General features: G+C 41.0%; 1 protein-coding gene across 1 annotated transcript; it reads left to right on the forward strand.

The window, feature by feature from the left end:
• The first annotated feature begins 19504 nt into the window (after positions 1-19504).
• RDX (radixin) lies at positions 19505-60666 on the forward strand. Its single transcript, XM_066989808.1, has 14 exons — positions 19505-19713; positions 27685-27757; positions 38031-38114; positions 42989-43084; positions 45107-45381; positions 47870-47953; positions 48437-48583; positions 50037-50133; positions 50782-50945; positions 51584-51714; positions 54671-54831; positions 55530-55622; positions 57043-57285; positions 58259-60666. The coding sequence occupies exons 2-14, from the start codon at positions 27746-27748 to the stop codon at positions 58421-58423; spliced, it is 1752 nt and encodes a 583-aa protein (XP_066845909.1). The 5' UTR covers positions 19505-19713; positions 27685-27745; the 3' UTR covers positions 58424-60666.
• The last annotated feature ends 5713 nt before the right edge of the window (positions 60667-66379 follow it).

The following is a 66379-nucleotide window of genomic DNA, read 5'->3' on the forward strand; positions in this document are numbered from 1 at the left end:
GAGGGGACGGCGCCACGGGAGCGGCGGGGGTTACGCAAAGTGCGCGGCGCTGCGCCGTAATGGTGCTGGGCGGCGCTCGCTGCACCGGCCGGCCCCTGAGGGTGGTCCCTCAGAGCCCGGCGTGTCCTCCTGTCGTCCCCGGCTGGGGCTGGGAGGGATTTCGAGGGTCTGCTGGCCCAAGGAGTTCTTATTAAATCCGCAATGGTGGTTTAAGAAACCTGGCGTGTGGCGGATGGGGATTTGTGGTTCTGGGCAGGGAAGAGGTGGTGGTGATGGTGATGTGGTGATGGTGTGGTGTGCTGATGGTGATGGTGATGGTGATGGTGTGGTGTGGTGTAGTAGTGGTGGTGGTGGTGGTGGTGGTGGTGGTGGTTATGGTGGTGATGGTTGGTGGTGATGCTGGTGGTGCTGTTGATAGTGTGGTGCTGGTGGGGTGATGGTGGTGATGGTGGTGGTGGTGATGGGTTGGTGGCAATGATGGTGGTGATGGTGATGGTGGTGGTGGTGATGGTGGTGGTGGGGTGGTGTTGGTGGCTCAGAGGTCTCAGCTGTCCCCTGGGCTGGCCACACAGGATCACAGAGAAGTTCCTAGGTCCTTGCTGCTGTTTCTTCTGGCAGAATATCAACTTCTAAATCCCAGGCAGCAGCAGAGGGACAGCAAAGCTATCAGAGGTTTTAGCGGGAGGAGAGCTCAAATATCAGTATGGAAATGTTGAGACTTCCTCAGCTGTACAGACCACACACAGACTTAAGTTGTCTCCCTGCAATATACATGTCGGCCTACAAGATTTGATTATGTTATTAAGTAGATCATCCTAACATACTTAAATTGGAGAGTGAAAGAAGGAAAAAATACAGCATTTACTTTGAAATATTTTCAAACAGGAGTGGAAATAAATGGGGAAAAGGAAGAATTGTTTGCTTCTAGTGCTCTTAGGTACACAAGGTTGTTCCTGATGCCTTAGGATTTCAGGAGTATATTTTTGTTGCATCAGAGTAAGATCAGTGAGGGAGATGACATTATACAATGTATTTTCTTTAAGTAAAGGAGAAGGTTGTGGTGGAAAGGTAAAGAGCCACCAAACTTTCTATTCATAAACCAAGTGACTTAAATGTGCCAGTTTTCTGGAAAAAATGTTTATTGTTGTTATCCTTTACAATCTAGTATTCTTTCTGTAAAAGAAATATTTGTCTCTCCCCACCTAGCTTTAAGATGGGATTTTAGAAGTGTTACAGTTACCTTAGATGCGCAGTGTATCTCTAAATTTCAGCTGGCAGGTGGAGGTCCTTTATTTTTTTCTAGGCAATTTCTGTAGTAACTGTCACAGAGGCGCCAAGTAACTGAAGTCAGGTGGGTTACCACTGTGTAGTACAAGCAGAATCCCTTTCAGTTTTTCTTTGATTACAAGCAAAGTAATTGCATTTGTTCAAACACACTTTTCACAGAGCGACATTCATTAAATATAACTGAAACCAATGCACAGAATATGTTTATTAGATCATACTTTTACATAAATACAGTCAGCATACTTGAATATATCACAGAACAGTCACTGAAATAAACAGCAGGAGGCCATATCCTCAATTAGTATGCTGGTATCCTCTCACCCATGCAGAGCTCTGTTTCCTTAGGTTTCTCTCTTTTGCAACACCAAAGAATGTGGCTGCAAAGAATATGGTTTATTTCAGCATTGTCAGGTCAGCATTGAATCATATGCATATATGTAAGGCAGTATATAGCTAAATATTTCAGCTTTATGTGGATTTCAAATATTGTACGGTCAAAACAGTGCATCGGATAATCTAGTCTGACTTTAACCAGAAGGCCGCTCATCATAAATTAATGGTTAATGCAGGAAATAAATCTGAAAGGGACCCTCTGGGCCTTCTAATCTAAACCTTTGCTGTCACATGCAATTCAAGTGACTAAATGTAACATATTTATCTGTTTCTTAAAGGTTTTTCTCTGGTATTAACCTCACTGAAAAAAAGGTCCGGAAATTTCACTCCTTGGAAGGGTAGAGAGCCCAATTATTTATTACTTCTCAGATAGTTCATTTTATTAATTTAATTTTTAGTGTAGGATAATTGATACTTATTTTTCCTTGGCCAGTGCTGCCCGTGAGTTTAATGTTTTCTGTCCTTTTTGATGTTCACCCCACTATTTGTTGTATGCTCTCCAGCCCGTTTATTTAGCCTCTGTTTTTATGAGTCCGCTTTCACAAGACAGAAAACTCTTGTGTAATTCTCGTGGTTGTCCCACTGAGTCATTTATGCATACACTAGTTTGAATTCACCCATGTTAAACATGGGCAACTAGTTAGATATTGCATTCACGTGTACAATGGAAACACACAACCATCATACAGCGTGGGATTATATCTGATTTTTTTTTCATATACACATCGAAGTAGTAGCCCCCAATCATTTTGTGATCAGTTAATAAACCAGATTGTTGCTTTTCATTAATGAAGCCACAGTTAACAGCAAGAGTTCTTGGTTCCCCCAAACTGACCACAGTATGCTCCAGACTTTGCTTCAATCTCCTTTCATGTGGGATTTTCATTCGTATGCCATTTTCATGAATAAGGCCATTTCCATGAACCTACTTTACCCCCATGTTCAGCATGTTCCACAGCTCGTTTGCAGCCCTCACACTGCCATGGCCTGGAGTGCATTACCCCTTTGGAGATGTTTAGTCGGCAGAGTCCAAGGTCAGCTCCTCCACTGATAAGAGCTGTTGTGAAAAAAGCTAGAAGCGAGGGGCTGCCCCTCCTTTCCCTTGGGAGCCACTTTTAAGCTGAGGCTTTGCACTGGCCTTTGCGTGCAGCTGTATTTCCGTCTGATCCTGACCACTGCCTCCCAGCCCAGTCCTGACCCTGGCTTGCTGCTCCACATCCTGGCTCCTTGGTGGTGAGGTGACTGCTCCTGCTGCCTCGGTATCGTGCCCAGATCCCCTGCAGAGCTGTCAGCTCTCACTAGGCCCTGCCAGCCCCCTACCCTCCTGCGTAGTTCTTCCTGGTTTCTATATAATGCACACTTTTGGGTGGGCAAGCTTGAACAAAGCAGTGCAGCAAATTATGTCAGGACACCTGGATGAAAAGTAGCAGACTGAAATAAAAGACAATAATTCTTAACGGTGTACACCTGACATCTTTCGGAACCTCACATTTCTTGTGTGCAAGATTTCCTGGCTTGTCTCCACGACATGTTCATTCTAATGGCAAAGATTTTGCAATAGGAACTTCATCTTTCCGTGTATTTTTATAGGTCCGAGCACATTAGGAAACGTGGTTTTTTTACCATTATCATCTCCAGTTCTTTACTATTTTTTAAAATGTATTTGCGGGAGGCCAACAAACCACTAGATGGCAAACAATTTCTGCAAAATAATCCACATGTATTCACGCAGTGTTCTGTCCTCAGCTTCATCACTGAGGAGAAGGGGTGTAGTCCCATGGCAGTTCATAGGAATCTGGGGTGAAGATGCTATAGTCCTGCTCCTCCCTGCCTCTCCCTCCATTTTGCTGTTTAGTGTCCATGCAGACAGGTGTGGAGTGGGTTCGTAGAGGTGATCTATGCTAAAAACAACCTAGAAAAAAAAGTAAGCTGTTTCCAACCATTTCAGTTCCATCAACCAGCTTACAGCCCCCTTGTGCAAGGGTTTATTCTGAGAGCAGCAGCCACAGCTCTGTGCTGCTGAGCAATGGTATCACATATTCTTCCATCTGGCATAAAATCCCAAGGTTCAGGTATGTATGTATACAAACGCACAGCAAGTATTCTCTATGTTACTAAGGATGACCTCTGTGACTCCTGGGTTTCTGTCTACAAGAGACATGGCATGAAGGTGTATCTCCAGAACGTAGCTCCAGCTGTTTTGAGAAGATTTTTAAAACAAATAAAAAGATGTCTACCGAGTAATCAGACTTTGCTGTCTTATTATCTTTTCTGGTCATTATTGAAGTCTTGTGTGAACGTGTGTTTTAAACTGGATTCTATTGGAAGGAAAATGTTATTGGAGTCAAATTATCCCTTTCAGTTGAATGACTTGAGGAGATCCAAGGAAAGGAGAGGATCCATAGTCCACGTGGAGCTTTCCTTTTGTGATTGCCTCCTGTTAACTGGCGCGGGAGCAGAACCATCTCATCCACAAACTCTGACCTAGGGCAGTGTCCTCGGTGACACACTGGGACTCCCTGCTCTGGTTTCTGGCATCACTCTTCCAGGTCAGTCCTCTGGCTACGGATGCTCTTTGATCACAAGGGGTTTATTCAGTATAACTAAGCCCTCACAAACAAACAAACAAACAAAAACAAACAAAAAACAAAACAGGAGGATAAGGCCATGTCATTTCATCCGGGCAACTCACATGTGACTGGGGGCGGGAGTAGTCATGTGAGCTGCTGATACTATGTATATTTTCTAATTTTTTTTTTCTCTAAACTATGCATCTCTTCAACTTGACTTTTCTAGTTCTGAGACCGTGCAAATGACCAAGGTCTTTCTCTCCACCTGCCCCTGGCACTTCAGTGCTAGAGACCTTGGTCTAATTTGAGGAAGGCAGGAATGTGCAGGAGCTGTCATCAGCTGAGGAGGGATAAATGGAGAGGTAAAACGTACATGAGGTGGTTGTTTTTATTTGAGGAATGAAAGTGGTTTTTAAGCTTTTCGGTGAAAGGCAGGTGATCTGAGCACCATCACATTCTGTGTGTAGCTGCCAAGCAATTCTGCAGCGATTTAGATGTGAGAATTTTGGCACTGTTGGTGAGGATCCGATAACTGCAGCGCAGCAGGGCAGGAGAGTGTTTTGTTTCCAATTGCTTTGTCTTCGATGATTTCACTACAGCACCTGAAACAGTGGGAAACAGATAAAAGTGTTTGGAGTTTGTCATCCCGAGAGGTGGAGCTCTGGGAATCCACTCAGAGAGGACAGCTGAGGAGGTGGGTCTGTCCTGTGACAGGAGGGTGAATTACCGCCCTGGAATTCAGCTGAACTGGTAATAATTGGTTGTTCCAAAGCCACAGCATTTGCCTTCGTAGTCATAGCCAGCAGGACTGTAACTTTTACTGTTGTGAAGGTTTGTCTCCTTCAACGGGGTATCTTAACGTGTGCTCAAAACACAACTGTACAAGTTCACAAAAGCGAAATCCACTGCGGGCTGATAAATATGAGAACACCATGTCTAGCATGTCTGAAGTCCTTGATGTGCACGTTGGTGGAAGCTGGGGAAACGCTGAGGGAAATCTGTGCTTGCTTCATTCTCACATGCTTTTCCAGGTGCCGACTTTCTCAGTTGCTGAAGGCGAAACACTGGGCTTGAGGGACCTTCGGACGTTTCTTTGGTCTGAATCCTTCCTAATTTTCTGGCATATAATACCCTGAAGCTGTGGCTGTGGATTTCTCACTGGAGGACAGGAGCTGAGGAACAAAATCCACTAGACCTTCCCTAATGAACTTGGGCCTGGGCAATGTTTTCATGGCTACCAGCGTTCCAACTCCTGACAGTAGTTAGACAGTAATTAGAGGCTCCAATTAATCAAGAAAGCCATTTTCTGACTGTACAAGATTCATGCTGACAATGAATTATACAGACAGACACTCACTCCTGTTGCCTATTGGTGCCCAATTCTCTTCTCTGAATAATGCTGTTATACATTATCAGTAATATATTTTTACTCTCTTCCCAGTCCTTACAGATGTTTCTCAAAAACACATGCAACGAAGAACAAGCAAAATCTCTCCATTAAGCAAGGACGTTGGTTGCTGTAGATTCTGCAAACCCTGCTGTACTGCCACTTGCAAGTGGAGTGAGTAATGTATGAGGTCCTGGTCTTTACTACCTTTGAAAAACACATCCTCGGATAGCCTGCTAGGAAGGAATTAGTTCAATTTTAATGGTAGCCTATTGGGTCGTAAACAGAAGCAGCTCAATTACACAAGAGTTTAGTGTAAGATTCTTGCATGAAGTTTGGTGTACGAGGGCAGTGCATTAAGGCAGGAGGTTTGTGTGGCCACCAGGAGGCACAGCAAGCTAGGGCTCCACCGTGCTCACACCACTGAACACATCAGTAGTGAAGGGAGGCAAAAGTTCTCATCTGATTTCGTATCCAGAGTAGGAAATTGAGAGATTTCTAATGAGCAAAAATGTGGAGAGCTGACGAGAAACTGAAGTAATAAATGTGCAGGTGTCAAAAATGTTCTCTGATCCAAAGCTATAAATTAAAATAAATGTTGCTCTTGTTCACTTTCATTGGAAGACGTAATTAGTGTCTGAAAATAAAAATGTGAATCAGTGTATAAAGCAATACAGGGGCTCTGCTTCTTAAGATATACGTAAACAGTTGTGTAAGAGACCTTTCCAAATCAGATACGGCCACGTACACATGGAAAAGATGCTGCAAACATTTACATGTTTGTAACATGTGAACGATTATATCTGTTATATATTAAAAATATTTTAAAAAACAGTGACAGACTTACCAATGGGTACTCACACATGTGGCACTGCACAGAAATCTAGTTTGTAATAAGCTTATCAGTTATGTTTTGCCCCCCTCAGTGTGACTGAACAACAGTGATCCACTCTGACACCCTAGGAGCATGTTTATCACATAGAGAGTGTGAACAGAAGTATTTTCAAAGCTGCTAAATGATATATATATATTTTATAATATTTTAACCAACACTTTCTTTCCATCATTTCAAAATCAGGTGGTCAGCAGCTAAGAATGTAAAATCTAACATGTATTCTTTTCCCAGGCTGGAAGAGAAACCTGAATATAAGAACATAGAAAGGAAATAAAGAGAACCCCAAACTGTTATTAAAGTCTCATGAGTGTTTTTTTTTTTTTAATGCCAGTCTCATGACTTTCTGAGAGCTGATTTATTGAAAGGCTCGGTTTGGCAATTCTGTGCTTGGCTAGCTTGGGCTTTACCCAAGTCCCCTTTTTTTTTTCTTGGCAGCACTTAAAACAAGTCGAGATGGAGCCTGTGCTCCTTTGTAATCCAAGATTGCTGTGTGCAGTCAGGAACCCTTCAGCACAGGAAATGAACAAAGCTCCCCAAAGCCCAGCTGGCTGCGCGGGCTGCGGGGGACTGCTCCTGCGTGGGTTTGGTGCATCCGACACGCTCGCTGGTGCAGAAATTCGACTTTACTTTAAATTGCGCTAGCTTAGCTGGCAGCAACCCGACCGCTGCAGACTCAGTTGCGTTGAGGGACCTCATCTGATATTTCCAGTCCTTTAGCATTTGCTGGAGCTGCTGCTCTGCAGTGAGCAGACCCAGCGTGCGGCCGCCCCCCGCAGCAGCTCGCGTCCCGCTGGAGCAGAGCAGCAGCAGCGCCAGGCCGTTTTGGGAGCGCTCAGCAATCTCAGCAGCGAGGCAGCAATAAAACAATGCTTCCAATGTACTGCACTGCCTCTGCCAGGCGGCTCTTATTTCAAGGCTGGGGTATATATATTGCATAGGAGGTTTCTCCTGCGCTGCTTTTAGGGCTCCCGGCCAAGGTGCTGGCACAGCGTTGGAGTTAGTAACCCGTGGCGGTACCGAACTGCTGAGGTAGCGCTCTGCCCTATTACTTTTTAACACACTTCTGTTTTCTGTATACAAGCACGGGTAATGGAATCGGGCAGCACTTGGGGTTTAAAATGGGCCAAATTCTTTGTTTTAAACGGGCACAGCTGTGAAGCTGGCGGAGTCCTTGCCGCATTACACCACGCAAAGCCCGGCTAACCATCACGACGCAGAAGCCCTGTGCAAAGACGAGTAAAGGATCACCTAGCTCCAGGGTTTATACCCTATGTGATTAAGCATGATACTTCTAGCAATCCCTTTAAAATCAAATGTCTTTTAAAATTGTGTTGCACCATCCTGCCCTCGCTGACTTGCCAGCAGCCGAGATTTCATCCCTGGTGTTTGCTGCACTCGATAGCTTTTATGTGTGGGCTGGTGTCTTCCTAAGATGGAAGAAGCTCGAACTGTTCAGCTCTATAATGGAGAAACAAATGTTTTTCTAGCAATTGCTAGCTGCGTAGCAGAGGGGAGATACTTCCTGAGCCAGCATTGTTGCAGCCATCACAGGCCAGCCTGCCTGTAGAACCTGCCATTTGTTAGCTGGGACAGCCAACTAACTAGGCTGAATTTGTTCCCTTTTATATCTATCGATGCTGGGTTAATACTTTAAAGGGTGTGTATGAAAGGCTGAAATCTCCAGCATTGCAAACATATCAAGAATTTTGTTCGAAAGATTAATCCCACCGCATAGAAAACCACAATGCCATCAGACAGCTGAAGCAAAAATGCAGTTTTTACATGTATTATTACAAAACACTCAAATTTTACTGAAGCAAAAATACTCGGGTTCAAAGACAAGGATGCAGAATTCCATGCTTTTATTTGGGTGTTTTATATTTTAGTGTAAGTACAGAGAAGTCAGCAGAGATAAGAGCACCCCCTATACACCAGGGCTTGACCTGTGGCCCATCTCTCGTGTGCCAGCTGCAGAAAGGCTCGCAGGCAGCCCACGGGCAGCCTGTCCCATGCTGCTGCAGCCGGGTACCCATGACTGAGCCGTGCCTCTTGTGAGCTAACCCCGGAGGTGTGTTTGCTTCCTCTCGGATCCCCGTGCTCTACCGGGTTTACGCCTGACAGAGTGAATCTGTTCCAGAGGAAGCGTGCAGAGCAGCCGTCAGGAAGCAGCTGAGATACGCTCACTCAGCCCACACGAACCCAGAATTACCCACATCCTCATCTGTGTCTCAGGTGCATCTTCTGCTTTGCAAGAAAATATTCTGGAAGAAATCCTATGCTCTGCACGGTTTGCTAGAGCTCTTACATCTTGTGTGAAGAAGCGTAATAGTGCCAGCTTAGTTTAAGGCAAATGATATGTTGTAATCTGTCTTGCTTAGTTTGCTGATTTATTTATCTTGTCCCACTGATCTGTCAGTGGCTTTGCCCACTGTATGGGAAGAATACAAGTCCAGTGATTTAGATTTCACTGAATATGGAAAAATCTAGGTGGGTTTTTCTGCAAACCAAAACATGTATGAACAGTCCTTCAAATACATCAGGACTGCTAGTGAGGCTCGTAGGTCTTGTGAGGCTAGCTTTGCTGTCATTTTAACTTACTCCAGTAGAAAGCAGTGAACCTTTTAGTAATGGATTACTTCAGGTGCTACACAAATATTTTTAAAACTGATTTCTGAATATATTTCTATACAAATTAGCAGTTTGGGTATCTTCAATTGATAAGGAAAAATGTTGGCAATTAAAGCTCTCTTCCAGGGGTTTTGAAAATGTGGTGAGAAGCAAATGACATCTGGTTATACTAACATCTAGAAGAAGGTCTGAACCCTTTTGAGAGTTGTTCTGAAGGCTCTTGATGAAAAATTCCAGGAGCAGTTCTCAGCTATGCAACTGCACTAGCAGCAGTGGCACAAGCCCAAGCAGAGACAACAGTAGAGGTATTCTACCATTTCAAGCCCACTCCGAATGGAAAAGGTGAGGAGTTAGATTATGCCCATGTGGCATGGTGAAAAAGTGAACACAGAGTTCACCTCCATCTCAGTGCAGCTGACAGTATAACTGCTGTCTTTGCTTGCAATATCTGGATTAAAAGCCCCCGTGCGTGCATTGGGCATATCTTCATTTTGCTTGTAAAATCACCTTAAAAATACAGCCTCTGTTGCTGAGTTTTACTGTGTGAGTACTACGTCTTGCAGAATGTGGTGTTTCAGCATGACCATAAAATTACTAATGAAAAAGATTCTTAAGTAGAAATGTTATGTTCTGCTCTGCTACCATTAGCAGGAGGAGCGTGACTAGGCTCCTATCGAAAAATCAGCAAGTTACCTTAAAAGCTGGATTCTGTTCTTCCATAGAGAGTTGTATAGTGGGACTTACTGCCATCATAATTTGGTGTACGTGAGAGAATGAATATTAAAAACAGCCTTCGTAAATACAGAGAAGTTTTAAGAATCTTGGTTGGTACCATGAGAGAGCCTTCCATGAGGAATGGTAGCACTTTCGAGGATCTTAACAGTTGGCGATTGCATTTTAACATACAAATTTTAATTGGTAAGCAGAGATGCAAATAGGAATATAACTCAACATTTTCATGGTCTGTTGCATTTGGGAACAAGGTTTTTTGAGCCCTAAAAGCTCTACAGTAACACCTGAAATGAGTCTGCCTAAATGAATTTTCCCAAAGCCCTAATTGTCTAGAAGAACTGACTTTCTACAGAAATCAGGGATTTTCTGAACAGTTGTGTAACTTGTATTTCTTACATTCTCCTAAAGGGAACTAAGAACTGACCTTTCAGAAAGAGAGAGTTTGGAGCAATTATGTGCACTTCAGTAGACGCTTTGAAACTTTGCTTTATAGAATTAAACCTTAGAGATTCCTTCCCCTTTTTTCCTCAAGGCATGTATAGTTTGATCACCGACATGTTCTCTCTGTGGGCTAAACCTAGTTTTATTTCTAAGACAATGTTGAGCTCATTGGAGCATATAACGTGCCATACTGCATTATGTTAATTTAGCCCGATTGTGTATATCCGATCGTTGTTGTTTCCCAGTGCTGCTGAGAAGATACAAAAATAAAACAAACCCCAAAATATTGGCAACAGAAGCGTGGTGATGGAGAATTCAACTTAATTACTAACTTGTGTTTCAAGCTGGTTTTCTCTTTCAATGCCGCATATAAATAACAAAAATATCCAGGAAGACAATAATTCAGGACAAGAAAATATTGCACTCCCTCTTAGATGCTTGCTGTGTATTTTGACTTCAGTAACATCCTGGAGCAGTGAGTTTAAGTCCTTTTTGTTCTTTGATGAAAAGATAACACGGTTTCAAATATACTAGTTTTCAACTTCATGGTCTGCCTCCTCTTGTACTACAAGACTAAGAAAATGAAAGCTCATGAACATGTTCTTCATGAAAGCTCATGAACATGTTCATGAACAATATTCTGTGTTTGCCAGCATTTCGCTAGATCTTGACCCAGAATTTCTAAGGATTATTTACTAAAAAGGGACCTAAGCAATACCATACATCCCATTTATATCAGCAAATCCAGTGGCTTAACATGACAGAGCTTTGAAACGAGGGAAATAAAGGAAGAGACATGGGACAGCAACTACTCTTTTCCTAAAGCACAGTAGTAATTTAGAGATGTGCTCCGGTTTCTTAGGGCAAGTGGCAGCTATTTACCCCCTTAGGTAATACTTTATTTGCTGGTACTGTGTGTCAAGTCCTGTGGATTTACCACCTACCTCAGTTTAGGCTGCTGTATGTCAAAATGTCACCGTGTCATTGGAGTTAGTTGCTCCCCGTCACCTGCCGCCCTTTCATCCTACCAGCTATTCCTTTTTGTTAGTCACTCATCAGTGATCATGTGCTTTTTCATGGGAGATCACATATGAAGACAAATCTTTGTTGCCCAAGGAAGATTTTTTTTTTCAGAGCTTTCTGTTCCTTTTCGAGGAGTTTCTGCATCTACAGGCTGAAAGTGTGGTTTTAGAATAGGGCGACTGCTAACCCTGAGCACATTTATGCCTAGTTAGTTTGCCCAGGCTTTTCAAATGTTACTGCAATTACATCACTTTTTCAACTTTATAACATTTTTTTTTCTTGGTGGCTGACTTCTCGACAGGAATAGAACAAAGCACGAACTACGAATAGAAGGTTTCAAGCCTGCCCATTTCTGTTCAGCTCCTTTTCTATGCACAAGATGACAGCAGAGCACTCAACCCCTCTTGGCTTTCCATTACTATACAGTGCTGTTTGTTTGTTTTTTCCCTCCTAAGCCTCAGGCTTATATGTTTGAATCTCTTATTTATTACATTTCTCAGGCAAAAAGTTCTAATTCAATCAGAAGCCTTTTTTTTTTTTTTCATGACCTTTCACCATCTCCAAATGTCTTCCAATTCTGTAGTCTTTTAGGCTCGTGTTCTGCCAAGAAGGGGGAGTGGGAGCGGGTCAGTAGGCACCTGGCAGCTCACCTATGTCAAGCCACCACCAATGATCAAATCTGCACGCAATATTTCAGCTCAGGTTGTATATTCGTACATCTATCAATTCGTAGAATCATAGAATCATAGAATATCCCGAGTTGGAAGGGACCCATAAGGATCATCAAGTCCAACTCCTGGCACCACACAGGTCTACCCAAAAGTTTAGACCATGTGACTAAGTGCACAGTCCAAACACTTCTTAAATTCAGACAGGCTTGGTGCAGTGACTGCTTCACTGGGGAGCCTGTTCCAGTGTGCGACCACCCTCTCGGTGAAGAACCTCTTCCTGATGCCCAGCCTAAACTTCCCCTGCCTCAGCTTAACACCATTCCCACAGGTCCTGTCACTGGTGATAACGGAGAATAGGTCACCTGCCTCTCCACTCCCCCTCACGAGGAAGTTGTAGACTGCGATGAGGTCCCCCCTCAGCCTCCTCTTCTCCAGGCTGAACAGGCCCAGTGCCCTCAGCCACTCCTCACACGTCTTCCCCTCTAGGCCCTTCACCATCTTTGTTGTCCTCCTCTGGACACTCTCCAACAGTTTCACGTCCTTTTTGTGCTGTGGTGCCCAGAACTGCACACAGTACTCGAGGTGAGGCTGCACCAGTGCAGAGTAGAGCGGGAATATTTAATTGAATATTTTGTTTTTCATAGCCATATATTGTACTGCTTAAATCGGTAGCTGTGGTTTTTTTTTTTTTTCCACAGAATCACAGAATGGTTGAGGTTGGAAGGGACCTCCGAAGGTCATCTGGTACTGTGCCCCACTCAAGCAGGGTGACCTAGAGCCATTTTTCTGGAAACAGCATTGTTACCATACAACGTGCAAGACGTAAGTTGTTTTTACCATCTCTACCTTGTGTAAACTTCATTTGCCATTGTGCTCCCTGTACCTCAACATAGATGGACTTCCTCCGGTCTGTCATAGGCTGACCACAGAAATGAGGTTTGCAGGGCCCAGCTGCAGCAATGAGGAAAAAAATGCTCAACTGTACTTATGTGATAGGAAATGATGTAAAGAAGTGAGAAAGGGCAGACCTTCAAGTCACCAAACCACCTTCATGCAAAGCTTCAGCATTTTTTTGATTTTTTTTTTTTTATTGTCTCCTTGTAGAAGAAATTTTGAGGAGCCATCAGCAGGGCTACCAGCGTAACCCTCCTCTTGGGCTTTTATGTGGGAGCAAGCAGAAGCATGCTTTGTTCAGGAAGATCATGGAGCAACTTACCTATTTTAACTATTTTAATTTCAGCAGCATCTGAAGTCCCAAATCTGTCCTTATGTTCCACCCTTTCATTCTCTTTTCACCTCTAAACTTCATGAATGACCTATAATAGGAAGACATTAAGAGAGTCTAAAACAAATTTCTCTTTTCAATTTTACCCTATGTCATTGCTTTGGTACCCTTGTAATATCCTAATTCACCTGGCTCTTCAACTACCAGCGTTCTTTAAGGATAGCCATAGACTGTATCTTTCAATATTTCTTCTAAAAGCAAGTAAATACCGCTAAGTCTTCCAGCCCTCCTTCAGACATGGCAAAATGAAAAAAAAAAGAGCAGCTTTTAAAAGTATGAGAAGCCTTCTCTTTCCTTCCTTATGGTTCTCTTTGCTGAACTTTACTCAAGGGTGATTTGTCCTGATAACATGAAATTGGAACATGATTCCTGCTGCAAGAGCGCATCCCCTCTTAAGGCCAAATCACCTTACAGACTCCAAATTGCATCTTTGTAGGTGTGCTAATGATAGAGCCTGGAGATTAATCTGGCTTCTGCAAATGAAGAGAACCTTGATACACGCCTCACTTGCTGTGCTAGGGAGGTGAAAAAAAAAATGAATCTGCAGGGACACTCACTTCAGCAGTAGAGTTGTAGCTGGCCTTAATGACACGTGCTTTTGCTAGCACCAGCTCAGCCTTTTTGTTCTTAAATTCCTTCAGAAGCCCAGAATGTCTGCTGGCTTGCTACTCTGTACAAGCAGATTAACTCTGAAATAAGCCACTGATTTCAAGGGAGGCATAGTGGTAAAATAAGAAAGGAATTGTATTTGCTGGCTACTTTACATCAAATTCATGCTGTGATTTTTTTTTTTATTATTCTATTGCCTTTTTTTTTCAGTGGAAGTTCATGATTAAGGGCTACATATAATTTAGCTGAAAACAACGTCAGCAAAAATTGCCATCTGTTTTCTTCTAGCTAGAACATTTTCTTAATAAGAGTGGGCTGGGGAGACTTTTGTGGAATATCCCCTTTGACGAGGTGATGGGGTGTCTCCTTTGGTTCCGCAGGCATTTTTTCATCGTTTGTGATGCTACTGGCATACTATCCCATATGTAGAAAACGCAAAACTGGACAGCTTTCACTTTTCTTTTCTAAATATATGTAAGCATTCCAGGAAACTTCCCTTTTAGAAAATGAGCCCTAGCCACTCTATTTGGACAGGATTGAGGGGAAAGGTGGACTTCCATTTTGAGGTTTTGACATGTCATTTTGGCAGGGCAAGGAGATGACATGGTGTCGAGATTGTGTTTTGGCTGAAAACTTGTAACTCTCACAGCCTTGATTCTTTTTGCTTCTTAATAAGGAAGCAGGTAAATGCAGTAAAATTAGAAGGGTGGAGGCCCTAAAAATACCTCAGTGACTGATTCCTAGAAAAAACCTCTATATTTTAATATGATTTTGTTTATTCACTAAGTTGTATGGCTGTATCTCAGAACAGCTTACATGTGCCTCAGTGGGTGGGTGGGTGTGGGGGGTGGAAATCAAAATCATTTGCTTTTACTTTAACAGTTGTATGTTTATTTTTTTTTAAGCTTTCAAATGCTTGCATCCAATTCCTTGGTAATCACGTTCCCTTTTTTCACCCACAGAATTAGTTCCAAGAAAAAAAAGTTGTTGTCTGCACTGGTGCCTTTAACTCTGCCTATTACTTTACCTCCTCTTTTATTTCATAATAAATACTCAACGTTATTTTGCTGAAATTAGTATCTCCAGGATTATCAATGGCTTTCATTTCCACTGCTAAGACCTAGCCACAGCCATGTGATAGCTAAAATAAACACTGTCACTAAAAAAACAACGCTGTCACTGCGGAACAACTTGTACTTGTCATAATAATTACAACTATGAATGAGATAAAAACATTAAGTGGCCAGAAGCAGAACTGCAGCTAAGTGTCAGCTGTTAGATGACAACCTCATGTATCAGTGAAGGCACGTCTGGGTGACATGACACAAGAGCAGTGACATACACAGATTTGTCCCAGCTGGAATACAAGAAATCAGACAGCTTGCCCCGACCTTAGCTGCAAAGCAGTTTAATTTGTTAACTTCCCTTTGGGCAGTTACCAACTATTATAAAAAAATAATCATAAAATACTAATGGTGGCTGAGATAATAGATGAAAAATGACGACTGGGTAATCCGTATTTTGTGTGCAAAAATTAAATTATTTGCAAATTCTTACCACAGAGATACAAGTACTGATTCACTTAAAATGAATTAAGATCTGTATTTGACACTGTTAAATGAACATACCTCAAAAGTGATTTCACTGTTTTCAGTCTTGAGCAGAAAAGGTGTTACAATTTGGCCCTGAGATGGGCTGACACCACTGTGGTACCTTTGCTGCAGCACCAGAGGCTAAATACCTAAGAGAAAAACAAAGATGTGCCATTGGAGGAGGTCATCACATGCGAGAGATGTTTGGTAGCAAAGCTTTTGGGCTACTCAGACACACCCGTGGGAGACCCACGGCCCTAACCACGTGGCTGCTTGTGCTGGGAGCAGTCTTCAAGAGAAGCACTGTTTTCCTGAAGTCTCACTGGCAAGAACTCACTGGGCGGCAGGACAAATCATTTGCAAAAAAACCTTGCAGATTTTCAATGGTAAAGGTGGCCACTGGCCAGCCAGGTTTCAGCCCGAATGTTAAAGGTTAAGCCTTTCAGCTAGGTTATTAAAACAAAAGGGAGAACCGTTGGACACCAAACCAGCTGCCAGCACAGCAGTTCGGTAGCAGATTATCCTGTTTTTTTTTTTTCCAGATGTTTTGATCAGGCTTTGGTGTCCTGGTATTTGTGTGTCCCTGTTTTCTGTGTGTCCCTGATGAGGAGGGAGAATCCCTCTTCCTTGTAGCACACGGAGGCTGTCCTCCCTCGTCACAGCACTTGTACAGGGGAATCTCCAGAACTGGACTCCTCGACATCTTCCTGGAGCTGAGGCAATCGGCAACAAATGTTTGTGGAGCTGCTGCAAATCACAGAATCGAGGTGTTGAAGGACACCTAAGTGTGCTCCACACAGCTACAATATTTCAGAAAGGAAAAGGACAAATCCTTCCCAGAACCATACCACATTTTGCCTTTTGAACTTGATCAAAGCTCAGACTATATAAAGACACTCAAGTAAAGGCAACTTGGATTGTTCAGTGTTGTTACTGGAAGCTTTATGTTTTTATTGAAACTTCGTATTTTAACAACACACAGAAAATAGTTTTTGGAATTAGATAAGTTTAATTTTAAATGACAAATTTAACAACAGACACAAAACCTATTACTTCAGCCATTTACTGTAATTTCACCAAATATTTAAAATATCTGTGAACTGGATTCATCTAATGACTGCAAAATTCTTTCAATTCCATTTTTTTTTTCTAGCAGAGACTTAAAAAGGCAACACTTGTTGGAAAAAGAGACGTGATTAATGTCCATTAAGGGAACATATCCTGTTATATTTATTCAAATATTAACAAAAGAATAAACAATTCTGTTTTAGACCGCACAATTAGTAACAGTTAAACTACCCTGCAATAATTCTTGACTCTGTAAGGTCTGCCTCTGTAAACATATTAATAGATGAATATGTGTGTATTGAGTCACATGCATAAATATGCCCAGAACGAGCAGCTGGGTTCCAGACTTGCAGGCTACGTCCACGTATAACTTGTCATGTCAGTGGTATGGTATGGACAGAACTACACTTCTATCTGAGCTGACAGCATAACTCTTGATTGGATTACAGGATAAAATAAAGGTGTATTGCATAACGTTTAACATGCCAAAACAATTTGGAAATTTCTCTGTGTTTTTCTGTTTTTTTTTTTGTTTGGTTGGTTTTTTTTTTTGTTTTGTTTTTTTTTTTTTAGTTCTCCTTTCCAAACCACCTTGTCCAGTAAATGTCCCTCGGATTTGCACGATTAGCTTTAATAAAAGTAAATTCTAACACACTGACTAATGCTCTCCGTCACGGCTCAGAAATCTTTACTGTCACAATCGATTCTAGGATTAATTCCTCAGATGGGGCAGTGGAAGTTTAAAATCTGTTTTTTAATGAAGAGCTGTATGTTGGCATTACTGCTGGAACACAAACTTTTATATCTTGCAGTTACAGTACTCTTATCATTAACTTTATCTTTATAACATACCTCTTCAATAACTGTGCAATTTAAGTTGATATGGATATCTGAAAGCTCTCTTTATTGCCTGTAATTCTTTCTGTAGTTTCAGTTTCATGGCTAAAATGAGTACGATCACTAACTACACTTTTCTTTTTACTGCCCTGCTTTATCAGGCACACTGCAAGTTTACACCTTGTTAAGGAAGCAAGGCAAGAATAAAACCACATTATACTGTTGACAAGGTAGATAAGAATGTTATTTACCTTGACTTTTTTCGAGGAATAATATTCTTCATGCACTGCTATAAGAGATAAAGCATATCTTAAGACGATAACGTGCACATTGAAAGGCACTTTCTTTACACCTGCTATCAGCACAAAACCATGTCCTAGTGCAATAATCCTGCACCTGAGCCAGTTCACGATGGACTCTGTCAGAGGAAGAGCCAGCCTCTAATTCAGTCAGCTAAAGTGAAGACATTTTATCTGTGCATTGCACTGATTCATAGACAATTTCTGGTCTGAATCAAAGTTCCTACCCTTAGGTCATTGAATAGAATAAGGTCTTGTTTTCCACGGAAGAGCTTTTCTTGATTCCACTTGGATCTTGCTCTGACATGCAGAAAAAGACCATCTGAATGGGGAAGAGTATGTTGCATACTGATGATGATCACTGGAACCATGCATCTGCAGAGGCTACGAGACACTTGAGAAGTTTAATGTGCTCCAAAACATTCTGTTTCAAACCAGGATGTTCTTGAGGACAAGCAACAACAACAGAGAGTAGGTGAAATTAGCCACTGTCACTTTTTCATTGGAACAGAAAAGCAAAAGCAAAGCTGGAATTGAAATTTTAGCCCATGGGAAGAAATTGAATCTATCTTTAATAGACCGAGATATTTGGGTTCTGTGCTGATGGCTGCGAGAGAAATAAACGCCAATTTGACATTTACAATGAAATACATAAAATAATCACAGATTAAATTCATTAAACGCTTCTAGAAGAAGCAATTATACTCAGTCTTATATAGTTCAATTTAATTTCATCATAGATTGCATTATGCAGTCATCTAGTTTATGGGAATGTTCTTTAGATTTTGTCCAAACAAATGCAAAAAGATTTAGTCAGTGCGGCTCCCACACATTCACGGGGATATTACTCCTTGTGGCTTGTCAGGCTGCTCTCCTCTTCTTCCCCAGCTCCCCACCTCCGATTCATCCTAAAACGTTATTATTCTTTCTGAAGCGGCATTAATTGGCAATTCCTCCCAGTTCTTCCCCCAACCTTTCTTTCTTTATCAGGCAGCCGGAGGGCGAGGTGTATTAATAGCAGCTGCATGACTCAGGGCTGGGAGCTCAAGTGGATCCCTTTGCACCGAGCCTTGCTGTTTGGCCTCCCTGGCTGCACTGCCACCGAGCTCGGGGAGCACCTCCGGTTACTTGCAAATAAAATAAACTGCAAGTCCATGGAGGGGGCTGGGACCGCCTCGACTTTGTCCTTCAGGATTGGGAGAATCTACTGGGAGAATTTTCTTGTCCTTCCACAAGAAGTTTGTGGAGGGTTTTTTGAAGGGTTTGTGTATGAAAAAAAATGGAAATGTGAATACGAAAAGCCACGTGTGACCCCAGCACACCTCCTTCTCCCCTTGGAGTGATGGAGCAGCAGTGAGGGTCCCACCGCCCCGCACCAGCATGGACGTGTGAGCTGTTTCGCCTCTTCACATGGGCGAGCCAAGAGTTTTTATTTTTATTTATTTTTTTTCCCCGGGAGGACGCTCCTCACGCCCTCGAGCACCGCCGGGACACCGAGGGCCGGCACCACGCCTCCCGCCCGAGGACCTCCGGGGGTACTTCCCCGCCGCCTCAGCGCGGCGGCAGGACACTGCTCCCCACCGCCCCCTCAGAGCCGCAGCACCGCCCCCTCACCGCGCCCCGCCAGCCCCGTGCCCCTCCGCCGGCACTACGGGCAGCGGCTCCGCTACGGGCAACGGCTTCGCTGCGCGCAGCGCGCATGCGCTTCCCGCGCCGAGCATGCGCGCTGCGCCCCGAGCCGCAAAACCCGACAGAAGCGGGTAGGCGGGAGGAGGGGGGGGGGGATGTGCCCGGCGGCCGCCGCCGCCATATTGCGGAGCTGTCAGCGCCCGCCGCGCTCGGCGCCTCGTCCCCGGCGGCGCCGCCAGCAGCACCGGGGCGGCCCCGCAGCGGCGGCCGGGGGCTGCGGGGGTGGGCAGCGAGCGCCCTGAGCCCTCGGGAGCGGCAGCCGCCGCCAGCGCCTCGCCCCCCGCCGGCCGGGGGAGCGCGGCCCCAGGTGAGGCGAGGCGGGACGGAGCGGGGGCGGCGGCGCTGAGGCGGCCCCGGGCTCCCCTCAGGCGGCGGGGGGCGGCTGAGGGGGGCTCCGTGGGGGTCCCAGGAGCTCGCCCCCGGCCCGGCGGCGCTGCCCGGCCCCGCTGCATTATTCATGTCCCGTCAGCGGCGAGCGGGGAGGGCTGGGGAGGGATTACTTCATAACCGGGGGCTGCGGAGCATCTGTTGCTGGCTATTGTTTTCAACCAGCGGCTGCTTCGCCAGTCCTGAAGGGCCGGCAGAGCTGGCGGCCCTCAATGAGCCTTTGTGCGTGGCTGTGGAGTGGGTTCGTGTTGTGCACGGGTCGGCGTGAGCCTTGCTGGCCGCTCAAAGGCCGGCGCAGTGAAGAGGTTCGGGTTTTCACTCTGTGGGATTCGGTTGTTTTTTGCCGTTTTTTTTCTTAATTCGAGCGCGGGGAGGTCTCTCTTTGGACACCATGCCAACACAACTGGTCGTGCCAGCCGTGAGGTGCTAAGAAGCTGTCTTTTCCAGTCTGATATCCCAGCAAATTATTTCGTGTTCCTCTGCCTGCTTCAAGCTTTAAATTTTTTTTTTGTTTAGTTTTAGGAGCTACATTTCTGAATTTAAACCTATTCTATCTCGGTGACTGGTTTGGGCCAGGAGTCAGAGGTGTCCCTGCATCTTACGCAGCCCTGTTGCCATTCGGGGTGCTTGTCGTTGCGTTGTAACCCGCAGCAGCGTTTTCAGGGTGCATTGGCAGCCTGTACAGCACTAGCCGTGCTCGGGTGCCCACAGAAATGCCACGGTTGCCCCAAGCTCTCTCACAGCACCTTGGCGCAGCGCTGCCGGGCGCTGTGTGGCGAGGGCAGGCGTGGAGCTGGCACGCAGAAACCTTACGGCAACTGCCACGAGGTGGGTCTGTGATCGATAAAGATAAGGGGAAAGTAGTGACTCTTTATTGGATTGTAGGACTTGTCTCCATTGATCCATTGATTCAGCTTAAGAGGGGCTGTGAGAAAAATAAACTCTAAGTCAATGCAGTGTTCCCAGATAAGAGCCCTCCTGGCAAATGGCAGTTGCAAGGCAGTGGCATATTTCCAAGCTTTGTGCTGAGTGACACAGCTCTTCTATCAGCTCAGGAGACGAGAGAGCAAAAGTACAGTAAACAACTTTAAAAAACGCACAGAAAAGGACATGGTGTGACATGTCAGGAGCTGTCCAGAGAGTTTTCCGTGAGTGCTGACTGAAAGAAACAGTGTAAAAGTGTCTGTTGGGAGGACAAGAAGAGTTCTTGTCGCTGCCTACTTCTGCCATCGTGATGGAGAGTGTTGCAGACCTTGAAGATATTCAGAGCTGCCAGAAAAAAAGTTAGTTCACAGCAAATTTGGTAAAGCTGTTGAATGAGAGCATAGCTTTGTCTACAAGGTGCAAGGTTAGGGAGTGAGAAATGTAGAAGGTTGTGACGTTAGAAGGCAGTTCCTGGTAAATAAAGCAGCTAAAGGTACTTAAGGCATTGTTAGGCTACGCATATGGCCTTTCTTCTTCAGAGATCTTAAATTGCTGCTCAGCTTTTTAAGAAGGGGTACTTTTGTTGGCAGGGATTAAAAGGAAAGTTGTTCAAGGTATTACTTCTTTGTATTGGATGTGTTAAATACATCAAAGCTGGCCTATCGCTTTGTATTGCAGTAAAAGTGTGTGGGAGTAGAGGAAAGGGAGGATTTTCAAGTCTGTAAATGTAACCAAAACTTTATACAAACTTGTGAAGAAAGACCTGATTGTCAAAAGATACCGGTACATGAAAGCAGCGCTGAGTGTCTTGCGTGCTTAGCGAGTTTTCTCCAGAGCTGAAGGGACCTGGTAAATAAACCCTTTGCTTTCAGCGTTGGGGGGCTGCATCTGGGGGGTAACTTCACCAGTAGACGTTTATTAATTACTCTCTGAAATACAACTTTCAAGTCGTGTAATACAAGGAGAAACAAATAGCGCATTGGCCCAACCAGGGAGTTAACATCTTTAGAACAGTTTGATTCAAGAACTCGAGCCAGCTCACGTGGAGTCTGATGCGGATGGCAAGTTCACGTTAGCAGGTTTTCTTTATTTTGTGGAACTGCTGCTAAGAGACTTACCTGCTTTGTTCAGAAAACACAATACCTGCTTCTAGGATGGGATATATCCGGGATTTCACTTGTGACAGTTACCTGTCAGTGGTATTTCCACAGAGGAGTTTATTGAAACAACAGAGTACTAGTATTGCTCACATTTTGTAACTTCCATTTTTATGAGATGTATGTGGGAAGAGTGGATGTTGTCATTGTAGAACTCTTCAAAATCTTATAGTTATTGCAACCAGTGCAGTTGTGAGCACTTTAAAATGTGAGGATGAGAGTTTATATTCAGATTAATATGTAAGTTGTACAGCACATCTGTCACGGACTGGTAAAACTGCAAGCACTGCATAAATCTTCCTTGGCTGGGCTGTGATCCTTTCTGTTTGACTGCGGTGTTGCCAACTGCCGAGTTCCCATTTGTGCTTTTGGAGTTACCAGGATCTCCCGTTTGGAAGAAACGCTTGCCTCTTCAGAATATATTTAGCTATAAATACATTTAAGGCATAAGAATTGTACTGGTTATATAGGAATTATCTTTCAGAGGCACAGCAAGCTTGTCTCTAGTATTTTGGGGGTAGGTTTGGGAGGAAATGGTGTTCTTAGGAAGGTGTAGGTACAGTACTCAAAATGGTGGTATGGAAAACTGTGATAACCAGCTCTGGTCACATCTCTGTTTTATTGTTGTAGAACTTTGCTATTTCTCTCCTTTTTTGTAAGAAAGCTGGCTTTGCTTTCCCCCGTGGTTTGCCTACCTCCGAGACAGTTGTGTAGCCCGCATCTCCTCAGCTGTCTGAAAAAGATGTATGCGGAGGTAGAGCCTGTGGTGAATTAACTTCTTTATTGGACTTCTGCAAGTGTGTCATTAGGGAGCTGTTAGGCTTAGTGGAAAAGATGATTGCCCTGCAGGTACTCACAGGCTGCTTTGGAGTAAAATCTTTTGGTAGAAAGCTGAGACCAGTTAGTCAGGTACAGTGGCCTGTGCGTTTCCTGCTGCTGCCTCTAAAGCTATTAGGCACCTCAAAAATTGGAACAGTACAAGACTGAAAAGAAAAAGTATATTCAGTTTTAAGAAGTTCCTTCTTTTGATGCAGCTCAGGGGTATGCTTGCAGCCCAGAAAGCCAACCGTACCCTGGGCTGCATCAAAAGCAGCGAGGCCAGCAGGGCGAGGAGGGGATTCTCCCCCTCTGCTCTGCCCTTGTGAGACCCCACCTGGAGCCCTGTGTTCAGCTCTGGGGCCCCCAGCACAAGAAGGACAGGGACCTGTTATAGCAGATCCAGAGGAGGGCCGCGGGGATGATCAAAGGGCTGGAGCAGCTCTCCTGTGAAGACAGACTGAGGGAGCTGGGGTTGTTCAGCCTGGAGAAGGGAAGGCTCTGGGGAGACCTTACAGCGGTCTTCCAGTACCTAAAGGGGGCCTACAGGAAAGCTGGGGAGGGACTCTTTGTCAGGGGTGCAGTGATAGGAAAAGGGGAACGGCTTTAAAAGAGGGGGGAGCTTTAGACTAGATATTAGGGAGAAATTCTTCCCTCAGAGGGTGGTGAGGCCCTGGCACAGGCTGCCCAGAGAAGCTGTGGATGCCCCATCCCTGGAGGTGCTCAAGGCCAGGCTGGATGGGGCTTTGGGCAGCCTGGTCTGGTGGGAGGTGTCCCTGCCCACGGCAGGGGGTTGGAATTAGAAGATCTTTAAGGTCCCTTCCAACCCAAACCATTCTGTGATTCCTGTAAAGAAGGAAGTTATTGGCATTGCTGTGGCTGAAGCTCTGTGGTCCCTGCCACCTGCATGCAGGAAAGCAGAGGGTGAGCCTCTTCATAGAGCTGGGGAAGCACGCTGCTAAGAGGTTGCCTCTGAGGGAAGGTCCTAAGCTGTCACGTAGGAGCCCTGCTGCTTTTGAGGGTTGGGTTCTGCTGTCCGGGTGCCCTGCTCGAGTCATCTTCCTCACCTGACCTCAGACCCACGGCTGTGTGCATGAATGTTTCTTTTGAAAACAGCTGCTGCATAAATTATATGACAGAATTTTGGCATCGAGCGCTTCATGCACCATCATTTTCTGCATAAAGCTTCCTTTGTTGTCTTCCAACAATTGCTTTATTTGTTGCCTTTTGTGGCATAACTGGAAACATGGATGATAATGATTTAAAAATCTAACTGCCTTGTAGTGAAAGGAGTTGAAATTGCAATTCTTTGCTTTAAGAGAATTTTTGAAGTTCTGGGCAAATCTGTTTGGTTTGGTTTGGGATGTGGAGCCAGCTGATATTTTGGTGGTTTGGTCCAGCTTCCTAGCATCTGCCGCGAAGGTTTCAAGGACTGGAGCGCTGTAGCAGCAGGAACTCTGCGGAGTCACGACCCTGCTTAATCCTCTTGGCTCGGAAGAGGCACCTTTGGGACTCGCAGTGCCCCAGCGGCAGCCGCGGTGTGCAGGAGGTCACAGGCTGGCGTCAGAACGTGGGAGCCGATACGGGATATCGTTCCCCGTCCCGTTGGATGTGCTCTTCTGTTCGCAGCGTCGTTTGACGTGGGCATTAAGATGAAACTATAAGTAATTAACTGTGTCAAAGCTAAAAGCTGAGTAAAACTGAAGTTGTTGCATCCACCAGGTGTAAAGTTACTGGGCACACGAGTGGCAGACGTGAGCTCCCCTTCCAGTAACAGCAGTGCAGACGCACGCTATTTTCCCTGGCAGCGAGTTTTTGGTTTCTTTTGGACAAATGTTTTCGCGTTTGCTGTGTTATAATGCTAGCTGGTGTCAGTGCTCAGGAAAGATAGTGTTATTTTTTTATTTGCTTCTTGCTTGATTTCAGTTCTTGCACAGTTCTGAGATCTGTGAAGCTCTTGATTTTTCTGTAGCGATCACCCTTTGTTGCAGTGCTTTTGTGTGAGCATACTGAACTGAAATTGTGTAACACTTTGAGTGTGAAAGCATGTAGACACAGGCTGTTTTTCCTTTATGTGCAGATTATTTCCATCTTACAAATGTAACTTTTAAACTAACATTGGTGTAACACTTAGTGTGTTTTTTTCTTGTAATATACCACATGGTTTTCATCATCTGAAATAGAAACAACCTTCAGCCTAGTTGAGTAAATCTATGAAATATTTTCCTTTTAAATAAATGAAATGACAGACTTTAAGTTACTGCAGCACACTTCAAAAATGTCTTTTATATTATTTGTTTTCCATAGATTTTTTTTTTCTGTTGTTTACTTATTGTGGTCACTTCCCAGGCCCCTGAGATCTGTGGGGCTGCCAGGGGCACAGTTCATCTCTGTTGGGTTTTGGACAAGATAACTTTGTTTCATTGCACCTGAGCGATGTGTTAATTCTGTGAACTCAGTTAACTTAGTGTCTCCTATTTGGGATTTGATGACTTTGTTTTATTTTATAGGATAGTTTTTTGTAGTGATGTTTCTGATTTAAAAAAAAAAAATACCTTAAGGGTTTTAGAGTATGTTTTCAGATAATAACTTAGAGTTGGTTGTTTGATTGGAGTTTAACAGAATGTTTAGGTAAAACCGATCCCCCCCAAATTAGGATACATTTGTGGGAGAACTTGCAAGGACAGAACATCAGAGAGTTTGATGCAGTCCCTTCAGAAAGTGCTCGATACTCTCTCTTTTAGGAAGCCCTGAGCCAGGAACCAGTTTGTCGCCCCGGACTCAGCCTTGAGCCATCTGCTCCTATTTGTTTCCCGGCGGCTGCTCTGAGGCGGTATCAGTCGTCTCCCCGTGCCTCCTCTTGTCAATGCAAATGTTACTACAGGCACATAAAAGCAGTTGTGCTACTTCCTACTCCTTTTAGCACTGCTGAGTTGGCACGCTTCTAAAATGGTGGATGGGAATCTAGTTTAGCTTTTACATCGCTAGTTAACTGAGCTTAACTCCAGGGCTTCTGCCTGCCTTCAGTGTTACGGGCAACGAGCCTCTGCTGGCAACCAGGTGGGCACAGGGATTGCTCCAGCTCAGGGCCCTGCTTACAGGTAGCAGGAATCAGAGCCAAGCCTGCTCTGCTTTTTATTGCTCCTGGGTTTCTCCGAGCTAGAGAAAGGAGGAGAGGAGGCGGCAATGTCTTCTGTGAACTGCACATGTGCCATGGAATTGCATCAAAGGAGAGTGTTGTAAGGTCCCAGAAAACCTGGTAGAAACATCATTAGTCTCATCTTTCTTTCCCCCCTGAAAGTTTTTTGGGTAAAAACCCTAATTTTTTAAAAAATGGGGATTATGGAAAAGTGTGTTCATATTTTACAAATTCTATCAGGCTATGTATTGAAATGGTAAAATAGACTTACTGATACTGTCTAATGCTTCAGAATATCTTCTGAAATTCAAAACCAAAGTAAAAAACTCAAAATTCAAACCCAAAGCAAATAAGAAAATCCTACTGGAATGTAATTGTCTTTATGGTGGGCCAACTATAATATATTATGTTATACCTTTATAGTTGTGCTACATTAATTATGCCATAGTGAATATACCTTAAAGATACCGTTTTAATTTCAGGCTGATTTTCGATTAAACAAAACTTGTTCCGTATCTGCACTATAATGTTGGATCTCTTCCTGTAATGTTTAGTCATCCATTTTTCTTTATCAGCCAACAATATTGATGCTTCTTAAATTATTTTCAACCTTTATCTCTTTCTTCCAGTCCCTCTTTTCAAACGATCTCTACAGAGTAGAAAAAGAAAAAAGTGTACCTTAGCTTACCGTGCAAATGTTTGTTGATATTTACAGTATTTTTTGCCAAGAAGCAAAGAAAAAAGAACTTTTCTAAATATATGTAACGATACTTAATACTTTTTTTGATGAATAAGAAATCATTGATACAGAAGTTTGCTTTTGATAAATAAATTGCTTTAAACATTTTGATTTTGTCCCTATACTTTTTTTTTTGTCAAGCACTTCTGAAAATGTTATCTGTCTGATGTAGTCACAGAATTATAATACTGAAATCTCAGATGACGTTTGCACCAAGACAAATACTACTTGGAGCAATTACAGTTAAATTATTTTGGAGGCAGTGCCGCCTTTGGTACTCTGCAGACCAGCAGCAGGACTGATTCGTAGATTCCCATTCCTTTGAAAGTGTGCGAGAAGGTGACCGGCTCCTTTTGCTTTCTGAGTTGATGTGAATTGAGTCAAGGCAGGATGCAACCTACCAATGAAATTACAAGCTTTTTTTTTTTATTTTCAAGGCATGAAGACTGTTTTGAACTTGCAGAAGATGACAGTAATTAATTTCATTACCACATAGACATAACTTAGAGCCTTTCTGCTTAAAAAATAAGCAGTGCAGATTTTGTTCCTTATTTACTGTAATGGTCTGGCAACTGGAATTTCTCTTCATTAGGGAAAAATGAGTTCATGACTTGTTCCCCGAGACAAATGGATGCTTTTATGGACACGAAATACAGTTTGATGCTTTAAAAATGTTCGTTTTTTCTTTGTTTGCATGAAGCTTCAAGTTTGGCTAGCATTGACAGATTAAATTGCAGCTTTGGAGTTCCTCGTTCAAATTTTATTTCTCAAATAATATTACAAGCTTTCAGTACTGGAAGATGTCTAATATCAAAGTTTTTAAAAGAATTTGTTTGGGGATCTGTGTCTTTTTTCTAACGCTAGTGGATTAGTGTTCTGTAAAAACTGGGAAGGAGGTTACTTTTTAGACATCTGTAGATTCTGGTAGTGGCTAATTTAGTTGTTTTTTTAATCGATGTTACCTACTGAAATGTGCATTTTGTACATGTAGAGCTCTTGTGTACGTGTAGAGCTCTTGTTTATCTGTGTTGGAATTCGTACTATTTGCTGTGATGTACGTGAACTCTGTTATGATTAATTTAAAAACGAGCCTTTTGCATTTGTTTTTTTTGACAGAAGGGGTCAAAGAGATTGTAGAAGACTTAACTGGACAAGAGACTAAAAGAAAACCAGCAAAATGCCGAAACCAGTAAGTAACTCTTTCCTTACTCTCTAAAATGTAATGGGATTTTCAATTTTTAGAATGGTTATCTTAAAACAGCTCTAGTTACTTTGGCTCTGCCCTTATTAGGTTTCATAAGATCTGGTAAGGTACAGTCGGAGTTCAGGTAGTTTAATACCAACGTGTGGGGGAAAAAAAAGCTCGAGAAATCTCAGTGCTGGGAGGAGCTGTGTGCAGCACGGCTGTGTGTGTACACTTGGAGAGGGGGCAGAGCTCAAGCTGCAGTGAACTTAGGGCCCGTTTGGCTGGCAGGAGGAACAACTTTTCAGGAATTGTTGACTTTGAGGTGAGGTGGCGTGCAGTGGGTGATGGAGGCCTGACTCAACGTCTGTTAGAATCAGTGAAAGGGTTTGTTGTAGGATTTGTCAGGGAAAGGCAGAACACATGAAGTGTCGGTGGTAGCAACAGGACCATTAGGTGATATTTTTACTGTGATCGGGGGTATAACTTGGAAGGTAAGTGTGGAAGGAAGGACACGAGCAATATTTGTGGTCTCCTGTTATCTCATTTCAGCTAAAATAAGGGCTCATCCACTTTCTGTAGACAAAAAAAAATCTCAGATTTTTGTTTCTGTACTGGTTCTGGAATTCTTTAAGGATATAACTGTTCAGCAGCTTGATCTTCTGTTGTTGATGGAATGTTGGATGCTTGCGTTTTCTGTCTGCCATGTGTTAAACGATTTTTGGTTGTCTTTTCCACTTAGATCTAGTGAGCAAAGTATGCAGAAAGGGAACTGAATTGTCAGAGGAGATTATTTCTATTCTTCTTAATTGGTTTATGTAACAGCCTGCAGGCTTCCTTTGTTTACTGTTGTTTCACTGAGATCAGGAACGGGACAAAATGTTGTCTACTACTGAACATAAGTCTGTGTGCACATATATTTGTGGATGTATAAAATTTTTGCGATTAATTAGAAATTACAGTAGTTGGCATTGCACTCCGGTGTTTGGAATCAGTACAGCTCAATGAGTAACGTGAGCATGGGACTATCCAAAGGCTGCGAGTTCTGCTTGGAGCTTCAGAGCTCCTGGCAGCCTGGCCATAGCGTTTTGTTTCTCTAATTTTTCTTACCCCACATGTGACCGTCCCCCCAGGTGATTTGGGACAGTATTTTAGCGCTGTATGAAATTAGAATGAGTAATCTGTAGCCAATTACTCATTTGTAGTATGAGTAATTAGTTTAAAGCTATTCCTGCTTGTGCTGTCACTCCACCTCCTGACAAAGAGTTCCTGTAAGGCTGCTGTAAGGTCTCCACGGAGCCTTCTCTTCTCCAGGCTGAACAACCCCAACTCCCTCAGCCTGTCTTCACAGGAGAAGTGCTCCAGCCTTGTGGCCCTCCTTTGGACTTGTTCCAGCAGATCCACGTCCTTCCTGTGCTGGGGGCCCCAGAGCTGAACACAGGGCTCCAGGTGGGGTCTCACGAGAGCAGAGCGGGGGGAGAATCCCCTCCCTCGCCCTGCTGGCCTCGCTGCTTCTGATGCAGCCCAGGGTAAGGTTCACTCATGTCGAGCTTCTCATCAGCCAACACCCCCAAGTCATTCTCCTCAGGGCTGCTCTCAATCCATTCTCCTCCTGGCCTGTATCTGTGCTTGGGATTGCCATAGTCCAGATGCAGGACCTTGCAATTGATCAGTAGGGGAAAAAAAAAAAACCTTAGCCTGTGTGAGGTTACCTCTATTTAAATTCTGGGATCAAAATCATGAAACTTAGGCAGGCAGTGTTCCCGCTGCTTTAGGGACCTGAGACAATTATAGAAAACGTAGTTTTAGGATGGTTCAGAGTGAAGAATTCTCCTCAGAGCTGAGATTGCAGAAGTGTTAAAAGGGCTCACAGTCCACCCTAGGAATGGAAATTAGCTACTAGATCTTAGAAAGGAAGCTGGAGTCATGCCAAAAGTGAGAGAATATATACATTCTTTTCCGAAGGGCTTTATATAAGAGTTTTATGTGTTGGGCTTTTCCTACTGATGATGTGAGATCTCAGAAGAAAACCAAGTGACAGGATCCATGAAGTGAAATTAAATTGACATTTTTCCTGATCAGTAATCAAAGGGATTTTTCTCCAGTAAACGTCAGGTTGCTGTAGTTATCGTTTGTAATTTGTGAATGCGGTAGTAGTGCACATGGCACAGATTAAGTGAATTTACCTGTAAAACTCAAGCCTCGGGTTTTGTTCTGGTAGCTTCTTAAATGATAAACTGCTTTGAAGCTTTTCCTTTTTTCCCCCCCCCTTCCTTTTTTGGGGACCCTAATAACCTAGTCATAGGTCATGGTCAATAGATCCGCCACTGTTCTTTGAAGACCCTTGCTTGGGTTCTGCCAGGGCTCCATAGCACTGGGCCATAGAAGTTTTCTCGCTCTGGACGTTGATTTCAGATCTTACCAGTCTTTTAAAGAAAATATAGCTCAGAAACAACTTTGTGCTTCAACTCCTTGTTCTTCATCTTTGACAGCTGTGCAATAAAGCTGTCAGTGTTCTGTAGCTTTATTTTTAGATGTCTTTTAACCTGAAAACTAATGAAAGAATTGTGAATAAGCTGTTGTACAGAACTGAGAAAAAAACAGTTAACATAATTGGAGAGAATTTTAATGGTGTTATTTTGTAGCTCATCTTCTGTGTATTACTTTGACCTGGTCAGATATTTCCTTTTTCCCAGGTCCTGCTGTAATGATAGTTGTCAGAATATCTGATATTTGTGTAAATAAGTGAATCTGTGCATACAAGTAAACGCTCTCTACAGCTTGGAATGAATTTCATTTTGATGTTATATGTAACAAATAATGAAGTTAAAGATGAGTTTAAATCACTAAACACTTAATCACAGGAAAATCAATGGAATAGATTTTTTTTTTTGCTTTCATGTTGAAAGTTTATGCAATATACCAATCAAAATTAAGTAAATGAGGACCAGTAAAGCATCTTAGCATAGCTGAATTTTAAAGCATTTTTTTCAAATTTCCTGGAAGTTAAGCCTCTGTCTGAAAGAAGGTTTGTGCTGCTGTGAATGATCTTAGATGTGGTAGTAAAAGGTCCTTGTTTTTATGTGAGTGTTTGGGATTTTCTCTGAGGCTACTGGGTTAAATAGCATGAGGGAAAAAGGGTGTTTTGAAAAGGGTTAAAGTGATTTTAATGCATCGTCCTGAGATATTAAGGTAATGTGTCTGAAAAATACCTACTATTAAACATTTTCTTGTTCTATTGCTTCAGTAGAAAAATCTATTTACTTTGTATTTGGAACAAAGTAGCTCTGTTCTCATGCAGCTCCCTTAGCATCTCCTCTACTTTCAAAATAAAATAATTTTGAGACTTCCACGTTCTCAGTTCTGTCTGTCAGGGCAAAATTAAGTTGCAATTAGTTTTTGTTCTGATCTTTATGTAAAAAAAATGCTGACTTCTGCTGTTTAATTAGGTCGTCTTTGCTGTAATCAAAATTGGAGCTGCTACTAGGTAGGGCTACTTGCAACGTGCGTAGTTCTCTGCTTAGAGAAGAATAGAGTATTTGTTGGATCTTAACTTATTTTCGATAGTTTCTACCTAAAAGAACAGATACAAAATGTTTCTTAGCTGTGTGCCATTCTCCCAGATCTTCACCAAAAATAGAAACCTGGAGACTAAAATTAGGCATCATTAGTTGCATAACTGTTAATCATTTCATAGGCTAAGAAGATTAGGTGTAATTGACTGAAATTTTACTTGCATTTATAGGGTGTAAGAGGAGTTAAAATTATCAGCTGTTTTGCTGATAGTTTGCAGCATTTCTCTGCAAGGCACGAAAGAGAAAGCATTATGCTATGTAGTAACAGGGCTAAATGTCAACGCTACTAAGCTTAAAAGCAAAGCTTTTTTTTGGACTACTTTGGCATTTTATGGTGTTGTGTATCCCGAAAGGGTAGCTGTCAGATTGTGGAATTATATGGGTGTTTAAAATTCAAATTAATATTTACAAGATGAAGTTAATTTCAGTGAAGTGGTGGGGTTGAAATGCTGTGTATTATAAATTCAGTTTTCATCAGAATGTTATTGTTTTGCAGGACAATGTTTGAGTTATGGTTTGAATAAATGGTGTATTGCTGCAGCATAAATAGACAACTGAAGTCAGTTTGGAGAACTTTTTTTTGTCTTTGAGTATTATCAAACTTTGTGGGCTGTTTTTCTGTAGCCTCTTCTGTTCTTAATGCTGTTTAATCCTCACCGTTTTACCTTATCTTGTTCTTTGATTGTTCTCTTCGTATGTCTGCTTTGAGGTTGATGTGCAGAGTGTGCCGGGTGTACTTGTGTGATGTGTAAAGCTGTGGGAGCAACGTGCTGCTCCTCCGCTAACACAAATAATATAAAGAGGATAATAATCAGCTGGTTACTGTGGAAAAACCCTTTTTTGCTGCATGCAATTTGATTACAGATAAGAATTAGGCTGATTTCCCTGGCTTTTGCATGTGACCAACTCATATTGTACTCATTAAAACAGAGCAAAACCACAGAAAACCCTTTCCATATAATTTTAAATATTTTTCCTACTAAATATCGGTACCCACTCAGTTTTGGGCTTCTTGATGAAAGCTCAAGTGCCATGGCTTCATCTCAGCATACAACAGCTGAAGAACATTAATAGGAAGTATTGAATATTAAGCTGAGTCAGTTTTTGTGCAGATTTTATGGAACATATCTGAGGAGAGATCAAAAGTTAATGTGATTAATTAAAAACCTTAAAGACCATCTAATTCCAACCCCCTGCCATGGGCAGGGACACCTCCCACCAGACCAGGTTGCCCAAAGCCCCATCCAGCCTGGCCTTGAGCACCTCCAGGGATGGGGCACCCACAGCTTCCACGGCCAAGGTGTGCCAGGGCCTCATCACCCTCACAGTCAAGAATTTCTTTCTTATATCTAATCTAAATTTTCCCTTTTTTACTTTAAAGCCATTACTCCTTATCCTGTCTCTACACCCCCTGACAAAGAGTCCTTCCCCAACTTTTCTGTAGGCCCCCTTTAGGTACTGGAACACCACTGTAAGGTCTCCCCGGAGTCTTCTCTTCTCCAGGCTGAGTAACCGCAACTCTCTCAGCCTTTTCTTTTAGGAGAGCTGCTCCAGCTCCTTGGTCATCCTCGTTGCGCTCCTCTGGACTCATTCTGTTACTTCCACGTCCTCTGGGTTTGTTCTAATAGTACTGTGCATTATTCCTCAAATAATTGACCTTTTCTGTGTTATATACAAAGTCTTCCTCTTTCTTTGACCAGTGTAGTCATACATCTGAAGTGGGAGCTCAGCAGACATCCTGTATCCTTTGCGTTAAAGCTCTGGATGGCTGCACAGGTGGAGCAGTGGCGGCACTGGGGTTTTCTTCATCCTTTGTGCTGTGGTTGGTGATTTCCTGGGGGGGAGGGGATATGACAGGGCTGGCCGAGGTGCGCTGCGCTGCCACCTCGGTGCTGGCTGTCATGGCCTGGCTGCAATTCAGTGTGACGCTGCCTGGTTTGAGGAGGAGCAGGAGGGGGGGGGGGTTTCACGATGTGGACTTTGTGAATCCTCTGGGAAGTTCCAGGTTAGCCACTTGTGAAGCCTATGATAGCATTTTTTAAGGGTTGCCCAGCTGTGATTGCATAGGGATCTCTAGGTCAGTAATACAAGAAGTAAATTGTGGCACCAAAATGATGCTTAGGTGTAGCCACTGTTTAAACATTAAAAAAAAAGTTTGTTTGGGCATATTCCTACGAATTGTAGAACCACCTAGAGGGTTTCTTGATTAGGTTTCCTTAGAAAACCCTTAGAAAGCATCTACTCAGAGTCCAGTCAAAAATGCATGTGAATGAGATTTGTTGCAGCTCTTGCCCTGAGCCTGTGCACAGCAGAACTGGATGTGTGCAACTGAGGAGCTGAAGTCATCGCCCAAGTCCTGTCAAATGTTCTGTAGTAGTTCCTGAAGTTTGGAGGAAGAAGTGTAATCCTGGTGAGAGCAAGAGTGAAACGTTGGCATAGCAAGAGCCTTGTGGTATGAGGAGTGGTGGTGCTCCACCATGTGCCGCAGGAAGCCTTCATGCGTTTCTCATTGTTGTGAGAGGTCCGCCCTGTTTCCATGTTGATGTGATAAAGTTGGCACGGTGCAATTATGTTCAGACTAGTGGCGGTCTTCATAGTTTGGATCTGGCAATTTTCCCTGCCACCAGTGTAACACTAAGAGTGTTGGTTCAAAGTAGCTGGATACCCAACTGCACTTCCCATGAGTTTCTGGGCCATCTCTCTCTGCCTGCATTTTCTAATTCCTTGCCTTACCTCCAAAATGGAAATAGTCCCTATGGCCTTCCTGAACACACCTGGTTAGCTTTATTTTCCAGGCTGGATGGGGCTTTGAGCAGCCTGGTCTAGTGGGAGGTGTCCCTGCCCATGGCAGGGGGTTGGAAACAGATGATCTTTAAGGTCCCTTCCAACCCAAAGGTTTCTGTGGTTCTGCAGACATCGCTACTGAGAGCACAGGTTTGGTTTTGTTGTCCAAACGCTTCTTGAACTCTGGCAGCCTCAGTGCCATGACCACTGCCCTGGGGAACCTGTCCCAGTGCCCGACCACCCTCTGGGTGCAGAACCTTTCCCTAACACCCAGCCTGACCCTCCCCTGTCCCAGCTCCATGCCGTTCCCTCGGGTCCTGTCGCTGTCCCCAGAGAGCAGAGCTCAGCGCCTGCCCCTCCGCTCCCCTCGTGAGGGAGCTGCAGGCCGCCATGAGGCCTCCCCTCAGCCTGCTCTGCTCTGGGCTGAACAAACCGAGGGACCTCAGCCGCTCCTCATACATCTTCCCCTCTGGACCCTTCACCATCTTTGTTGCCCTCCTTTGGACGGTCTCTGACAGCTTTATATCTTTCTTACACTGTGGCACCCAGAACTACACGCAGTACTCAAAGTGAGGCTGCACAGAGCGAAGGGGGACAATCCCTTCCCTCGCCCAGCTAGCAGTGCCATTCTTGATACACCCCGGGATACGGTTGGCCCTCCTGGCTGCTGTGACACACTGCTGGCCCACGCTCAGCTTGCTGTCGACCAGAACCCCCAGATCCCTTTCTGTGGGGCTGCTCTCCAACCTCTCATCCCCCAGTCCGTACGCATAACCAGAGTTGCCCCTTCCCAGGTGCAGAATCCAGCACTTGCTCTTGTTAAACTTCATGTTGTTGGTGATTGCCCAGCTCTCTAAACTGTCCAGATCTCTCTGCAAGGCCTCCCCACCCTCAACGGAGTCAGCAGCTCCACCGAATTCGGTATCATCCGTGAACTTGCTCCGAAAATGACTTCAAGTCCTTCAACTAAATCATCTACGAAAAAAAGATGGCCCTAGAATGGAGCCCTGGGGAACCCCACTAGTGACAGGTCGCCAGCCTGATGTACTCCCATTTACGAGAACCCTCTGGGCCTGACCCATTAGCCAACTGTTCACCCATCTTATTGTGCTTTTATCTAACTGGATTCTGGTCATTTTGTCCAGAAGGATGCTGTGAGGGACAGTATCGAAAGCTTTACTGGAATCCAGAGAGATTACATCGACTGGCTTCCTTTGGTCAACTAGCTGGGTGATCTTGTCATAGCAGGAAATAAAGTTTGTTAGACATGACCTTCCCCTAGTGAGCCCGCGATGGCTCTGACCAATGACTGCCAATGTCCTTTAAGTGTTTTTTGGTAACTCCCAGAATAATTTTCTCCATAATTTTACCAGGCACTGAAGTGAGACTGACAGGCCTGCAATTGCCAGGATCTTCTTTCTTGCCCTTCTTGAGAACTGTGACCACATTTGACAGCTTCCAGTCAACTGACCCCTGTCCAGATTCCCAAGGCCACTGGAAAAATAATTGAGAGAGGTCCTGTGATGACATCAGTCAGCTCTCTGAGTATTTTGGGATCTTCTGGGTTCAGTCTCAGATTTTGCCAGTATAACCTTCTTGTTTTCCATGGACAGAAATAAATGAAACCTTGAAACAATGTTACTGAAACACAGGAAGTGCACTCCGAATGTAAGGAAAAAACTCTTCACTGTGACAGAGCCCTGGCACAGGCTGCCCAGAGAGGCTGTGGGGTCTCCTCCTTGGGGATCTCCAAAAGCCGCCTGGACGTGGTCCTGGGCAGCCTGCTCTGGGTGTCCCTGCTTGGGCAGGGGTGGGACCAGGGGCCTCCACAGGGCCCTGCCAGCCTCAGCCATTCATTATAAGGTTGTACAAGCTCAGTATTTGTATGCCAAAATCTAAGTTGGTCCAGACATCTGCAGGAGGAAGACAGTATTTTTTTTTCAAATCAAGAGTGTTATTGCCTTTGTAGGCCTCTTCATATACTCTTACAGAACTCCGCTTCTTTTTTTTTAACCAGAATATCCAGAAGCAAACAGAATCTACAGTTTGCGTTTATTTTGCCTCTATATTTTCTGTTTATTATTTTACTATTTATTTTGAATATTTTAGCTTTTGAGGGGTACACACTTTCAGGTAGTAAGTCCTCCATTTCTGTAAAATAGCATTTGTTACAAGGATATTTACCTAAGAAGTCTTTGCTGCAGCTTTAAAAAGCCTGCTGCAATTAGTTTAACCTTCTGTGCTTTCTAGATCTTTTGTGGCACTTCTTGGTTTGGCAGTGCTGCTGTTATGTAAGTGCTTTGGCGTTTAATAAAGTTACATTTTGGGCCTTATCCATTGTAATTTGTTGGTAGCTGCTCTAAAGCAGCAGGCTTCCTTTTTTAAAAGTTGAAGAAAAGTGTTCATTAAAAGAAAACAGTTTTATCTTGAAATGGGGGAGCAGAATACACAGAAAACACCTCTTTTCCCTCCTCTTGACACACACACACCCTCTATTTTTTTTTCCAATAAAAGTTTACTATCTTTTCCTCCAAAGCCTTCAACTCTTGTTCTTTATCAGTACTTGCATGCAAGAGTTTTGCCAACCCCCTGCTATCTTCCTTGTTTGCAGGTCTATAACCTAGAGGTCCTCTGCCTCCCGCTACTCTTGTCTGGTGTATCCAGCTCATGCCCAGAGTTGTTTACCTTGACACAAAAGAAAGGGGTGAACAAGCTTAAACTGTTGCACAGGGACAAACTTCTCTCCGTTTTTCTTTTTCACACCTTAGATGTCTTCTGTGTTCTGTCTTACCGAGACTCTTCCGGGCTCACTTCTCAAAGTATTCCACCTGGTGGCAAAATTAGGGAAATGGATAATGGAAATGATTTACACAAGCATGGGTCAAGTAGTGTGAGAACCTGTAATACAAGCCCTAATTTATTCCTGCTCCGTATTTTACAGGAGAGAGAGAAATTAAAGTGTATGTGCCTTAAATAAGTTCCGTGCTTCTGGTTTTGCATTTATAGCAAAATAAATTCGACCTCTGACGCTTTATAATTCACTGAAGACAAATAAAATGGGATAGTCTTAACAGTAGGACAGAGGGCCATTCTAGAAGCGAGAAGCCAGCACTGTGTATTTAGTACTTGGTTCTTTTTCATGAAAATCCTCGCTCCTGCGTGTAGCGGTTGAGGAGAAATTGGAACAGACCATTTTTCCATGGCAGGTAGGCTTCCAGGTAGCAAGCAGTCAAACACTCTAGGTGCTTTGGGAACAGTTAGGAACAGTGCCTGTCAGGAGGCATCTGGAAAATGGTTTTCCATTCCAGCAGAGGGAAGAAGCTCGTTGGATGCCAGTGGTTTTTCAGCCTCATAGTAAAGCGATCAGATGGGATCAGTATAAGGGGAGAAACTTCTACAGTTCTTCCTTCCAGTGATGGAAAAGCTGTTAATGGTCTGTCCTGAGCACTGGTCCTGTACCCATTAAAGAAAGCTGAGCCTCTTAATATTGGAAATGGTCGGGCAGGGGACTGCCAAATATAAATACTTTGAAATAATAATGTGTGACGAACTTTATTTTGCACATATTTGGGAAGTCCACTGAAAGGTAGTGCCCCATAGCTTAATGCTAGAGCGTTCTTCGGGTGTTTAGGAGTAGCGTCAGCCATCCCATTAAGTTGATTTTTTTAAGCTTTGTTCCATGGTTTGACCTTCAAATCCAACGTTAAATATTATGTCAAGTATGCTTGTATACAAAATTAATAAGTTTTTTTTTTCAGAATGAAATTTTACCTTTTTGTCTAATGTGTTCTGCATATGTACAAGGCTGTTGCAGTTGTTGAATTTACTTACTTAAAATTTACTGTTTTTTGCAAGGTAATTGCAGTTTATGGAAGCATTACGTTGATACAGTGTGATATATATATATTTTTTTTCTTTAGATCAACGTCAGAGTGACCACAATGGATGCTGAGTTGGAATTTGCCATCCAACCCAATACAACAGGCAAGCAGCTCTTTGATCAGGTAACTTATACGTGTCTGTGATCTGTACAAACATCAAATAAAGCTGTTGTGGTTATTGAAGCATAGTTTGATGAAGCAGAGATGTTCTCTTGTATAGATTTCCATGATTTTCTGTAATGATCTAAGCTAGGCTGTCAATTAGTTTGAACTTTGTTGTTAATTCTAATGGAAGGCACTAAATTCAAAGACAGCTCTGCATAAATAAATGAACAGTGGGGCCTCAGCTGAATCTTGTGTGTAGCACTGCTTCAAAGTAATGGTATTTTATGTCACAGTATAGTTACAACTGCAATAAAAGTGTTAGAATTACTTGTATGAGAAATTCATATAGCCTTCACTTTTGTTTTAAAATAAATGTGACACAAAAATTAAGGAAAGCTAGCATCTTTTTTTCTTCAGGAGTTGAATCTGTAGATGCTATTTCAGTTTTCAAATGTTTGAAAAGTAATGCTGTCCTACGATCCGCTTTCTTTTTTTTTTAAACTTGAATTTCAGAGTGGAAAAGTGCAAGTGATGGCCTTTAATGTGCCTTAGGTTTACAGTCCCAGCAGCACTGCATTCTCACTTGATGGTGCTTTTATCTTAAACCAGCTAAATGAATGATTTGTTTAGAAAGGTTGTTTTTGCATTCATTCTGTGTGTTGTTAGCCATCGGAACCTTGAACTATTATTTTTTTTGATCCAGGTTGTGGAGTGTTCTAGATCATGTTGAGAATTAAAGCTTGTTGATGTGTCATTTCTTTGTTTGTAGAGGAATTAAATTACTGCATATTATTTAGGCAGAAGATGGATGCATTTAGTTAAAAATGCAGAAATATTCCAAGTTATTTTTCAAAAGCAGTGTACATAGATCAAATATTTGGTCTAGTAGGACTGTCGCTTCTGTCCACTCTACTATAGGTGCTGAGAGTATGTAGCACCGGGCATTTTAGAGAAAGCGACATGTATAGAGAGTTCTTTAATGGGTCAGTTAAATGTCTTAGTACCTAAGGTGGAGAACTTTGTTTTGTAACACTGAGCCTTTTATTTTATAGTAATTTTATTTGCCGTTTTTGTTAGGAACAAGTCTGACTCACGTCTACCCCCTGCTCCCTTAACTAGCATCAGTAGCAGTCTATCTGTGGCCTCAACATGGGAGTAGACTTCATGACTCTCTGCAAGTCATCCTGAAGGAAGGGGGGCAGATGCATGGGCAGCTGTCCTGCTTTTTGTCTAACCCCACCATTAAATAAAAAGGGTGATATTCTGTGGCACAGCAGCCTGAAGCTGTTGCTTCTCTTCTGCCAACCTTTGCTATCTTCCGCTCTGCAGCTCTGGGTGGGGTGACCTTCTGCTGTGTAATGTCTTGTGCCCAGGTAATCAGCTTCATCCAAATTGGGGCTTTTGCAGACAGGGGAAAAAAGATACAGCTGTGAGTTCTTTTTTGTATCCTGGCATGTTTTGTGTTCTCTGCAGTTTTGTTCCTTAACTTGCTGTGTGGCTTTTGACATCTCACAAGCTCTTACGGTCAACTTGTGGAAGCTGAAGTTGAAAATTAAGTCAGACAAAATCAACCAGCATGGTTTTGTGTTAGAAGAGAAATATTTTCAGAGTGATCTTAAATCCGTACGTGATTTCCACAGAGTAACATCAAGAGCTGAACTGTATCATACACCCAACGTAGCGTTTTCATACAAAAAATATGCTATTTCTCTAGGAATTTAAGAGCACTGTTATTGAGATGATTGGTTTGCCAGGCTCATGTAGAGATGGTGGACGTGACTTGTTAGCTCTTGCTTGCAGAAGATAACCTGTTCATGATTTTAGCTGTTGTCTAGTGCTACTTTGTTTTTGGTGAACAACTTGTCCTTTCTTCAGTCAGTGGTTCTTTCAACTTTTTAGTTGCTGTTTTCTGGAGTTGATCTGTTTCCTGTTCCTTGTGTGTGTTCTTCATCTGCTAGCATTCAGTGTTTCTGATGGCTGTGGCTTTCTCTTTTCTCCTCCACTGTGAAACGTAGTGAAGTTCTTATTGCACAAACCGATTTATTTTAGTGACTCCACACTCTTTCAGGAGGTGTCTTAACATATTTATCATTAGTCCTTTTGTCTGTCCTGCCAGTGCTCAGGATGGTCAAGGCAAGTTCTGTCCTCTTTTTCTCAACCAATCTATCATCTCTGATTTTCCTAGGGGAGAGAATCCTGGGGTGGGTGCCTTTCCAGTCTGGTGGCAGTGGTGGGGGTTGCCTTGTTCTTTGCAGTAAGGTGTTAGCACCAAGCAGCAGAATTGGTTTCCCGTAGTTTCTGTTCAGGAAGAACGGGAGAGTTGTCTCCTTTATTTCAAGTTAAACCCCAGTTCTCCTTTCTGAGTATCTCAGAAATCTCCCTTATGATCGATCTTTCAGTGGTTGGCTAAATGGAATTCTTGCTAGGTTTTCTTCATGTGAATGTGTTGATCTGCCAAAACACGTATCTGTTTTCTAGTCACTTTTCTTCGCCGAGAGGTTTTTATTACCTGTTAGTTGTCAAGCTGTGGGATATTACGGTGGATAAATCTGTTCTACAGATGTGATGAAAATTTGCCTAAAGCTACCTAATAAATCTTTTGAAGCCTGAATTATAAATCAAACTAAGTTTCCCATTGCGTACTTGCCATATCACACCACTGCTGTGTATAAGTGCTTATATTATCATGCTACAAAGTTTCAGAAATCCTTTTCTTTGAGCTGAGAAGCAGCGACAGACCATGCTTTTTCCTTATTTCCTCAGGTAAAACAAGCTCATGTGTAAGCTGTGTTCAGTATTCATTTACAAGCATGTGTAACTTTGCAGAAGGCAACCTGTATGTATTTGAATAATGTGCAACGTGCTTCTCAGCTGAAGGGCAGTGGCTAGCAGTGAGAGTGAAATGTTTTGACAGGAGCATAAGCACTTGTCTCCTTACGCCTTGTGGGCAGAGCTGCTGAACATCTGCAGTTCTTACTGACTGATGTTGCAGCTCAGAGTGCTGAGTAGGTACCGAGGTTTGACTTGGACAGCTGCAAAATAAAGAGCATTCGGAGTCATCTGCTAAAGCCATAAGTAGTTTGATTAGCATCACACCAGAGATCTGTGCCAAAAGAAGCAGCAGGGCACCAGATTTAACTCTGGACAATAGCAGAAACATAAACTTGCTCAGTTGTTCCAAAGCAGGAACAAAATGTAGGAATTTACAGCAAATAATTGTTCGCTAAGGAATCCGTTTGGATCCATGAACGTTGTCCATTCTGTGCCTTGGTGGAGCTTGAAGGTGGAAAGTAGAGGATGGAAAAAAAAGGTGCACTTAAGTGACTATTAATAATACACATATGCAGGGGATCAGAAGTAAGTTTGCACAGCAGCCTTAATTGTGATATTTTTCTAATTTTCCAAATCTTAATTTTGCAACCCGCTAGTACTACTTAAAAGTGGAGGAGGATCTATGGGTAAAATTCTATTTACTTCCCATGCATCTGAATGCTTCCATAAAACAGCCTTCAATAAACCAGCTTGCCAGCATGGTCCAGCCTGAGAACATACGTAAGTACTGCCATACCGCATCTTTTGGAGCCAGAGTTTACAGTTTGTTTAATAATCTTTGCTGGACCTTTCTGATTGATTGCTTATTGAATCCGTGTGTACTCTCACTGTGCAAAAGACTCGCAAGATAGTTCCACAGTTTTATTATATGCTGTGTAGTAAAATTGCTCCTTTTTGTTTGCTTTGAACCTGCTATCTAATGATTTCAGTTGATTCTATTAATTTTTACATCATGAGAAATAACAAATAATCATTCTCTATTTCCCTTCTATGTGCCATACAAGTTTTAAAGACATATATCATTTTTCCCCCTTCCTCATTTCTCCATGTCTCTAGCTTTAGTTCTGGTCTTGTCTATGCTAAAAATGTTCCATATCACTGATCATTCCTTTCAACATTTCTGAAACATTTCCAGTGCTGAAACATCCTTTTATAAAGTGACACGACCAGTCTGTATGTAGTGTTAGAGATATGGGAAGACCACAGACTTGTTTAATAATATGACGTCATTGTAGTTTTTTTCCTTTGCAACAAGTACTCTGTTCACATGATTAAAATTGTTGTGTTCAGTGCGCAGTATTTTAGTTTTATTAAATATCATCTTTTATTGAAGTTCATCTTTTTTGCCCACTGTTCATTCGGAGATCTTTATGGAATGTTTTCTCCAGCAGATTTTGTCACATCAATTTCTTCTTGTTTTTTTTATTGGATCACACATGAAGTCTTGTAGGACTTCCCTAGTGGTTGCACTACAAATAATCAGTGTCTTTTGTTGGAATTGGTTATTTATTTTTAACTAGTTCATCCATAAAAAGCCTTCCCTCTATTCAAGGACATTTTGTTTCTTTAATAGCCATTGGTGATAGCCTGATCAGAAATCTTATAGGAAATCCACGTATGATTTATCAGCCAGATCATTCTTATCCCTTTTATCATTAACTCAGAAGATCTCAAAAATATCTTAAGGAGGTGATTCATCCTCTCTACATCATACTTGTCCCCAAGTATTATTCTTTACTATAATTTCACCGATTGTCTTTTGTTGAAGTGGACTGACTTGTCTGTAGGTCTCCAGATCACTTCCCAGACCTGATTTCAAAGATCAGGGTCCTGTTTGCTGCCTTGTATTCCTTAGGTGCTGAGGTTGATACATGCAGTAAGCTGCACACTCCAGCTGGTAGTTTGGCAACACGGTGTTTGAGTTTATGTAGAACGTGTTTTGCTCCTATTTTTTATGTTAAACACTTCATTGTATTTCAATTTGAGTTGGTTTATACAACTTAGCCATAAAAGATACCTGCTGTACAGATTACTGATGATTCTGGGTCACTTATCTTTAGGTGGTAAAAACCGTTGGTCTTCGTGAAGTCTGGTTTTTTGGGCTACAGTATGTGGACAGCAAAGGCTACTCAACTTGGCTGAAGCTAAATAAAAAGGTAATAATTTCCTGACACTTAGACAAATGTATAGTTTTAAATAGGCTTTTATAAGACTTGATGCTTTGATGTTATGAGTTAAGATATCTGGCTTCAAATTTAGTCAAAAAGTTGTTTCTCATTTGCTTTAAATGACAAAATGCAGTGTTGAGTTTGATTAGTTAAAAAAGAACAGAATCGTATTGCAAAGCTGCATCAACATTTAATTTGAGAACGATTGAAAGTCATTTCTGTATTTCCAGGACCATGGTGATGTATGCTTTAAGAAAACTTCCATTCATATGATTGTCTTGTTTTCAGGTGGCAGAATGTAATAGAATAAGTGTTTATAAGTATTTGGGCTTGAGAAATTTGCATGTATATAGCTATAGATTTTTGAACAAGGCACCAATAGTAGGTTCCTAACCTTCTGTTTAGGTATCTAAAATCCAACATGCAAATTGTAGGATAATTTTTATTTTATTTTCCCCAACAGCACAGAACACCTAGTATCTCCCAGCTATTGGGAACCAGGTTGTTTATTTTAAATTTTATCTATGGTTTGGTTCTCACTTTTTAATATTGGCTGTCAGATTATTAATGGCACTACTGAATAAAGGGATTCTTTGAGTTAAGTTTTATCAAGAATACGTTTGTTGCCTTGAATTTTAGGAAATATTTTTTTTAGGAGTAGGTCCTACCGCATTTATATAATCTTTACTCCTCCTCTGATGAGTCTAGTGAGTTTAACCACCAAAGCTGTCTCCTACAATTTAATATCTATATCTTGTTTTGTGCAATAAACATTATACTGCTACAAACATTTTGTTAGTCCAAATGGCAGAACTACATTATCTGATGTGTCATTTAGTTAAAAGTACATAAAAAGTTACTCTATAAAAGGTCTTTAGCAAGTCAAATTGCTCATGCTGTTCAGGAGCAGCAAGGGTGTACTGACTTCTTTAAGTTCAGCTAAGGTAGAGAACTGCCTTTTAATCACGGAATAGATGTGCAAATATGGTTTTATTATGGCAAGAATGGAACTAATCGTTGGTGAGCTTAAAGTGAAATACAGTATATGTAAATCAGAGCTCTATGGGCAAGAGTGGAAGCGAGCAAAAGATTTAAAATTAACATCTGAAATGTAATGCTTAAGTTGCCTTAGGTACGTGATTAAATGGTTGTTATTTATAACTTTTGATACTTCCTATGAGTTGAGCAAACAAACATGATTTCACGTGTAGTGAAGTTCTAAAAGGACTACTTGTGCACGTAAAATTAAATACATAACAAAGTGCTTGTGTAATTGAGAGGTCTGAGATTTATTCTCAATGTACCTTTTAATAATCACCTTATTTGCTGTTAGGATTACTGTAACTTCTGTTTTTTTGTTTTAATCATAGTGAGTTCTGAAGGCTGAGCTCAGATAAAACAGGAGACCTATTTTTCATACAGAAATTTGAAAAATAACATTTTGAAGTAGACAGCTGTTTAAAACTTGTAAGCTGACCACATCTGATCTCTTCACCAAAATCCTGATGATAAGGCATGTCCATAAGTTCTAGAAAAATGTGATAGATAGAATCGTGGTTTTTCCACTGGCACAAAGCACATGTGCTTAGTTCAGTAGTTCAAAGATTTCTTGTAAAAGAATCCAGCTTTACACTTAATGTGCAGTAGTTCTTGGTAAAGAAATCGTATTAAACCTAATTTGATATTTATTGCAATTTGTCCATGGATATAGCTTTTTTTGTATGTATTTACAACTTCTTTTCCAGATCTTTATTGTGATAAATAAATACACACAAGTCTACACGAAACTCTTCCACAGCCTTTGAGTAATGTTTCAAAATTGTCTAACTTACGCAAGTTGGTGTACTTGATGCAGTACCCTGTGAATCCTTAGTGAGTTGTACTGTGGGCTTGTCAAGAAGTGCTGGATTTCAGTGCACGGGAGCTTACAGCCAAGCTATTTATTTTTGATATAGCACTTAGTGCTCTTTTTATGTTCTTATTTACTTTACTTTCTTTTTCCTCCCTTAGGTAACACAGCAGGATGTAAGGAAAGAGAATCCTTTGCAGTTCAAGTTCAGGGCCAAGTTTTTTCCAGAAGATGTGTCTGAAGAGTTAATTCAGGAAATAACACAGAGACTTTTCTTCCTGCAAGTCAAAGAAGCTATCTTAAATGATGAGATATATTGTCCACCAGAAACTGCAGTTCTTCTGGCTTCTTACGCTGTCCAGTCCAAGTATGGAGATTACAATAAGGAGATACATAAACTAGGCTACCTAGCCAATGACAGACTCCTCCCTCAGCGGTGAGACAGACCATAAATATATGCTTTTGCATCATCTGCTGTATATAAACTTGCAGCACACTTCTTATTGTGAGAATATTAAGTGTAAATGTGCATTTAATGGTAACTTTCTTAAAGAGATGCATGTTGCAGTAGTAGAATTTAGGAGGAAATGATATCCCAGTTCTGACTAAATATCAAAGCATCGCAGCCATGGGTTTCATGAGATTCTCATGGGTTTTATTTCTTGTCCCATCCACAGTTTTTTAGTGGATCACATTTCCAAAGTATTTCAAAATAGATAAAATGATCTATCATTCCCGGAGGCTTGAAATCAAAGTCCTTTAACATAAGTCATTAAGGTTTATTTAATACCTGTTCTTTTTCTTCAGTTCTTGATGTTTTTATGCAAAAAGTTTTGGTAAATAATAATAAATTCCTGAAAATCATTAAAATGTATTATAAGTTAAATACAGAGCAGAAAAATGATATCCTGGAGAGAAAATTTAGAAAATCAACTGTTGCCATTACTGTTGAGCATGAACCTTTTTGTATTAGTCATTCATCTAAGTGCTTAGGAAAAGTAAGCACCGAGATTATAGTTCTGCTTTTCCCCTTCACAGTTGAAACCATGTTCCTGACATATATTGGCATCAAGAGAAGCATTGCAACACAAATATACAAAGTTAGATAGTTTTGTTAATGTAAATTATTCCATGTTGATGTATTGTCAACAAATGTGTACTTACTAAATGTGTAACACTAGTGCATCTTCAAAGAGATGAGAACCATGGAATAATTTGTGTTTTCTTTGAAATTCATATGCTCTGTCTTTTTGAAAACTAAAAGTAGAAATTAGCTGATTAGCTAAGTTTTAGAACTCTCTAGCTAGCAAAAAAGCATTTCAAAGGATTGTGAAGTATTGAAAAAAATATTTCTGAAAATGTTTCAGGTTTTTAACATTTCTGGGTAAGACTTTGGTGTTGGTTGCATACTTTCTTGTGACAGTGAAGTCTTCACACTTCTTGAAAAATAGACTGTACTAGGAATGCAAGGAGATTAAGAAACAGTACAACTCCATACTGAGCGTGGTAGTTTACAAATCTTGGTCTTTGCTTAGTTGTGATGACTGCCTCTGAACACCGGAGTGCTTGTGTACAGCACAAATTCAAATACGTAGGATGCTCCTTTTCAGTAGACTAATGTTCATTTGATTTCCCAGCATGTTTTCAACCAACAGTTTGCCAGTTTGCACTGAGTGAACACACATCTTTTGTATTCATTCTAACACAATTATTCCTGTTTCACCTCCTGTCACCAGAGATTTGCCAGAAAACTGACAGGTACTTAATTAAGGTACTTCAGAACAATGTAATGTCAAAAATACTTGTTTCCAGAAATAGACTAGCATTGCAAAATTTCACTGAAAAAGGTGAGAAGACCTGCAGTTCTCCTTAACTGTAGAGTTGTGCAGTATTTTGACCAGTGAACATGCTTCTTGGCTCAAAAGTTGAGTTGGGTAGCAACAAGATGGAAATTCCTTGTTGATTTATTTTTTTGTCAGAGCAGTACTTGCATAACTGCTAGCCATGTTTCATCAGGAGCATGTGAAGAAAGAGCAGAGGGGACCAAATGATGAGATGGCTGCGTACCTAGATGTGGGATAGAGTTGCAAAATGAGTGAGAGAAATCCTATAATAGAAATACTGCATCAGTACATTCTGCATCACTCTGTTTATTCCTTACTGTAGTTCCCTAAAGATGTAGGGAAAACTTGTAAACTGTTATTTTCCTGAGTAAAGAGAAAGGAAGGAAAAAAAACCTGTTCTGACTTCTTTTAGTAAGAATGTCTTATTTTCCTTTTATTTAATAGCCCTTAAAAATAATTTCTCTAAGGAATGCTTGAGAAGCTAGCCACATAGAGTAAAAGCATAAAAAGTCACCATACCCTTTTGATTTCTTACGGCAGTAGTATGTTGCAAGTTCTACGTAGGTCAAAATATATCTCCATCATTGCAGCCTGCTGCAGAGAAACTTAGTCAAATTTCTGAAACTGCTTCAATACTGATTTTAATAGGTTTAAAGAAAAAAAAAGACATAGCCTGCTGGCTTGTTTTAATGTGCTATGTTTTCTTCCAAATGACAGCAGAATGAAAGCTTGAATGTGTCTGGGAATATATAGAGATTAATTCGTGGCATTATTGTATGAGGATTTTATAGGTTTGTGTTTTGGAGTGTTCCAAACGTTACGCTTTATGGCTTTACTGAAAGTTGAGATATGCCATGCTGTCACTTTTATAATTCAGAGTATATAATACAATGAAAAAAGTGAATTCACACTATTTTAAAATACGTATTTTTTTGAAATTCAAAACTTCTGGGTCTGGGTTAAAAAGGTGAGTATATAGGAAGTAATGTTTAAACTTCCTTAATTAAAGCATGTGTTATTCCATAAGGTTTTAAAAAAAAATGGTTGTCAGTGTAATTTAATGACAATTTCTATTCACAGAGTATTAGAACAGCACAAACTGACAAAAGAACAGTGGGAAGAAAGAATACAGAACTGGCACGAAGAGCACAGGGGAATGCTAAGGTAATTGCTTAAATGTTCCAAGACCTTTTAGGACTTTATTATTATTAGAATGTATTTTATGAGGTGTTATTTTTGCTTGGAAATGTCTTTCTTATTCTCTTCTGGCTGGTATAGCCAGTTATCAAAAACTTCCATAAAAGCTTAGGTGAGAGTTGAGTTTCCAGTTGGATTATTGGTTACCTACATGATTTCTGGTAAGGCTGTCAACTGCTTTTGTCTGCAGTCGCCTACCTCTAAAATATATTTAGTATTTTGTTAGTCCACAGGCTAAAAATACAGAGTGCAGTGATTTAAACTGTACTTGAGTATTAGGGTGTCCGTCTCTACAAGTACCTAAGACAATGTACATGTGAATTTCATGGAAGAGGGGTTTGATGCCTACTGAAATTTCACACTAGTTACTCTGCAGTTCCCTTATTCTTACAGTGTACTTTTGATTCGTCCACATTGTGTGTTTACATTTGTTTTTCCCCTTTTCATCAGGGAAGATTCTATGATGGAATACCTTAAGATAGCACAAGATTTGGAAATGTATGGAGTCAACTACTTTGAAATAAAGAATAAAAAAGGAACTGAGTTGTGGTTAGGAGTTGATGCTTTGGGTCTGAATATTTATGAACACGATGACAAGTAAGTGGCTAATACTCATTTTCTATTCTGTCTTTGGAGATCCTATCCGAGATTATACAAAAAATACCTTACTGTGTTTCAGGAACATCAGCAAAACAGATTCTCAAAGGCCTTCTTTCTAATCTATGTAAAAGATAGAAATTATCTGCTGAAATACTTGAATTTTACAGAAGAAATAGCAACTTAAAAGAAGGGAACGGCAGAACAGTTCTGTGTAAACCTACATCCATATTTAGCAATATAAATTTATGATAGCTTGAGCATTTTTGTATGGGTTCTTTCTGTACTTCTCACTCTCTCAAGTCTTCCTTTTCAGTGAAAATGAAAAGGACGCTGAGAAGCTGAGCAGTATGTCTGAGAAGCATTTTGCAAGAACAGCTATTGGGATTAGAGCTGTTAGATACCAAAGTTTTTCACATTCTAAAAGCAAAACCTTTTAAATGTCAGGGAAAATAGATGGATCTTGGATCTTGATAAAGAGATCAAATTCTTTCTCTATTTGAAGAGAGAGAAAGCTAAAATGTACAAAACTTAAGAAGAACAGACTCGTTCTTTTGTTTCTTTCCAGACACTTCTATTATTAGTATCTGATGTTAAGAGTACTTCCACAGTGATTTGAAGTAAAACATGATGTATCAACACCAGATAAGAGCTGTCAGCTGAACTGTAATTTCATGCTCTCTGATGTATATACTCCCCAACAAAATTCTGTAAGCCTTAATTGCCATTAGATGGCAACATAACTCCTGAAAGATGAAGAAAATACTCAGGAAATGTTCAGATCAGGTTGAATGATCAGCTACTTTTTGGTATTATTATTTTACTCCTGATAGTTAGCAATCAAATGTTTAAACATTTTTAAATACTTGTAGTTAATATAAACTGGAAAAAAACTTTTTGTGCCCATGGAGAAAAATACTTAGTTACACAGTTCGTGCAAAGCATTGGAACTGTTCCAGGACTTAATTCTACTTAAAGCACAAATGGATGAAATTCAGTTTGAACTTCAGGAATGTAAGAACATGTATCTTACAGCTGAGTTAAAAACAAAGTACAGCATTACTGAAGGCTAATTGAATTTCAGTCTTTGGGATGTCAGACTTTTCTAAGAGTATATGCCCATCGAAATAGTTACCCTTCTTACTGAAGGGGAAATTATCAATGACTTATAAAGAATCAGTGTGTGATTGTGATGTTTAGCATATATTTAATGATAGTAGAAAAAGTCTCCAATTGAAATTTCTGAATTCCTTCTGTTGCAGTGCTGCATTAATATGAAACATTAATTTGATGGGCCTGTAGCAGCATATGGATTTGTCTACCAAAATGTGCTTAAACTGTTGTGTATGTAGTTGTGTGATAGTCAAAACAGTACAAAATGAAGTCTTATGCATTAGTGGACGTAAATGAAATACACATCGTTTCTTTTAATGAGAACTTTTTCTCTTTGAAGGTTGACACCCAAGATTGGTTTTCCATGGAGTGAAATAAGAAACATCTCTTTTAATGACAAAAAGTTTGTCATAAAGCCAATTGACAAAAAGGCCCCTGTAAGTACTTTGTAGAATAGTATGCCTTTGTATATCAAGAGTTTTAAGCCTTAAGGGACCTGCTCTGGCACTGTGGCATGAGTAAATATTTGTATGGCATTTATTTTTCATATTGATAAAATAGTTGGTAATCAAAAACAAGCCTTAATTGTGAAATTTGGTATGCTTATTTTCCCTCTCTTCATTCTGGCTGACGTTCTGATAAGGTTTCTTCTTTTTTTCTCCTTTTCCTTTTTAAACCAACTAATGTTTTGTGACAAACTGAAAAGCTGCAGTGTAGCATGCTAAAATCCCTGTACCCTCTTTTTTTTCTGCTTGCGTTATAGTAGCACTTTTCATGAAACTCTGGGGAAAAGCATTAACTTACATATTGAAACAGAGAATAGCGTTACATTTAGAAGTTTAAATAAATAATGTTGGGTAAAATAGCTAACCTCTACGTAGAGGAAACCAGATGGGATTTTGAATTTATCTTGCAGGTTCCTTACAGTAACTAGGTTTATAGACTTAATGTGTTGAATCGTTCACTAGAGAAATGTCAAAATGGTTGTAAATTAAAATTTAACAAATGCAGGTCTGCAGGGATACTTTGAGTCTCATCACAACTGAGTGTTTAGATTAATGGATATGCTGCAATTATTTTTCTAGGATTTTGTTTTTTATGCACCTCGTCTGAGAATTAACAAGCGGATTTTGGCACTGTGTATGGGAAATCATGAATTGTACATGAGGAGGAGGAAACCTGATACAATTGAAGTGCAACAGATGAAGGCCCAAGCTAGAGAGGAGAAACATCAGAAACAATTGGAAAGGTAATTAACGAACTTTCATGAAACAGAAGAAAAATTCTTCTATCCTTTTAAAAAAACTAAGTCATAGAATATCAGGCATCCTAGCATTCTAGAAAAGATGTCTGCTTTTCTTTCTGTAACATGGTTCACCTGTCTTAATAGAGAGCTGTATCCTTGTTGAGCTTTCAGCATAGTAATAGTAGCTGTACCGTTGTTTCTCATTAAGTCTTTTTGTGAAACAGTTTTAAGTCTCTGCTTGATTCTTAGGGACTTTTATCCTCTACAGGTGAACCGTTAAAGCAAGTTCAGTGAAGAATATCATGATTTACCTTTTGTATACTCTAAAAATAAAGACAGTTGCTATTTCTAGCCCAGATGAAACATCAGTTGTGTAAAAATGTAGCTGTAGTTTCGGATTTGTCCGGTTGAGCCATAACCGGGGTTGCTAAGCAATTCTTTTTCCTAAATCCTTTTTTCTGTAAAGCATTTTGAAATAATGAAACTTGGTTCCTCTGTTTGCATTGTAAAATGAATTCAAAACATTTAGAATTATGTACTTCCGTACTAGCTGAGTAAATTAAAATAATATGCTACCAGAATCCTAAGACTAGAATTTAATCTGCTTGAGGTTTAAAAAAAAAAACTTCTAATATTTTCAGGGCACAACTAGAAAATGAGAAGAAGAAAAGGGAGATAGCAGAAAAGGAAAAGGAAAGAATAGAGCGTGAAAAGGAAGAATTAATGGAACGCTTAAGACAAATTGAAGAGCAAACAATGAAAGCCCAGAAAGGTGAGCTCTTACTGGTCCTGGATTTGTTATAGCTGATGGCACTGTTTAGTTCATTTGGGTAGTGAGGTTCCACAGTTCTCTTGGTATATGTTTTTCTGTGTGTTTTTTTCCAACTTATTTTAATAACAGCAAAACTTAATGGTGTGTTTATGGTTTGATTTAAGAAGAGCTGTTCTTCTTTTCAATGTTAAAAGTTGAAAGTTAGGGTGTGTGGGTATGCATGTGCATCATATGAAAACAATTCCTAATTTTAGTAAGAGTCTTTTCTTAATAAAACTGAAGATAATCAATATACAGTTTAACTCAAACCTGTGAAGTACTTGACATGCTGAAAACCTGGGGCTGGAGGGGGCCTGAAGATTCAACGTAATTCGTCTAGGATTTTGTTGAATGTAACTTTTCCTTTGAAAGTTCCTTAGCCCTTTGTTTTCCCATTCCCTTGTAAGATTTGAGAATTTTAAAGAACTAAAATTTTGTCAGATTTCAGTGAATAAGCTATATTTAGTGAATAATCACGGCTCTTTGTGTTGAACTACTCTGTACGGTCCATGCCTCAGCTGCTTTCCGCTCGCTCCTTTCCATACTCTCTGCTTCAGGTTTGGTTCATACTCATAAAAGTTCCATTCTTCTCTCTTCTGGTCACAAATGGTGTCTTCAAGTGTAATAAAGAGAATCAGTGGCTGCATCTGTGCAAATAAATTGGATATGCCTGGCACTGTTCTCTAGCTCTACCTCTGTACTTCTCAGTATTTCAGTGCAGAACAGGTTGGACACACCCAGACAACTGACATACAAGCTGGGCTTTGGAATTGTTCAAAGGAGAGGTTTTTATCCCAGATCACAGTGTCAGGGTGACTGTGAAGGTTTAATTCTGTGGATAGTGAGTTTCCAGTGCTTTGTAGCATCTCCTGGTGCTGTTTTGTGTGGTATCATGAAAGTTACCATCAGCAGCAGCACGGTGAGCAGTTCGCCTGACTGTCATATTATTGTCTCCATCACTAAATCAGCTGCTGATGTCAGGTGTTTGCCCTTCTGCTAGGGGAAAAAAAAAAACCCATAGGCACACTTTCAGTAAACAACAGTGAGTAGCTAGTACGTCTCACAAGTCCTTGAAAGATGTGTATACATTTGTAATTTGACTAAACCCAGAAACTTTTCACCAGGCACTGAAAAAGGCACTCCTGTTGATGTAACGGATGCCCTCTGCAAATTCCAGCCCTTGCTTAAAATCATGAGTATGACAGAGCTTCTCTGAGAAAAGGTTAAAGCCTTTTTATTCTGTGGGCTTTGTGTTCTGGATTTTTTGATGATCTGATGAAATAAGTTCCATGTTTCCTTTATTTAAAAAAAAAAAATCACGTTTTGGTCCAAATTTTAAATGAAGTAAAACGCAATCCTGGGTAGAATGTTCAGCAGGGAAAATGTCGGCTGAAATCTCTTTCACGGAAGTATAGACATCACGGAACCTTAAAAATAAGCAGTGTTTCCAGAGCTACTCTGACTTGGTGATCATATTCCAATTGTTGCATTTCCAAAGACGGGACATCAGAATCTCTGTTAAGCATGTCATAACCATTAATTTTTGGAGAACTTGACAGGAATTATACTGTAACTTAGAGTTCTTGAGAGCTGTGTTACTGAAGAAAACTTACAAAGCTTAACTTTGTTCTGAGTGTGTCTGTATCATTAAGGGATAGGAATCAGAATAGGATTTTTTTCGTCTGGAATTGTTACATTGTATTGAGTTAAGCAGCATACTCGATCTTCATTTTAATAAAGAAAAAATAATGCTCTTGCTAAGTTAGAAATTGTTATAACGCACTTCATTTGGAAATACCTTTAGTTGTAAATTACTTACAATAGAAATCACTTGTTAGTATTTCTTTTAACATGTATGTTACTAGGAAAACTGTTCTGTAGGAGAGTATAAATGCATAACTGTCAAACTAGTACGAAAAAACAATTCCTTGATTCTGAACAAATTATTTTATATTCTGGTAAATTTAATAGGAAATAGTTCATTTTCTTATAGAGTACATAATGGCCATGTGTTAGTAGTCTTTAGCCTTCTTTTCCTATATGGACTAGTGTTTATATGAATGGTGCCTTTGTTCTGTAGTTGATACGGTAGTTAAGTGTTTTCCATCTTCACTGGAAGACTTTGTCCTTTTGAATAGTGTTTTAAAACGTTTGTGCATTTTATTTAATTTTATAAGCACTGCATTTGGGTAATTCAACATATTTGTAATGCCGTGCCCCTGATTCTGGCCTTCAGATTTGGATTATCAGAAAAACCAAAGTTCCCTGTGCAAATCTTCCTTTGAAATTACAGAAGTGGTAGATTGTTGTTTCTTCCTATTTCTCTTATATCATGGTTTAGCCCGTTAGCTTGTTATGTTCTGCTAACCAGGCAGCTAGACAACTATTACCCCTTCCTTGATTTAAGGTTTTCCTCTTTGCATCTTTTAGAAGCTGCCTCTGTTCTCTGATCTTTCCAGTGGGTCACTTTGGAGGTGCATGTCTAAATTGTCAGTTGCAGTTAAGGTATTTTTTGAAGCATTTTACTAGAGTAGGTGATTTTCTGGCCTTTTTTATGGTAACAAGATTTTTTGTATATAAAAACTTCTCATATAAGTGAGAGGGAGTATACACTTAGTGATAGAACTAAATAAAGATGAGTTGATATTTTTCTGAAACATTGGGCTGTCAGTCAAGTGAGATGAAATATATCCAACGTATGTTTCAAACAGGGAGAATAAAAATCAGGCTTGGAGTGTAGCTCTGGGGAACATGTTAACATCTCTTCTTGGCTTAAGTCAGGCTAACTTGAGGTGACCTTGTAAATCTGTCAGTTTTCTACCTTACTTTATTTTGAGTGTGTTACGGCTGTTATCTGTGTTACATATGAGTAGGAGTTCAGTAACGATGTATTGTCTGCAAACTTTCCCTATGGCAGAGCTAGAGGAACAGACTAGAAGAGCTCTAGAACTGGATCAAGAACGAAAGCGTGCAAAAGAAGAAGCAGAGCGCCTGGAAAAAGAGCGTCGAGCAGCTGAAGAAGCTAAAGCTGCTCTAGCCAAGCAGGCAGCTGATCAAATGAAGAACCAGGAGCAACTAGTAAGAATCTTTAACCCTACATTAAACAAAGGGAAAAATACAGTTGGAAATCTAGACTTTGATGTTGGTTACATCTGTTTTGTAAAATGGACAAGTACGTGAAATGCTCCATGCTTTGTTACAGATTGCTGTGGGACTTAGTATAAAAAAAATAATAAAACCGTTATGTTAGATTTTACTCTTTGCAGCGTTATCTTCTTATAGTCTGTGTTAGATAGCTTCTGTTTGAAGATTTGCACGTACTAACTAAGAGGCACAAATTTTAGGAGAGCATTTCTCAACTATAAAACAGCATTTTGTCTTCTAAGTCAGCACACAATGCTGAAGGTAAGATGTAGCTTGACAGTGCTGAGATTGTGATCCAGAGTCATCAGGTTTTTGGTGGAACCTTTAAAGCTGTATTAAACTGAAAGAATGCCAAACAATAATTTGTAACTGCAGCTCTTTATTTCCCAGCAAGTTTGGAAGTGCAGCAGACATACGTGTATGTGTGTGTATATATATGTATATTTATGTATGCCTCTGGACTTATTCCTATCATGCAAGGTTACTGATTCTCTCCCTCTGTCATGTATGTTTAAAATTTCTGTTTTGAATAAGCAGAGAAGTGATGGATAACTGCTGTGATCCAACTGGAAAATAGTCAAAGGCAGAACCAAAATAGTATTGAACTAAATGTTTTTTTGTTTTTGTTTCAGGCAGCAGAACTTGCTGAATTCACTGCCAAGATTGCACTTCTAGAGGAGGCCAAGAAAAAAAAAGAGGAGGAAGCCTCAGAATGGCAACACAAAGTAATGAGCTCATGCTGTGTGAAGTCAGAACTTCAAAGAAACTAAGGGAGATGAGTGCAGGAATACCAGTGGAAGTCCGTGGGGTTGGGTCTGTTACTCCCTTAGGCTTCAGAGAAGCTTTTCTTAAAGGTTTTTGTTCTCCAGTCTTCTGAAGTCAGTTAACACGTTTATAGAAGTCATCTCTTAGTAGCAGATAGACATGAAGGGAGAGAGGGGGAAATCTCACCACAAAGGTGTGATCAAAGATTTGAGATGGCTTCTGTACGTGTGGTAATGGAATAGATTGGATCTTTGTGCTGGAAAAGAAACACGTCAAGAGAGGCATAAAAAAACATGAGTGGTGGTGAAAAAGAGGAACCAGAATTAGAACGAAGGCACATCAAATGTAACGAGACGATCATTTAAATAAAAATTCAGTTTAAGACAAAATTCTCAGCACTGGTGGGGCCACACCTGGAGTACAGGGTCCAGTTCTGGGCTCCCCAGTACCAGAGGGACCTGGGCATACTGGAGAGAGCCCAAGGCAGGGCCACCAGGATGATGAAGGCACTGGAGCATCTCTGCTGTGAGGAGAGGCTGGGAGAGCTGGGGCTGCTCAGCCTGGAGAAGAGGAGGCTCAGGGGGATCTCATCCGTGTCCCTCAATCCCTGAAGGGAGGGTGCAGAGAGGCCGGAGCCAGGCTCTGCTCAGCGGTGCCCAGTGCCAGGACAGGAGGCCATGGGCACAGCGGGGCACCCAGGAGGCTCCCTCTGAGCACCAGGCAGCACTTCTGTGCTGGGCAGGTGACGGAGCCCTGGCACAGGCTGCCCAGAGAGGCTGTGGGGTCTCTTCCTTGGGGATCTCCAAAAGCCTCCTGGGCATGGTCCTGGGCAGCCTGCTCTGGGTGTCCCTGCTTGAGCAGGAGGTTTGGAGTAAATGGCCTCCAGAGGTCCTTGCCAATCCTTATCACTCTGTGATTCTGTGAAAATATTTCTTCACAATTTGTAATTGACTATGGAATGTGAATACTAGCTGTATACACAGGTTAGAAAGTGATTGAACAATTTCTTAAAAAAGTTCTGGTTGAATATGAAATTCAAGGACATCACCTTTGTTTAGGAAGTCCCTGAGGCTCAAATTTCTGGAGGCTGGAAAAGTTGGAAAGTAATCAAAATATTACCCTCCTTTCTGACTTTTCTCTCACTCTTTTATGGCTACTGCTGGAAATGGGTGGACTAAATGGGCCTATAGTATAGCTGGTTTTAGTCATACCTCTTTTACCCTGTTTTTCTCTTCGACAGCTTTCAGCATCTAAGCTTTTCCTGTGTTATTTATAGAAGTGGTTTCCCTGTATCTAAAACCACCTCAAATATTTCTTTCTAATTTTCTGACTATATATAAATCAGTTTTAAAGATGCTAAGTGTTGTTTACTTTATTTAGGCTTTTGCAGCCCAGGAGGACTTGGAAAAGACCAAAGAAGAACTGAAATCTGTGATGTCTGCTCCTCCTCCACCTCCTCCCCCACCAGTTATTCCTCCAACAGAGAACGAACACGATGAACATGATGAGAACAATGCTGAAGCCAGCGCAGAGCTGTCTTCTGATGGTGTCATGAATCACAGGAGTGAGGAAGAACGGGTAACAGAAACACAGAAAAATGAACGTGTTAAGAAACAACTCCAGGTAACGAAGGCTTACAGTTGCATCGACATAATTCAGGCTTTGTGTTTTCATTCTTTGTTTGTCAAAAATCTCATTGAAGTTATGAAAACACCCTTATTTATTTTGGTTTATTGCTATTTAACCAATAGCCTTCATAGTGCTCTAGCAGCAGAAGAAATGGGAAGGCTGGATGTAAGATTATGCTTTATAGCTTAGAAGTATTACTATGTTGTCATACTGGACAGTAAAGATTTCTAGTAATTATTATAATGCCCAGGACACCGAATGCTAAAACATGATGCTTTCCTTTTTAAATTTCTGAAATTAAGTAGTATGATCAGATGCTTGCTTAATAGTATTTGAGCAACTTCAGATAAACCCAGACTTTGTAAATGCAAAAACTGAAATATGCCAATTTAGGATTAATCTTAATTCCCTGAAAAAGAGCATTTACTTGTAGGCTAGTCTATCTCTAAAAGCATCTCTCAAAGTATAATAATCTAATATTAGTGGTAACAGTTTGCTGAGTTAAGAAATGTCTGTTTGGAAAGGAAATAAATGAGAAGTTGCTTCTTTTTTTGGCAGCAATATCTTAGTAGTGTGATTCGGTAATTTATCTTTTCTGCTTGAACAGTCACTGACAGAATCAGGGAGATGACTCTGCTGTCTTTAGTCAAGCAGAAATAGAAATAAGATCATTCTCCTGCCTTTTCCTGCTGCTCCCTCTTTTCTTAGATGTTAGGGTATGAGGCCTTTTTTCTAGTTTGATGCTCACGCTTCTGTAAGGAAAGAATCCTGTGCTGCTGCTGCTGCTCTTCTCTTCCTTCTGCAGTCTTTCTGATAGACCTCTCAACTTTAGTTACTGAACGTTACAGAAAGTATTTCATTAGTTGGCATTCAAGAAATTCCAAGCTGCAAAATAGATATTATCAGAAATTCCAGAATCATTAAAAGATTAGTTAAAGGACTCAAATGCAAATATTTTATTCAACAGGCTTTAAGTTCTGAGTTGGCTCAAGCCAGAGACGAAACCAAGAAAACACAAAATGATGTCCTTCATGCTGAGAATGTTAAAGCAGGCCGTGATAAGTACAAGACACTTCGACAAATCCGACAAGGCAATACAAAGCAGCGTATCGATGAGTTTGAAGCAATGTGAGAGCTGTTATTTTGCATATATGTTCCTCGTAAAGCTGAACCACCAACAGAGATAAAAGCAGGTCTTTGCATATTTGATGGATTGCACCCCACTTTGCCAAAGCACTTAATACCAGTGTGACTACAGTGGTCAGAGGACAAATTTATGGGAAGCTATTCAACAGTAAGGCAGTCTGTCATCCGTAACTTCTGCGGGGGGAGGGTGTGGAGAATAATAGCAATTTTTTCTCCCCCATCACGTCTTCAGTTTTATTGTTTTGTAGTTTTTTCTTTGAAAACTGATGTGAAGTATATGCTGACTGACAAGTGTACATACTGCTTAAACCTTAAGAAATAGAAAGAATAATGGAGCCGAACCTAAACTGGATAGGTACTACTATTTCAGTATGATGAAGTTTGAAATTACGTTTTTTCAATGTAGCTACACCACTAAGAGTTTGATATCACTGACTTTCAGTTTCTTTTTTTTCTCATTTTTTTTCCTTCCCAAGTCAAATTCTTTGGTGTTTCATGTCCTGTCATCATTGATGGTTTTCTTTGCCTACCTGTTCACAAAGGTCTGGATGGCAGGTGGTAGTTCCAGGAGATGTTTTTTTAAATGGAACACTACCTGTGGGCAGCACGTGGCTGCGAATAGGCTTGAATAAGTATTGCTTTGCCTAGGTGATTATTTTAGATGCGCAAAATGTTCTAATGCAGCAAAATAAAATAATAATAATAAAAAAAAAGCTTTGTAAGCTATTTGCTTGTAATTATTTTATTTGCAGTAGGGAGACCTGGACCTTTCTGGCAAGGGAGCATATGAAAACATCAGTCCCAGGGAGGGGACAGTATCCTACCTCACTACTACATACATGATGACTGGTCCTTCAAACACCAGGGAAAAAAGCTCTGTTTAAACTGACTCTCACTATTCAGTAATATCACAAATGCTAGGAGCCCTCACTCCTAGGATTTTCTTTGAATTCAAGATGGATTTATAATGCTAAATGTTATTTAACTGCCTTTTGTTGAGTTTAAATTGTGAAAACATCGTATGTTTTTTAAAGCTGCAACCTGTCACTGGTATACTATCTTCTGGGAGGGGTGTAGAAGGTGCTTATGAATTAACTTGGTTTTAGGTTTCCAAATAAAAATGAAAGTTCCCAGAGTTGGAGTAAAAGTACTTGTAGCTTCAGTTTTCATTGAAGCTGTTATTGTAATTGTTGTATCTGATGTCAATCATTAAGTCCTTTCTCTCTTGAGAAGGAGACTTGTTCCTTTTTTCATGTTTTTCTTTGAGAAACTTGCTTAGAAAATGAACTTTAGAAATACCTTCGCAGTTAATATGAACTGCAGTTGTTCCTTCTGTTGCAGTACCCTAGTAAATATGCACAATGGAAGAACCCTGCTTTCTCTGAGGATGGTTCAGCTCTTTTCTGTTTGATATTATGCACTCATAAATTTACACTTATCTATTAAAATTTGCCATTTTATTAAACATTTTTTTCATGCACAATAGGTTTAATTTTTCTTATGAACAGTCCAACTAAGGCTTTTTTTTATTTTGCAGTTAAAGGTTGGCTATGTGGGGTGACATCATGAAAATAAAATAAAGATACATTAATATATTTTTGGTTTGTGGGGCTAAACATATCTCATTAACCTTGAGGACTGATGTCCAGATGGTGTACACGTGCTTCAAAATGCTGCTTGGTGGAAGCTGGTGTTTCTGCTTGCGGTGCATTGTAAGAACAGTTCTTGTTTCACAGGCTTCATACACTGAAGCATAAGCAAATCTCCAAAGTATTTGAACAGTTTGCCATAGCAGGTGAAACACACTGCTTCCAAGGAGTTCTTTCTTTTTTCCTGGAAAGTGTGCACTACTGTTGATACATCAGTTTCAGTGTTGGGGGAAAAATACCAGTAAAGTTTGCTGTTCATAAATCTACAGTATATAGAATAGGGGTAAATGGATTAGATCCATTTATAAAGCTGTGTGATTTTTTTTCTAAAAACAACCAGGAACAACCATTTGTACTATGGATTTTCACAATGAACAAAGTGGTAATAGCTGCTGTCACCAGCATTTGGGAACACTTACTGGTGCAGAAGTACTAAGAACACATTTAATGATTACTTGGTGAAGTAATTTTCCACATGCTTTTTCCTTTAGCATCCTGTTTTGTGTTGTACAATTAAGCTACAATTACATCTACTATTTTGGATAACATTCATTGGTTAACAATAAAGAGATACAGTTAATTTCTCTGAGGTCCATTGTTGTTATTTAAAGCACATTTTTTTCTGTCAGTTTTACTAAATGCACTGTGCTAGGCTTTTTCCAGAGCAGTGTACAAATGTTGGTAATCAGTCTTTTGTTTCACAGGATGGTCAAATTGAAATTTAAAAATAAAAATAAATTAAGTTGTCTGTAGAGAATGGTACTCATGAAATTGCTGCATACAGTTGGGAGAAAGCACTGGCGGTTGTCGATTCAGAATGGGATTTGAAATGTCAGAGCATATTAGTTCTCCTGAGCTGAGGGTGGTTTGGCCACATAAGAAATCTGTGGGTAATGTAAGAACTTTCAATCACTGCCTACATATTGCTTAGCCCCAGGATAAGTGAAACGTAATTTTAAGTCAAAGTCTTAAACATTGAGAAACTTTTTCATGATATTACACATTATAGTAGACAATGCTGTCAGATACATGCGTAGCTGTGTGTTTTCTGTAATGGCACGTTCATAATTTTTCACCCCTCTACTGCACTAGGAGAAGGGCAGGAGCAGTCCTGCCTAAGTAAGTATACAAATTAATCTGCTCTCACATAAATTGGGCCTCCTCTCAGGTGACTTTCTATTCGGTCCTGTGTTTGTTTGCCCTTGCACTCAAATGCAAGCACATAACTCTTTTTGTTACTCTGTATGGTAGAATTGTTATGATGAATTAAAACGCTTGTACTTGATCCTTTTAATTGTGTACGTTTTTAGTGTATACTTCCTTCCTGAAACCCCTTCTGCTGGAGATTAGGTTAAAGTTTCTTGTTTGTTAGCTTCTGCCATAGGTATGTAACTCAGAATATTGTGCTTGAAAGGGGAGGTAAGTGCTTTGTAAGTGGCTTCTTTAAGTACACTCTTGAGATGGAGGAAAAAAGAAGTGTCATTATTCAAAGGCCAGACTAACACAATCACTTAGAATGCTTCAATGTGAAAGAAGAGATTTTGTCTCTTATATATAAATAGGTCCCTCTGCACATCAGAACTTGGATTTTCTGTTGGTTGGATCTTCAACTACATGTTTCGTACTCCATTTATTTTGTCCAAAACAGAACAAAGCTTATGCTTACGTTTTTAAATGCTAGTTGGGGAGCATTATTGTGCTTCTGCCTTTTTCTTACAACATGTTCTCCAGGGTTGTTCAGGTTACTTTGCTTCTCCACCTCTGAGGAGAAGGGAGGTCTCTTCTAAACAAAAGACTAAACTTAAGAAACGATACTTCTCTCTCTCTTTCTCTCAATGACAACAGATAGATTAAAATGATCAGTTAAAAACCTTTTGCTTTTGAAAAGGAACTTCTATGCAAGCATTTTCCATGTCTTCAAGTCCAAAATATCTTGTTCTCCCTCAGACACCAAATTAATTTCAAGAACTGGGGTTTTTAACAAAGGTGATGTATTCCCATGGAATGAGGCGGTTGATCCTAGCCTTCATGAAAGAGTGTTTTCTGGGTGGAATTGTCAACCCAAAAAATCAAAAGCTTCTTTTCAAAAGAGCCTAATGCAGTGTTCACTTATTAGTAGAAGTAGTCCCATATGCACAGCATAATGTATTCGGATAAGATTTTTTTAGGAAAATATAGTAAATGTCAATGGATCAACGTTACAAACTGATACTTTTTTGACCCTTCAGAGCGTATTCCTCTAGCTGTGCTTAGAGGTGAGCGGACCTGCCTCCCAGCTGGGATGCTGTGCTGGTTCGTCATCTGGGAGAATGGCAAGGGGATGGTTCTGGCTGCTGTGCGTGCCTCCCAGGTTAGCTTCTGCCTGCTCTGCTCCCAGGCAGGCCAAGCGGCACCTCTCCTGCCAAGCCGGTTGGTCTGCAAGCAGCTGGGTGTTACACGACTGGGCCGTTTCCCAGTTTGGGGACCCAGCCAGCAGCAAGGAGCATCTCAGGGCTGGGAGGGACGGTATGATAGTGAAAGCTCACGGTGGTAGGGGGCTGTTAGAAACGAAATGCCATGTGGTGAGGTAGGATCCTTAACTGGCAGATGTATTCATGTATGTCAAGGCCTCATCAGTTTATTCTTTCAGAATAAATTTATGGATGCTGTGAGTTGTTTAGCAAATTCAGCAGCTGGTTTGTTAGAAAGTGATGCACTTCTCATTTCACAGAGCTGAGTCCAGATCTGTAGGTGCAGGCCAGCTATCTGATTCTTCTGGTTGGTGGAGTCTGTCGCTTGTGTTCGCTTTACTCTGCAGATTCTGAGTCGATAAACTTTTAATTTGAAGTGAGGTTAGTGAAACTTTGAATACTTTTGTTTTTTTTTTTGCCTTACCCAAGTAGAGATTGCCAACACTATCAAGTATAGATGTTTCATGTAATGCGAATGAAGAGGACTAAAAAAAAAAGCCAACAACAAAAAACACTTCCCCTCAAAACTCCAAATCTAAACAATCACGTTGCTTGACAATAAGAGACCACAATACTTGCAGCAGTGCCTGCAGTATTCCACATATGCAGGGAGAAGAAGCTTATGCCCACATAGCTCACAGTGTAGGGAAAGTTAGCAAAGGGAAATGAAACACTCTGACTTGTTGGGATTCAGTGATGTGCTTGTATTGGCTTTTGTAAGTAACATATCGGAGTTTCTGTTCACAGCAGTAGGCGTTAGGCAGCAGAAGAAACCAGGGGAGACGGAAATACACTTGAAAGGAGGTGGCCTGCTTGGTGCAGATATTCCTAATGCACGTGTGCACGAGAGTTAATGTTCCTTGAGCTCTGGATAAGTGGATCAGGTGAAAAGACATCAAGCTCAGAGGTAGGACATTGGTTTTTGGTTTTGCATTGCTTTGTATTGTTTGTTTGTTTTAGACTATCCTGTTTACACCAGAGGGCTCGCTGTTATCTGAACATTTAGCTGAAGGCTTTTAGGAGGCCTCTTGATGAGCACTGGAAGATCTTGGAGTTCTTTAAAACCAGGTGTACCCAGACTGCCCACTGTATTGCTTGTTATGTTTCGGCAGGCACCCTCTGCAGTTTGATGATTTTGCTTTAGAGCCTTTCTACCTTCATGGTTTTAGCTGCCCCATTGCTTGTTCCAGCAACGTGAAACCCACGTGAAACAGTGATCTCGTGACAGGCTCTGTGACCACATACACGGAACTCTGCAGGTTCTCATATCAAGTTCACAGCTCCATGTGGCCTCAGCTTTCACACTTCTTATCCACATCAATTTCTCTTTTGATACAGGGTTTAACATCTTAATCCATGATTTCAATGATTTTCTACAAAGCTGAGCTTCTAGTAAAAGGCTGACTTCAGTGTCAAATGTTTTCTTAAAATACATCGTCTTGAGGAGTTGAAATAGTCTAGCTTTACTTTTATTTAAACAACACTTCTGATTAATTAATCTATGAATATGGTAATTGCAGTCGTATTGCCAGAAAGAGGTTCATTTGCATTGAGGCTGAAGCTGAAAACTTTTCTGCCAAGTGCACTTTGATTGTCCACACAGTAAGTCTAGAATGTGCGGGTGACATCCAGAGTACATAGGCTGGTATATCCAGCCCTCCTCTTTGTTATAGGGAATAAATTCATTTCTGTTTTGAGTGACTGGATTCAGTATTTTAGGGATTTGGGATAGGACAGCAAGATTTGTCATGTATCAGAAAAAAATTGAAGCCGTGAGAAATCTTCGTAACATTAATCTCCACTCCTACTTGGTTTCTTATTCTGGATAATTTTTCTTCAGTTTAATTCATGTTTTAAATTCTTGGGTCCCTTCTCTTATGACCAGTGTATCAGGCAAGTGTCATGCTGCTCAAGTACCAGTCACGCTTCTCTGTACCATTTGAAAACACAGCTCTTGCTCTTTCTCTTCTTTAGCATTGGATCTTACATGGTTGTTTTCAACAAAGCACGCTAACTCATAAGATTTAGAACTACTATTGCTGCCGCTTGGAACAATCTCTGGATTAACTTACTCTACGTGTTCTCATATCAGGCATGCATGGCGAATTGTTATATGCCACCTTTTAAAAGTAATACCTATAGTGACTATATAACAATTGTCAGGAGCATTCTGGAGAACAGAAAATGTCAGAAAATAAGTATATTAATACATGCAGAAAATTGGGGAAGATATGAATCAGTGTTTGTACCCATGAGGCTCAACTTTGAGCCTAACCCTAGTCACGCACACAAGGGAGCACGTGGGAGAGACATTTCTGTTTGTCTAATTCTGTTTTGTGGCTTATCTGCGTGGCTGGACCGAGCGAGAGAGAGGGCTGGAACAGGACGGTTGTGCTTGCTCAAGCAGCAGAACGGCCAGGTGCAATTGCACGGTGCAGCGGCTTTGCTCTTCAACACAGCAGTTGTCACGGATGTAAAAATCCTAAAAAGAAAATGCATGGGCTAGCTGTTTCCTGCAGACTGCTATGTGAAGGAGCCACATCTAAGTTTCTGCCTGCCTTCAGACTTCATCTGTAGGTCACTCTGGTCGAAACTGAAGTCCTCTGTAACATAAGCACTGTTGCCTTTGAGGAGTTACCCAGTTGTTCTTCAGCCCATGTGTTTAAGAAGTAGTGGCAGGTGTGGCTGGGGTAAAAGATCTCTTACCTGTCTGTTCATTTGCATACTGGACCATGAAAATGAACTCTGGAAAACCTTCTTTCTAGCAGTGACTTCGGTATGATCTGTGTGACTTACTTATATGTATTTCTCCCAGTCTCTGAACTGGTTCCCACTTCTCACCTTGTCTTAATACTGTTATTTTTTTTTTTGAACTTGCTGGTGTTTCATGCCATTTATTTTTACTTGAAGAATAGATTTCAATTTATATCCTTGCTTGCTTTAATGCAATTAACTTTTGTTCCAGTGTGAGTATGCAAATTAGAACAGGGAATGAAGATATTGCATGATTATTAATTTCAAAACATTGTGGGGTAAAAAGACTTGAAGCCCCAAGACCTACCGAAAGAAATACTTCATTGTCTACAGAGACAGCTAACACAAAGTGAAAATGAGAGGCAGGCAGCTATGTATGGCAAGGTAACCCTTTTCTCAAACTCACTTTATAGTAGCAAAGTACTTTGGTAAAATTCACTGAGCTTTTTAAGTATCTATTTATTTATTGACACTTGCTGGATTCTTCAAAGAGCACTGTAGAAAAGAATACCGTATATGTCTTTCTACAGTCATATTTCGGTGGTGGATTAGTTTATCAATTTAAAGGTAAAAATGCCTTTTTCTTCCCCAGTGATTTTGTAAAGTTGTGCTTTGCCTAGGTCACTAAAAGTAGCTTTGCAATCTGGAGATTGATGGATGAAACTGTTTTCTGAAGAAAAGGTGCTCTAACCTGCATTTGGCTGAACTTGATTATGTATGTATGAATAAATATGTTATAGACTGCAGATTTCTAATACGGTACGTGGCATCAGGCCTTCCTATGGCTGTATTAAAATGAAATATACAAGTAGCAACTTCTTTTATACGAATTTTGATCTTGAGTAGGTTTAAAAATAAAGCTAACAGTGTTTAAAACATGACTTAAAATATTGCAGCATGCAGAGTGAGTATGGTTCAGTTGTCCCCTGATATCAAAATTATTTACCTTCATCTCTGTTTTTATCCTCCTGCAAAAGCCAGTTGTGTCTGGGCGTTTACCAGTACCAGGAAGCACTTCACTGGTTTCAGTGGTGGTACCTTCCCCATCGACAGTTTCTCTCACTGCCAATCTCCTCCCACACCCCACTA

Source organism: Anser cygnoides, chromosome 1 (assembly GCF_040182565.1).
Source record: "Anser cygnoides isolate HZ-2024a breed goose chromosome 1, Taihu_goose_T2T_genome, whole genome shotgun sequence".
Lineage (NCBI taxonomy): Eukaryota > Metazoa > Chordata > Aves > Anseriformes > Anatidae > Anser > Anser cygnoides.

What these genes read in the sequence shown, in the direction of transcription:
- RDX (XM_066989808.1), top strand. An exon ending in CAATTGACAAAAAGGCCCCT is followed by an intron (nt 50,134 to 50,781) that starts GTAAGTACTTTG and finishes TTATTTTTCTAG; the next exon opens with GATTTTGTTTTTTATGCACC. An exon ending in TGAAGAACCAGGAGCAACTA is followed by an intron (nt 54,832 to 55,529) that starts GTAAGAATCTTT and finishes TTTTTGTTTCAG; the next exon opens with GCAGCAGAACTTGCTGAATT.